This window comes from Myotis daubentonii, chromosome X, assembly GCF_963259705.1.
Source record: "Myotis daubentonii chromosome X, mMyoDau2.1, whole genome shotgun sequence".
Lineage (NCBI taxonomy): Eukaryota > Metazoa > Chordata > Mammalia > Chiroptera > Vespertilionidae > Myotis > Myotis daubentonii.
This window is the reverse complement of record NC_081861.1, coordinates 88,694,978-88,767,066: the sequence shown is the minus strand read 5'-3', so window position 1 is coordinate 88,767,066 and position 72,089 is coordinate 88,694,978. Positions and strand designations below refer to the sequence as shown.

The 72,089-nt window shown below is 43.6% G+C and overlaps 2 protein-coding genes and 1 pseudogene across 2 annotated transcripts; 1 reads left to right on the top strand and 2 right to left on the bottom strand.

The window, feature by feature from the left end:
* Nucleotides 1-39,587: 39,587 nt before the first annotated feature.
* On the bottom strand, nucleotides 39,588-42,161 carry LOC132223552 (uncharacterized protein CXorf49 homolog). Its single transcript, XM_059678677.1, has 2 exons — nucleotides 40,959-42,161; nucleotides 39,588-39,668 (listed from the first exon to the last, which is right to left on the bottom strand). Exons 1-2 carry the CDS (start codon nucleotides 42,159-42,161, stop codon nucleotides 39,588-39,590), a joined length of 1,284 nt encoding a protein of 427 aa, XP_059534660.1.
* Nucleotides 42,162-46,349: 4,188 nt separating this feature from the next.
* LOC132223551 (protein mono-ADP-ribosyltransferase PARP16-like) lies at nucleotides 46,350-47,776 on the bottom strand (the record flags this gene model as incomplete). The annotated part of the gene is made up of 1 exon (XM_059678676.1): nucleotides 46,350-47,776. A coding segment is annotated over one exon (810 nt), but the record flags the coding sequence as incomplete, so codon positions are not given.
* A 14,798-nt stretch (nucleotides 47,777-62,574) lies between these two features.
* Nucleotides 62,575-64,513, top strand: LOC132223318 (elongation factor 1-alpha 1-like; annotated as a pseudogene).
* The last annotated feature ends 7,576 nt before the right edge of the window (nucleotides 64,514-72,089 follow it).

The following is a 72,089-nucleotide window of genomic DNA, read 5'->3' as shown; positions in this document are numbered from 1 at the left end:
GAGTTCTGTCGTTGTGGGATGTGTAGACTCAGCTTTTGCTGCTGCCTCCGTGGTTGGATACACGTGATTCCAGCATCAGCTCACAGAGGCACCTGTGGTGTGTTTGCCAGCAGGGTGTAGTGACACACTCTGAAGGGCCCTGGCACTGAAGCCACTGGATTGAAGTGTCTGTGGGCAGGTATCCCAGAAGAGGGAATTCTGCTTTTCTACAGCCCAGCAGTGCACCCCTGTTTGTTTAAGTGCACGACCAGCAGGGCTCGCAGCAGGGCCCCAGGGCTGCCTGTGGAGCCGTGGTCTTGGGTGACCTGCACGCTAGAAAAGCATGAACCTGTAGTGTCCAGAGTTCTGCAGCTGTGGGGTTGGGATACTCAGATTTTGCTGGTGCACTTGTGGTGGATAGGCTCGCGTTCCCCGTAGTGGCACACAGGAGCACCCACAGTGAGTTTGCTAGCGCAGGCGCACTGAAGCACTCTGAAGGGCCCTGGCATGCTTTGGGCAGGTATCCAGGATGGGTGAATACCGAATTTCTACTGCCCAGGGGAGTGCGTCCCTGTTAGTCCAAGATCGGACCCAGCAGAGGCTCACCATGGCTTCCCCAAAGTGCCCTGTGGATAGATGGGCTGAGGAGGAGTGAGCAACTGTGGTGGTGCAGTTCGCAGGTGCAGTTCCCAGGCGCTAAGCTCTGAAGCACTCTGAGGGGCCCTGGCATTGAGGGACCCCGGGGTTTAAGTTGCACAGCTGGGTGTGTGGGGGCAGTTATTCAGGCAGAGGGAATTCAGAATTTCTACTTGGTGGCAGTGAGCCTGTGTCTGTACAAAATCACACCCAACTTAGTCTCCCAGTGACTCCTAAGAGGAGTCTATGGAGTGGTGTGCCTTGGAGACCTGCTCCCTGGAGATGCGTGAACGTGCGCGCCCAGGCAATGTCTGAGGTCTGCAGCTGGGGAGGGTGCACCCAGTGTGCAGGCAATGTCGGAGGTCTGCCACTGGGGACGGTGCACTTTGGCGCAGAGTCCCAGAGTCTGTGGGTGTGGCTCCAGGATTTTTCCAGGAGTGGCTGCCGGGTCATGGGCCGTGTCCAAGGCCTGTCTGGGTGGTGGTGCTGCTGAGTTCCTAGAGGAGGCCGCTCTCCGCTTTAAGATGGCGTGGACTCCATGCCCGGTCCCGCAGCAGCGGTAGTAGTCTCTCTGTGTCCCAGAGAGCCTGGTGTGTCAGCCTCCACTGCTCCTGCCTGATTTAACTGTCCCTCACACACCACACACATCCACACACTCTCCATTCATCTCCTCACTCACTCACTTCCTATCCCTCACCTCTGTCCTGCCAGCTGCCATCTTCCATGTCCCGTGTGTTTGTTTTCTTAGTTTCCCTTTCTGCTATCATCCTGTATAACAAAAGGCTAATATGCAAATTGTACCCTCAGGAGTTTGACTGGGAGACTGCGAGTTCGATTGCTCACTATAACATGAGCTGACCACCAGGGAGTGAGTGGCGGGGAACATTGCAGATAACCAGTGGTGGTGGGGGTGCTGAGGGAGTGAGGGAAGGAAGAGGCGGGGAGTTGGGGAGGCAGAGAACGTGATCAGCCCTGATCTCGGGCCAGGCCTAGGGACCCTACTGGTGCACGAATTTTGTGTACTGGGCCTCTAGTTGGTGTATAAAAATGCAACCAATTTCTGAGTATTTATTTTGTATACTGCTACTTTACTGAATTCATTTATCAGTTCTACAAGTTTTGTTCATGGAATCTTTACAGTATCATGCCACCTGCAAATAATGACAATTTTACTTTTTCCTTTCCAACTTGGATGCCTTTTATTTCTTCTTTTTGTCTAATTGCTTTGCTGAAACTTCCAGTACTATGTTGAATAAGAGTGGTGTAGGTGGACATGCTTGTCTTGTTCCTGATTTTAAGGGAAAGACTTTTAGCTTTTCCCCATTGAGTATGATGCTGGGTGAGTTTGTCATATACGGTCTTTAATTTTTTTTATTTTTTTTTCAAGGGACCCAACCAGGAATAGTGGTTGGAGGTTTTATTTTATTTATTTATTTATTTATTTTTATTGCTTAAAGTATTACAAAGGGTATTACATATGTGTCCATTTTATCCCCCCGCCCTAGACAGTCCCCTAGCCTCCCCTATTCCCCAGTGTCTTATGTCCATTGGTTATGCTTATATGCATGCATACAAGTCCTTTGGTTGATCTCTTACCCCCCTACCTCCTGCCCCCCAACCCTCCCTGGCCTTCCCGCTGCAGTTTGACAATCTGTTTGAGGCAGCTCTGCCTCTGTATCTATTATTGTTCAAAAGTTTATAATGGTCTCTATTGTCCATGAATGAGTGAGATCATGTGGTATTTTTCCTTTATTGACTGGCTTATTTCACTTAGCATAATGCTCTCCAGTTCCATCCATGACGTTGCAAATGGTAAGAGTTCCTTCCTTTTTATAGCAGCATAGTATTCCATCGTGTAGATGTACCACAGTTTTCTAATCCATTCATCTACCGATGGGCACCTAGGCTGTTTCCAGATCTTAGCTATGGTGAATTGTGCTGCTATGAACATAGGGGTGCATATATCCTTTCTAATTGGTGTTTCTAGTTTCTTGGGATATATTCCTAAAAGTGGTATCACTGGGTCAAGTGGCAGTTCCATTTTTAGATTTTTGAGGAAACGCCATACTGTTTTCTATAGTGGCTGCACTTGTCTGCCTTCCCACCAGCAGTGTACTAGGAATTTCTCCACATGCTCACCAGCATATGTTGCTGTTGATGTATTGATAGTAGCCATTCTGGCAGGTGTGAGGTGATAACTCATTGTTTTAACTTGCACCTCTCTGATGATTAGTGACGTTGAGCATCTTTTCAGATGTCCATTGGCTATCTATATGTCCTCTTGCCCATTTTTAAATTGGATTTTGTCTTCCTGGTGTTGAGATATTCTTTAGATATTTCAGAAATTAACCCCTTATCAGATGTATCATTGGTGAATATGTTCTGCCCTATAGTGGATTTCATTTTCATTTTGTTGATGGTTTCTTTTGCTGTGCAAAAGCTTTTTGATGTAGTCCCATTTTCTCCCTTTTATTTCCCTTGACTGAGTATTGGAAAAAATACTTCTATATGAGAAGTCTGAGATTTTACTGCCTATATTTTCTTCTAGGATTTTATAGTTTTGACTCTTACATGTATGTCTTTTTTTTAAAAAATATATTTTATTGCTTTTTTACAGAGAGGAAGGGAGAGAGATAGAGAGTTAGAAACATCGATAAGAGAGAAACATCGATCAGCTGCCTCCTGCACATTTCCTACTGGAGATGTGCCCGCAACCCAGGTACATGCCCTTGACCGGAATTGAACCTGGGACCTTTCAGTCCGCAGGCCGACGCTCTATCCACTGAGCCAAACCGGTTCCGGCTTACATGTATGTCTTTAATCCATTTTGAGTTTATTCTTGTATATGATGCAGGAAGGTAGTCTAGTTTCATTTTTGCTCATATCTGTCCAATTTTCCCACCACCATTTATTGAATTAACTATCTTTACCCCATTATGTGTTTTTGCCTCTTTTGTCAAACATTAATTGACCATAAAATCATGGGTTTATTTCTGGGTTCTCTATTCTGTTCCATTGCTCTATATGTCTGCTGTATTGATTACTATGGCATTGTAGTATAGTTTGATATCAGGTAGCATGATTCCTCCAACTTTGCTCTTCTTTCTCAAGATTGCTGTGGCTATTTGGGGTCTTTGTGCTTCTATATAATTTATGGAATACTTGTCTAGTTCTTTGAAATACACCATTAGTATTTTTATAGGAGTTACATTGAATCTATAGGTTGCTTTAGGTAATATGGACATTTTAATGATGTTATTCTTCTTATCCATGAACATGGTGTATGCTTCTTTGTATTTAATTTGTTTCTTCAGTGTGTTATAATTTTCAAGAACAGAGCTTTTACATTCTTGGTTAAATTTATTCCCAGGTATTTCATTTTATTTTTTATGCATTTGTAAATGGGATTATTTTCTTAGTTTTCCTTCCTGATAGTTCAGTATTGGTATTTAGAACTGCAAATGATTTCTGGAACTTTATTTTGTGTCCTGCTAATTCACTGAATTTATTTATTAGTTCTAGCAGTTTTTTTGGTAGAATCTTTAGGGTTCTCTATATAATGTATCATGTCCTCTGCTTCTTGCTTCTTCAAATAGGCCTGCATTGTTATGAATTTCCTTCTTAAGACTGCTTTTGCTGTGTCCTATAAATTTTGGGTTGTTTTGTTTTTATTTTTATTTGACTCAAGGTAACTTGATTTCTTCCATGATCTCATTGTTAACTCAGTCATTGTTTTGTGATATGTTATTTAGCCTCCATGTGTTTCTGTAGTTTTCAATTTTTTAGTAATTGATTTCTAATTTTGTACCACTGTGTCAGAGAAGATGCTTGATATGATTTCAAACTTCTTACCTTTATTAAGACCTGTTTTTATTACATTTATTGAGACTTGTTTTGTGTCCTAGCATTTGGCCTATCCTAGAAAATGTTCCATGTGGATTTGAAAAGAATTTATTTCTGCTGCTTTGGGGTGAAGTGTTCTGAAAATATCAATTAAATTCATCTGGTCTGGTGTGTTATTTAAGGCTGCTGTTTCCTTGTTGATTTTCTGTCTGGAACATCTATCCAGTGATGTCAATGGGGTGTTGAAATTCCTGCTATGACTGTACTAGTATTATGGTCAATATTTTCCTCTATGTCCATCAATATTTGCTTTACATATTTAGGTACTTCTATGTTGGATGCATAAATGTTTATAAGAGTTATATCCTCTTGTAGTATTTATCCCTTTCTCATTATGTAATGTCCTCTTATACCTTATTATAGCCTTTGTTTTAAAGTTTATTTTGTATAAGTATTGCTACCTCAGCCCCCCCCACCCCCATTTCTTGTTTTCTTATCCATTCAGCTATCCTATGTCTTTTGATGGGAGCATTTAATCCACTTACATTTAAAGTGATTATAGATTATTACATATTTATTGCCATTTTATTCTTTATAACTATGTTCCTCTTTTTTCTTTCTTTTTCTAAAAGAAGTTCCTTTAACATTTCTTGTGATACTGGTTAGTGGTGTGGGCTTCTTTGGGTTCATCTTGCTTGGGACTCTGAACTTCCTGGACCTGTGTGTCTTCTTCCTTCACTGGGTTAGAAACACTTTCAGTCATTATTTTTAAAAATAGGTTCTCAATCCCTTGTTTTCTCTTTTTCCCCTTCTGGTACCTCTATGATGCAGATGTTGTTACCTTTGATGTTGTCCCAGAGGTCCCTTAAACCAGTGGTCACCAACTGGTGGTCTGTGGACCATTGGTGTTCCATGAGGTCTGAAAGGTTGGCGACCAGTGCCTTAAACTATCCTCATTTTTAAAATTCGTCTTCTATTTTTCTGCTCTGATTGGGTGTTTTCTGCTACCTTGACTTTCAAAACACTGATTTGGTCCTCTGCTTTATCTAACCTACTGTGGATTCCTTCTAGTGTATTCTTGATTTCAGATATTGTATTCTTCATTCCTGATTGGTTCTTTTTATGGTTTCTATGGTTTTTATTGATTCTATTTATGGTCCTCTTTTATGTTTACTATCTCTTTGTTTAAGTTCTCACGAGTTCATCCATTCTTCCCCTAAGTTCCTTGATCATCCTTATCACCATTGTTTTGAACTCTGTATCTGGTAGATTGGTTGTTTCCATTTTATTTATTTCTTCTTTTTTCCTGGGAATTTTTCCTGTTATTTAATTTGTGGCGTGTTTCTTTTCTCCCCATTTTGGCTGCCTCTCTGTGTTTGTTTCTATGTATTACATAGATCTTTTATGTCTCCCAGTCTTGGTATGGTGGTCTTATGTAGTAGGTTTCTTGTGGAGCTTAGTGGTGCAATCTATTCCCTTTGTTCACCTGAGCTAGGTGCTCCAGGAATGGCCCTTGTGTGGGTTATGTGTTTCCTCCTTTGTAGTTGAGTCTTGATTGCTATTGGACCATCCGTGGGTCAGTTTGATTATGAGGGCTGTACACACAGTGTACAAGCTGTTGTTCGGGAACTGATCCCATGAAGTGAATTTACCCCGGCAGAGTCTGGTGTTTGCTGAGATTTACCTTTGGTTGTCCCACTTGTGTAGCTAATTGGGTCATGCTCTGATGTTGTCTGAAGCTTTCCATAGGTCAATGCCAGGCACTGCCTGTGACCGGCTCTGGGCTAGACCCGCTTGGAGCTACAAAGTGATCACAGTTTGTGGCTGCCTGTGCTGGACCTGGGTGTGTGTGGGAGGTACAAACCTGCATATCAAGGCTGTCTTCCACCAGCACAGTTCCTGGGAGCAGGCGAGCAAAAGGCCCAAGGCACCCTGAGATCTGCCTCCACCTGTCAGCTGCCTGTGAGGATCAATCACTGAAAGAGCCTCTGGTGGTACTTGAGTTATGTGAGGTAGGTTTTTAGTGAGTCACCAGGCATGGTTGAGTGGTGTTCACCAGGTTGACATATATTCAAACTTGATGTCATGCTGGGTCTGGGGCCACTCAGCAAAATTCACAGGTTACACCAAGGCCAGCCGCCAACTGTTGGGGGCCTGTGGACCTTTGTGATAGGGAGTCATCATGGTGAGGCCAAAACAGACCGAGATTTGGTCAAGTGGAGGGAGGGTTCAGGAACAGTGGGGCTTTTAGGGTGTGCAAGGAAAATGATCCCTGAGCCGCATAACTCAGTCTATCTCCATGCCTGTATTCAACACCCCCTGAATCTGCCAGGACCTCCTCAAGAACCCTCCAAGTCTGCATTGCCCTGGCTGGTGTGGCTAAGTGGATAGAGAGTCAGGCCATGCACCACAGCGTTGCAAGTTCTATTCCCAGTCAAGGGCTTGCACCTGGGTTGTAGGTTCCAACCCTGGCCGTGGTTGGGGTGTGTGCAGGAGGCTACCAGTTAATGTGTCTCTCTCACATTGATGCTTCTCTCTCTCTCTCTCTCTGGCCCTCCCCCCTCCCTCCCTCCCATTCTTTCTAAAAATCAATGGAAAAAATGTCCTTGGGTGAGGATTAACAACAACAACAACAACAACAACAACAACAACAAAACACAAAAAAAGAAAGTCTGCACCATGGGTCCAGGCTGGATGCAGCTAGATGACTCCTCCACAGGGCATGGGCTCATCAGGGCAGGACAACAGGTAGTTTGGGAGTGGAGCTAGTGCATTACCCCAGGCTGATGACATATGGAAGGAAGTGCTAGACCCAGGAAAGATGGTACCTTTGGTGTGTGCAGGGCCCTAGCAGAGGGTCGTTGGTGGAGCCCTCTCTGAGTGTCCATAAAACTCATTCTCTCCCTGTATGATTCCAACCCATTCAGAGTCACCTTCCTTCTGCTGGAGCCCAGGGTGAGTGGCTTTTAAGGAGATTTTGTGTGTTGTCCCTTTAAAAGGGTGCCTGGGTTTGTAGCAGACTTCTGTCTTTCCTTGTTGGACAGAATCCCTGCTGATTTTCACAGCCAGATGTTGTGTGAGCTCCTTTTCCTGGCCCTGGTGCTCCACGCTGGGGAGCCCAGTGTGGCATTGAGACACCAAGCTCCTCAGGGGGGACCTTTGCAGCTACAATATCTCTCCAGCTTCTCAACTTCTGTACATAGGTGTAAGGTCAGTCCATTCGGCATCTCTGCCCTTCCTACCAGTCTTAATGTTATTTCTGTAAATCCTTGGTTCAGCTAGTCTTCAGTTGGTTATTCAGGTTGATTGTTCTATAATCCTATATAATAAAGAGGCAATATGCAAATTAACCCTCACACCCTCACAAGATGGCTGCCTAGGACCAGGCCAGGGGGTGGGTTAGTGAGGGACGAACAAACGACTGAACAAGCAGGCTGCGTGGGGTGACCAGGCCAGCAGGGTCTGTGAGGGGCAACCAGGCCAGCAGGGGAGTCAGTTATGGGTGACCAGGCTGGCAAGGGAGGCAGTAAGAGGCGACCAGGCTAGTGGGGTGGGGGCAGTTAAGGGCGACCAGGCTAGCAGAGGGGGGCAGTTGGGGGTGACCTGGTCAGCAGTGGAGAGGAGTTAGGGGCAACCATGCTGGCATGGGGGGTAGTTAGGGGTGATCAGGCTGGCACGTAGAGGCAGTGAGGGGCGATCAGGCGGTGGAGGGGGGCAGTTAGGAGTGACCAGGCAAGCAGGCAGGTGAGTGATTTGGAGCCAATGGTCCAGGCTTGTGAGAGGGATGTCCAACTGCCAGTTTAGGCCCAATCCTAGGCCCACTGGGGATGTGCCCGCAACCCAGGTACATGCCCCTGACCGGAATCGAACCTGGGACCCTTCAGTCCGCAGGCCGACGCTCTATCCACTGAGCCAAACCGGTTTCGGCACTGAGCCAAACCAGTTTTGGCTCAAAGTTTGATGCACTTCCATTTGTCTATTTTTGCTTTTATTAGTGTCATAGCCAAGAAATCACTGCTAAGCCCAATGCCATGAAACTATTCTTCCATGTTTTCTTCTAAGACCTAGTTTAGGTCTTACATAAGTTTACATGTATTTTTTGGTCTTTAATTCATTTTTAGATAATTTTTGATATGTTGTAAGAACTTCATTCTTTTTCATGTGGATATCCAAGTTTTTCACTTTGTTGAATATACTGTCCTTTTCCCATTACCTAGCTAGTTTGGCTCAGTGGATAGAGCATTGGCCCGTGGACTGAAGGGTCCCGGGTTCAATTCTGGTCTGGGCACATGTCCAGGTTGTGGGCTCGATCCCCAGTAGGGAGCATGCAGAAGGCAGCCAATCAAGGATTCTCTCGCATCATTAATGTTTCTACCTCTCTCTCCCCTCTCCCTTCCTCTCTGAAATCAATACAAATATTTACAAAAATTATATATATATATATATATATATATATATATATATATATATATATATATATATATATTTCAGAAATATTTCTTGAGATTCCATGTAAATTTTAGGATAAATTTTTCTATTTCTGTGAAAAATGCCATTGGCATTTTGATAGGGATTTTATTGAATCTGTAGACCATTTTTGATACTGTATTAGTTAAGTTTCTCCAGAAAAATAGAATCAATAGAAAGTGTGTGTATACATATACAGGGTGTGCCAAAATATGTATACACACTTTAACAGTTGATAGCTCAATTTTGAAAATGAAATGTATTTCAATAAACACTGCCTTTATAATTATTCAAAGTGTATGTATATATTTTTGGGACACCCTATATATGATTTATGATAAGAAAATGCTCATGTAATCATGGACACTGGTAAGTCCCAAGATTTGAAGGGTGAGTTGGGAAGCTTGAGACACAAGCAAGCCAATGGTTTAGTTCTAGTCCAAGTTAGAAAGCTAAAAAACCAGGGGAGGCAATATTTCAGTTGAATCTGAAGGCAGAAAAAGAAGCTGATGTTGCAGTCCAGGAGTAATTTTCTCTTACTGGAGGAAAGTTCAACCTTTTTGTACTATTCAGGCCTTCAACTAATTGAATGAGGCTCACCCACAATGGAGAGGGCTATCTGTTTTGCTCAGTTTGTTGATTTAAATGTTAATATCATCAAGAAACTATCACAGAAACACCCTGAGTAATGTTTTTGCTTTTATTTTGTTTTGTTAAGGAAGTTCATGAAGTCCCTTCATCTGATATGACTTGTTTTGGTCTCATGGCAAAACTTCCTTCCTCATTGGATATTAGCTGAAAATAAGAGTCCAGCCCATTGGGCTGGAAATGGATATTGGGTGGGGTGGGGGTTAGGATATTTAAGGTTAGCCAGGCCACCCAATCCAGACTGTTTTTATCAACTATCTAGGCACCCCATATCCCAGTCAAGTTGACACATAAACTAACCATTACAGGTAGTATGGACCTTTAAACAATATTGATTCTTCCAATTTGTGTATGCAGATGACTTTGCATTTATTTGTGTCATCTTTAATTTCTTTCTTCAATGTTTTGTAGTTTTCAGTGTACAAGTCTTTCAACTTCTTGCTTATGTTTATTCCTAAGTACTTTATTTTCTTGATGCTATTGTAACTGGAATTTTCTTAATTTCCTTTTCAAACCGTTCATTGTTAGGGTATAGAAATGCAACTGATTTGTTTGTTGATTTTGTGTCCTATAACTTTCCTGAATTAGTTTATTAGTTCTAACAGGTTGTGTGTGTGTGTGCGTGTGTGTGCACGTGTGTGCATGTGTAATCTTTAGGGTTTTCTACATATAAGATTATGCCATCTGCAAACAGAGCTAATTTTATTTCTTTCTAATTTGGACACCTTTTATTTCTTTTTCTTGCCTAAGTGCTCTGGCTAAGACTTCTAGAACTATGTTGAATAGAGATGGTGAGAGTGGACATCCTTTGCCTTGTTTCTTATTTTTGAAGGAAAGTTATCAGTTTTTCACCATTGAGTATGATGTTAGCTGTGGGCTTTTCATATATAACCTTTATTATGTTGGGGTAATTTCCTTCTGTTCCTGGTTTGTTCAGTTTTTTTTTAATCATGAAAGGGTGCTGAAATTTTCAAATGATTTTTATGCATCGATTGAGATGATCATGTGATATTTATCCTTCATTCTGTTAGTGTACTGTTTCATATTGATTGATTTTCAAGAAATTCAACATGGCCATGGTGTATAATCTCTTTAATGTGCTGTTGAATTTATTTTTGCTGGTATTTTGTCGAGGATTTTTGCATCTATATTCATCTGGGAAACTAGCCTGTACTTTTTCTTATGGTGTCTTTGTCTAGCTTTGGCATCAGGCTAATGTTGGCCTCATAAAATGAATTTGGAAGTATTCCCTTCTCTTCAATTTTTTGGAAAAGTTTTAGAAAAATTGGCATTACTTCTTCTTTACATGTTTGGTAAAATTGCCAGTGAAGCTATTTGTTCCTGGTCTTTTTTGTTATTATTGGGTGGTTTTTGATTACTGATTCAATATCCTTATTTTGTATTGGTTTGTTGGGCTTTCTATTTCTTCTTGGTAGGTTGTGCATTTCTAGGAATTTATACATTTCTTCTAGGTTATCTAATTTCTTGGCATATAATTGTTCATAGTATTCTCTTACAGTCCTTTTTATTTTTGTGGCATTGGTTGTAATGTGCCCTTTTTCATTTCTGATTTGAGTCATCTTTTTTCTTAGTAAATCTAGCTAAGTATTTGTCAATTTTGTTGATCTTTTAAAAAACAAATCTTAGGTGTGTTGATTTTTTCCCTTTTTTTTCTATTTTACATCTCTTTAAAATCTCTGCTTTGATCTTGAGTATTTCCTTCCTTCTGCTAGTTTTGGGTTTAGTTTGCACTTTTTCTAGTTCCTTGAGGTGATACTGTTGCATTGTTTATTTGACATCTTTTTTATTTTTTAATATATGCATTTATAATTACAAACTCTCCCTTACAATTCCTTTCACTGTACTCCATAAGTTGTGGTATGTCGTGTTTTCATTTTCTTCTGTCTCAAGGTATTTTCTAATTTTTCCTATGACTTCTTTATTCCATTTTCTGTTTAAGCGTGTGTTGTTAAATTACTACATAACTGTGGATTTTTCAGTTTCCTTTGTGCAATTGCTTTCTGGTTTTGTTCCACTGTGATCAGAAAATATACTTTGTATGATTTTAGTTTTCTTGAATTTGTTATGAATTGTTTTGTGGCCTAACATGTAGTCTATCCAAGAGAATGTTTTAATATAGCATTGTCAGGTCTTCTATTTCCTTATTGATTTTCTGTTTGTTTTATCCCTTATTAAAAGTGAGATATTGAAGTCTTCTACTAGAGAGTGTTGCAGTGTATTTCTCCCCTCCATTATGTTGAAGTTTGCCTTATATTTAGAAGCTCCATAGTTTAGTTCATAAATATTTATAATTATGTTTTCTTGGTGAATTGACCCTTTTAACATTATATAATGTTTTTGGTCTCTTGTTACTGTTTATTAAAATACTAGAGGCACAGTGCGCAAAATTCATGCGGGGGGGGGGGCACTCTCGCAGTCCAGGAGCCCTCGGGGAATGTCTGACTGATGGCTTAGGGGGATGTCTGCTAGCCATGTTTCTTGGTCTAGAAATGTTCTCTCTCCGGCTTATCTCTCTTTCTTGCAGTCTGGGACCCCTTGCTCCTTACTGCCCACCTGCTCGCTGCTCCTTAGCACTGCCACGTCCCACCACCGCAGGTGCACTCACCAGCTGTGAGCCCTGCTTCTGGCTGAGCAGCGCTCCCCCTGTGGGAGTGCACTGACCACCAGGGGGCAGCTCCTGCGTTGAGTGTCTGCCCCCTGGTGGTCAGTGTGCATCATAGCGACCAGTTGTTCTGGCTGTTCCACTGAAAGGTTGCTTAGGTTTTTATTATATAGATTCTGTCTGTTTAATTTATTTTATTTTTCCCCATCACCATTTATCCCCCCTATGCCCTCTTCCACCTGCCCTCCCCTTGCAATCACCACACTGTTGTCCAATCCCTCCACCCCATTTCCCTAAGAAGCTGTCTGCCTGCCATATATCTTTGAGTTTGTCTCTATTTTGCTTGGTAGTTCAGTATGTTCATTGAAATTATATGGTACTGGTCTTTCTCTGACTGGCTTATTTCACTTAGCATATTGTTCTCCATATCCATCCATGCTGTCATAAAGGGTAAAAATTTCTTCCTTTTTACAGCAGAGTAGTATTTCATTTTGTAAATGTACCACAGCTTTTTTATCCACTCATCTACAGATATGGGCGAAAGACCTGAATAGACACTTCTCCAAAGGTGACAAACAGGTGGGCAATAGACAAGAAAAGATGTTCAATGTCACTAATCATCAGAGAGATGCAAATTAAAACCACAATGAGATATCACCTTACACCTGTCAGAATGGCTATCATCAATAAATCAACAAACAAGTGCTGGCGAGGATGTGGAAAAAGGGGGACCCTTGTGTACTGTTGGTGGGAATGCAGATTGGTACAGCCCCTGTGGAACAGAGTTTGGAGTTATCTCAAAAAATTAAAAATGGAACTGCCATTACCGAGCAATTCCACTTCTGGGAATTTATTCAAAGAAACCTAGAACACTAATTTGAAAGATTATATGCAACCCTATGTTCATTGAAGTATTATTTACAATAGCCAAGATTTGGAAGCATCTCTTGTTACTGATTTTTTTTTTTTTGTCTAAAATTCATTTTGGGAGGAGAACCAAGATGGCGGCATAGGTTAACACCGGAGTTTGCTGCTTTCAACAACTACTTCAAAAGTGAAACCAAAAAACGGAAGGGACATCACCCAGAACCACAGGAACGCTGGCTGAGTGGAAGTCCTACAACTAGGAGGAAAGAGAAACGCACACGGACACTCAGAGGAGGCGCAGTGCTGAAGTCAAATTCTGAGGTGCTGAGTGCGTGGAGCGGGCTGGCGGCGGAGGGCGAGGTTGGCGTTTTCAATCGGGAGGGAGTCGCAGACTCTGAGCTCCAGATACAGGCGAGTCTTTAGGGACCCAGACTCAAACGGGAGAAGCGGGACTGTCTGGCTTCGGTCAGACCGAGTGCAGCTTTCTCTCCGAGCTTTGCAGCGGGTGCTGGGACTCAGGCAGAGCCCCTGGGGACAGGACTGAGAGCCACCATAACTGCTCTCTCTGGCCCACCCTGTTGATCCTGTGCGACCCGCTCTGCCCAAGCCCTGCACAGAGGCATTTGCCGAATAGCCTCAGGCAAAGGCTAGATTAGCACCTCCCTAGAGGACAGAAGTTCTCTCACTGCTGACACAGCTGATTCTCATAGCCACTTGGCCTGGAGGTCAAACCCTCCCTGGAATTAGCTACAACAATCAAGATTTAACTATAAGACTGCGAACAAAGACCACTAGGGGGTGCACCAAGGAAGCATAACAAAATGTGGAGACAAAGAAACAGGACAAAATTGTCAAAGGAAGATATAGAGTTCAGAACCACACTTTTAAGGTCTCTCAAGAACTGTTTAGAAGCTGCCGATAAACTTAATGAGATCTACACGAAAACTAATAAGACCCTCGATCTTATATTGGGGAACCAACTAGAAATTAAGCATACACGGACTGAAATAACGAATATTATACAGACGCCCGACAGCAGACCAGAGGAGCGCAAGAATCAAGTCAATGATTTGAAATGTGAGGAAGCAAAAAACATCCAACCGGAAAAGCAAAATGAAAAAAGAATCCAAAAATGCAAGGATAGTATAAGGAGCCTCTGGGACAGCTTCAAGCGTACCAACATCAGAATTATAGGGGTGCCAGAAGATGAGAGAGAGCAAGATATTGAAAACCTATTTGAAGAAATAATGACAGAAAACTTCCCCCACCTGGTGAAAGAAATGGACTTACAGGTCCAAGAAGCGCGGAGAACCCCAAACAAAAGGAATCCAAAGAGGACCACACCAAGACACATCATAATTAAAATGCCAAGAGCAAAAGATAAAGAGAGAATCTTAAAAACAGCAAGAGAAAGAAACTCAGTTACCTACAAGGGAATACCCATACGACTGTCAGCTGATTTCTCAACAGAAACTTTGCAGGCCAGAAGGGAGTGGCAAGAAATATTCAAAGTGATGAATACCAAGAACCTACAACCAAGATTACTTTATCCAGCAAAGCTATCATTCAGAATTGAAGGTCAGATAAAGAGCTTCACAGATAAGGAAAAGCTAAAGGAGTTCATCACCACCAAACCAGGATTATATGAAATGCTGAAAGGTATCCTTTAAGAAGAGGAAGAGAAAGAAAAAGGTAAAGATACAAATTATGAACAACAAATATGCATCTATCAACAAGTGAATCTAAGAATCAAGTGAATAAATAATCTGATGAACAGAATGAACTGTTGATTATAATAGAATCAGGGACATAGAAAGGGAATGGACTGACTATTCTTGGGTGGGAAAGGGGTGTGGGAGATGTGGGAAGAGACTGGACAAAAATCGTGCACCTATGGATGAGGACAGTGGGTGGGGAGTGAGGCCGGAGGGTGGGGCGGGAACTGGGAGGAGGGGAGTTATGGGGGGGAAAAAAGAGGAACAAATGTAATAATCTGAACAATAAAGATTTAATCAAAAAAATAAAATAAAATTCATTTTGTGTGATATTAGTATAGCCACTCCTGCCCTCTTTTGGTTCCATTTGCTTGGAATATATGTTTCCAATTTTTAAAAAATTTCAGCCTATGTGTGTCCTTACATATAAAGGGAGTTTATTATAGACAACACATAGTTGAATCCTATTTTATTTTTTTCCATGTAGCAAATTCATGTTTTATGATTAGGGAGTTTAATTCATTTTCATTTAAAGTAATTATTAATAGGAAAGGACTTACTATTGCCATTTTGTTAATTGTATTCCATATGTCTTGTAGTGTTTTGTCCCTCCTTTCCTTTTATTGTCTTCCTTTGTGTTTTGTTGATTTTTTTATTATAATGACATGCTTTGATTTATTTCTCATTTCCTTTTGTGTATATTCTATAGCTATCCACCTAATGCAGTGATGGCGAACCAAAGACATGCGTGTCAGAGGTAACACGCAAACTCATTTTTTGGTTGATTTTTCTTTGTTAAATGGCATTTAAATATATAAAATAAATATCAAAAATATGTCTTTGTTTTACTATGGTTGCAAATATCAAAAAATTTCTATATGTGACATGGCACCAGAGTTAAGTTAGGGTTTTTCAAAATGCTGCCACGCCGAGCTCAAAAGGTTCGCCATCACTGACCTAATGGTTGCCATTACATAAAGCATCTTAAAGTTATAACATTCTATTTTAAATTGATAAAAACAACTTCAATTACATACAAAAACTCTACTTCTTTATAGCTCCACCCCTTTGTTATTGATATTGTACATCTTTATATGTTGTATAACCACTTACAATGGTTTATAGTTATTTTCATGGCTTTGTCATTTAATTCTATGTACAAAAATTACCATAGTACAGAGGAGGGAAGATGGCGACCTGCAGGAAGGTAGGGAGGGAGAGAGTGTGAGAGCATGAGGGAGTGATAGAGGAGTGTGTGGACGTGTGTGGTGTGCATGTGTATGAGTTAGGGACAGTTAGATTCTGCAGGTCTTCTAAGGAGCTGCTAAACCAGGCAGTCTTAGATGGCGGAGCCCCGCTCCCAGCGCAGACATTCCTGGGCAGCCAGTGCAGGCACAGAGACCACGCCATCTTGAGAAACAGAGCTTCTTGAGAGTAAGATCCTGGTCTCAGCACCACCCAGTCTGGTCTCAGACACAAACCAGGACCCTGCAGCCACTGGGGACAGAGACCTGCGACCACAGCTACAGACCCAGGGACACCAAGAATCCAGACATCCCCAGGGAAGATCTCTGTGAGTAACAGAGCCCATCCCTCTCCCTGCAGGCTCGCGGGCAGCATCAAAGTAACAAATAGGCCCACCCCTTGCCTGGGCCTCAGTGCTGCTATAGGAGTCTTAGCCTGGAAGTGTTCAAACACTGGGAACTTGCACCCCGCAGCACAGGCTGCAGGAGTCTTGGCCTGGAAGCACGTGAACACTGGGGGCTTGTTCCTCGCAGCAGGGGCTCCAGGATCCTGATTCTCCTGGTGGGAGGCAGCACCAAGCACCAGTGACCTGACTGTGTTTCTTATCACCTGTGCCTGGGATCCCTGATTCCCTGTGCATTCACACAAAGAGCCAGTGACTCCAATTCTTGGTGCATGGGCACACAGGGACCCTGATTCTCAATGTGAGGCTGCGCAAAATAACAGAGACTCTGATACTGGATTCTTGGGGAACTCTGACTCCTGGCGCATGCTAAAGGGCTCTGATTTTCAACACGCTCCAGGGTGGTCTCTGTTTCAGCATGGTGCAGGCAGGGTCCCTGATTCTAAGGGCGCACACGAGGCTACATTGAGCGCTGGTAACACTGACTCTGAGCGAGCCTGGTTCCCACCAACCCACCACAACCACACATCCTCGTGTCAGAGCTCTTCAGTGACACTAGGGTGGTGCAAAGCTCCCACTGCACACGGCCCAGGCCCAAGCAACATGCAACTCGACGTTTGAACCATCAGGAGATAATCAGAATGGGGAGATGACACAATCCCCAGAGGAAAGAAAATGAGGAGTCACCAAGAAAGGAAATTAATGAAATTGAAGCATTGAACATGACAGAAAAAGAATTCAGAGGAATGGTTGCACAATTCATTCAACAGATGGATGAGAAAATCAACAACCTTTGCAAGAATCAGGAAGACATGAAAAGTGATATAGCTACAATCAAAAACACCATGGAAGGCTTCAACAGTAGACTAGAAGAAGAAGAGGACCGAATTAGTGAGTTAGAAGATAAGGAAGAGAAACAAGCTCAATCTGAACAGCAACTGGAGAGAAAAATTAAAAAGCAGGAGGAGAGCCTAAGGGAGCGTTGGGACAACATGAAACGAAGTAACATATGCATAATAGGGCTGCCAGAAGGACAAGAAGAGCAGCAAGGATTAGAAAATCTATTTGAAGAAATAATGACAGAAAACTTCCCAGATATGGGGAAGAAAAAAGTTACACAAGTACAGAGAGTCCCAGGCAAGATGAACCCCAAAAGACCCACACCAAGACACGTCATAATAACGATGGCAAATGTACAAGACATAGAGAGAATCTTAAAGGCTGCAAGAGAGAGACAGAGAGTTACCTACAAAGGATCCCCCATTAGATTATCAAATGATTTCTCAACAGAAACACATCAAGCTATAAGGGAATGGAAGGAGGTATACAAAGTGTTGCAAAGCAAAGGACTGAATCCAAGAATACTGTATCCACCAAGACTATCAATCAAAATTGAAGGGGAAATCAGGAGCTTTGCAGACAAAAAAAGGCTAAGGGAGTTTATCACTACCAAGCCAGCAATGCAAGGAATGCTAAAGGGAATGCTGTAAAAAGGAGAAATAAAAAGGTAAGAAAGAACACAGGCACAAAAATAGAAATGACTAGAAGCAAGTATCTTTCAATAATAACTTTAAATGTAAATGGACTAAATGCTCCAATCAAAGGACATCGAGTGGCTGAATGGAAAAAAAGACATGACCCATACATCTGCTGTCTACAAGAGACCCACCTCATTAGAAGGGACTCACACAGACTGAAAGCGACGGGATAGAAAAATATCTTTCAGGCAAATGGAAAGGAAAAATAAGCTGAGGTAGCAGTACTTATATCTGACAAAATAGACCTCAAAGTGAAGGCCATAACAAGAGATAAGGAAGGCCACTTCATAATACTAAAGGGATCAATACAACAAGAAGATATAACCCTGGTAAACATATATGCACCCAATGTAGGAGCACCCAAATTCATAAAAAACTCCTGGAAGGTATGAAAGGAGAAATCGACAACAATACAATCATAGTAGGGGACTTTAATACACCACTGACAGCACTGGATAAGTCCTATAGACAAACAATCAGCAAAGATACAGCAATCCTAAATGACTCACTAGATCAGATGGACTTAATAGACATCTTCAGAACACTTCACCCCAAAGCCAGGGAATATACGTTCTTCTCAGGTGCTCATGGGACATCTTCAAAAATAGACCACATATTGGGTCACATGCAAAGTCTCCACAAATTCAAGAAGATAGAAAACATGCCAAGCATCTTCTCAGACCACACTGGCATAATATTAGAAATAAACTACAATAAAAACAACCCAAAATACTCAAACACCTGGAAGCTGAATAGCATGCTATTAAATATTGATTGGGTTACCAATGAGATCAAAGAAGAAATTAAAAACATCCTGGAAACTAATGACAATGAAAACACAACAACCCAAAACCTATGGGACACAATGAAAGCAGTCCTGAGAGGGAAGTTTATAGCTCTACAGGCCTATCTCAAAAAACAAGAAAAAATGGTAGTAAATCATCTAACTCTACAACTCAAAGAATTAGAAAGAGAGCAACAAGAAAACCCCAGAGTGAGCAGAAGGAAGGAGATAATAAAGACTAGAGCAGAAATAAATGATATAGAGACCAAAAAAACAATACAGAAAATAAAGGAAACCAAGAGCTGGTTCTTTGAAAGGATAAACAAGATTGACAAACCTCTAGCCAGACTCACCAAGAAGAAAAGAGAGAGGACCCAAATCAACAAAATCAGAAACGATAGAGGCGAAATAACAACAGACCCCACAGAAATACAAATGATTGTTAAAAAATACTATGGACAGCTCTACTCCAACAAACTAGACAACCTGGAGGAAATGGACAAATTCCTAGAAAAATACAACATTCCAAAACTCAATCAGGAAGAATCTAAAAATCTCATCAGGACAATAAGTATGAAAGAAATTGAAGCAGTCATCAAAAAGCTTCCAGCAAACAAAAGCCCAGGACCAGACGGCTTCACAGGGGAGTTTTACCAAACATTCAAGGAAGAACTAAAACCTATCCTCCTCAGATTACTACAAAAAATTCAAGAGGAAGGAACACTTTCAAGCTCATTCTATGAAGCCAGCATCACCCTCATACCAAAGCCAGGTAAAGACAACACAATGAAAGAGAATTACAGGCCAATATCTCTCATGAACATAGATGCCAAAATCCTCAACAAAATCTTAGCAAATCGGATCCAGCAGTACATCAGAAAGATCATACTCCATGACCAAGTAGGGTTTATCCCAGGGATGCCAGCATGGTACAATATCCGCCAATCAATAAACGTGATACATCACATAAACAAATTGAAAGAAAAAAACCACATAGCCATATCAATTGATGCAGAAAAAGCATTTGACAAAATTCAACACCCATTTTTGATAAAAACTCTCAGTAAGGCGGGAGTAGAAGGATCATACCTCAACATAATAAAAGCCATATATGACAGGCTCACAGCCAGCATCATACTCAATGGACAAAAACTAACACCATTTCCCCTAATTACAGGGGCAAGACAGGGATGCCCCCTCTCACCACTCCTGTTCAACATAGTACTGGAAATAACAATCATTTGTATTTCTGTGGGGTCTGTTGTTATTGCAATTTGGCAAGAAGAAGAATTAAAAGGCATCCAAATTGGAAAAGAGGAAGTAAAACTGTCCTTATTTGCAGATGACATGATATTATACATACATAACCCTAGAGACTCCATCAAAAAGCTACTAGACTTAATACATGAATTTGGCAATGTAGCAGGATACAAAATTAACCCCAAGAAATCTGAGGCATTTCTATACACCAATAGTGAACTTTCAGAAAGAGAGATTATAAAAACAATCCCGTTTACCATCGCACCAAAAAAATTAAGCTACCTAGGAATAAACTTAACTAAAGAGGTAAAAGACCTCTACTCAGAAAACTACAGGACGTTGAAAAAAGAGATAGAGGAAGACATAAACAGGTGGAAGAACATACCGTGTTCATGGATTGGTAGAATCAACATCATTAAAATGTCCATACTACCCAAAGCATTCTATAAATTCAACGTACTTCCCATTGAAATACCAACGGCATACTTCATAGATCTAGAACGAACTCACCAAAAATTCATCTGGAATAAAAAAAGACCCTGAATAGCTGCAGCAATCCTGAAAAAGAACAAAGTAGGTGGGATCTCAATACCAGATATCAACCTGTATTACAAAGCCACTGTTCCCCAAACTGCCTGGTACTGGCACAAGAAAAGCCATATAGATCAATGGAATAGAATAGAGAGCCCAGAAATTAGCCTGAACCAATATGCTCAATTAATATTTGACAAAGGAGGCAAGAACATACAATGGAGCCAAGATGGCCTCTTTAATAAATGGTGTTGTGAAAATTGGACAGATATATGCAAGAAAATAAAACTAGGCCACCAATTTACACCATACACAAAAATAAACTCAAAATGGATAAAGGACTTAAATGTACGACAGGAAATCATAAAAATTCTAGAAGAATCCAAAGGCAACAAAATCTCAGACATATGCCGAAGCAATTTCTTCACTGATACAGCTCCTAGGGCACTTGAAACTAAAGAAAAAATGAACAAATGGGACTACATCAAAATAAAAAGCTTCTGTACAGCAAAAGAAACCATCAACAAAACAATGAGAAAACCCACTGCGTGGGAAAACATATTTGCCAATGTCATATCTGATAAGGGCCTAATCTCCAAAATTTACAGGGAACTCATACAAGTTAACAAAAGGAAGATAAACAATCCAATCAAAAAATGGGCAAAGGACCTAAATAGACACCTTTCAAAAGAGGACATTCAGAAAGCCAAGAGACATATGAAAACATGCTGAAAGTCACTAATCATCTGAGAGATGCAAATCAAAACAACAATGAGGTACCATCTCACACCTGTCAGACTGGCTATCATCAACAAATCAACAAACGACAAGTGCTGGAGAGGATGTGGAGAAAAAGGAACACTTGTGCACTGCTGGTGGGAATGCAGACTGGTGCAGCCACTATGGAAGACAGTATGGAGTTTCCTCAAAAAACTACAAATGGAACTCCCATTTGACCCTGTGATCCCACTTCTAGGAATATATCCCAAGAAACCAGAATCACCAATCAGAAAGGATATATGCACCCCTATGTTCATAGCAGCACAATTCACCATGGCTAAGATCTGGAAACAGCCTAAGTGCCCATCAGTAGATGAATGGATTAGAAAACTGTGGTACATCTACACGATGGAATACTATGCTGCTATAAAAAGGAAGGAACTCTTACCATTTGCAACGTCATGGATGGAACTGGAGAGCATTATGCTAAGTGAAATAAGCCAGTCAATGAAGGAAAAATACCACATGATCTCACTCATTCATGGATAATAGAGACCATTATAAACTTTTGAAGAATAATAGATACAGAGGCAGAGCTGCCTCAAACAGATTGTCGAACTGCAGCGGGAAGGCCGGGGAGGGTTGGGGGGAACGAGGTAGGGGGGTAACAGATCAACCAAAGGACTTGTATGCATGCATATAAGCATAACCAATGGACATAAGACACTGGGGGATAGGGGAGGCTAGGGGACTGTCTAGGGCGGGGGGAAAAATGGACACATATGTAATACCCTTTGTAATACTTTAAGCAATAAAAAAAAAAATGAAAGAGACCAACAAGAAAAGCCCACCGTATCCAGAAGGAAGGAAATAATAAAGATCAGAGCAGAAATAAACGACATAGAGACCAAAAATCAATACCAAAGATCAATGAAACCAAGAGCTGGGTTTTTGAAAGGATAAACAAGATTGATGAACCTTTTGCCAGGCTCACCAAGAAACAAAGAGAAAGGACCCAAATAAACAAAATCAGAAATGAAAGAGGTGAAGTAACAAATGACCCTACTGATATACAAAGGATTGTTAAAAAAAAAATACTACGAACAACTCTACTCCAAAAAACTGGACAACCTTGACGAAATGGACACATTCCTAGAAAAATACAAGCTTCCAAAACTCAATCAGGAAGAATAAAAAAACCTGAATAGGCTGATAACTACTGATGAAATTGAAACGGTAATCAAAAATCTTCCAGCAAACAAAAGCCCTGGACCAGATGGCTTCACAGGGGAGTTTTACCAAACATTCAAAGAACTAAAACCAATCCTTCTCAGACTATTCCAAAAAATTCAAGAGGTAGGCACACTTCCAAGCTCTTTCTAAGAAGCCTGCACTACCCTGATCCCAAAACCAGATAAAGACACCACAAAGAAAAAGAATTACAGGCAAATATCCCTGATGAACATAGATGCCAAAATACTCAACAAAATTCTAGCAAACCGGATCCATCATTACATTAGAAAAATAATACACCATGACCAAGTGGGATTTATTCCAGGGATGCAAGGCTGGTACAATATCTGTAAATCAATGAACACGATACATCACATAAACAAATTGAGGGACAAAAATCATATAATCATATCGATTGATGCAGAAAAGGCATTTGACAAAGTCCAGCACCCTTTTCTGATAAAAACGCTCAGGAAAGTGGGAAAAGAAGGATCATACCTCAACATAATAAAAACCTTATATGACACATCTACAGGCAACATCATACTTAATGGGCAAAAACTAAAACCATTTCCCTTAAGAACAAGACAGGGATGCCCATTTTCACCACTCCTGTTCGATATGGTACTAGAAGTACTTGCCATAGTGATCAGACAAGAAGAAGAAATAAAAGGCATCCAAATTGGAAAAGGAGAAGGAAAATTGTCATTATTCACAGATGACATGATACTGTACATAGAAAACCCTAAAGACTCCATCAAAAAATTACTAGACTTGATAAACGAATTCGGCATTGTAGCAGGATACAAAATTAACAACAAGAAATCTATGGCATTTTTATACACCAATAGTGAACTAACAGAAAGAGAAATTACAAAAACAATCCATTTACCATGGCACCAAAAAAATTAAGATTCCTAGGAATAAACTAAGGAAGCAAAAGACCTGTACTCAGAATAACTACAAGACGTTGAAAAAAGAGATAAAGACATAAACAGATGGAAGAACATACCGTGTTCATGGATTGGTAGAATCAACATCATTAAAATGTCTATACTACCCAAAGCAATCTATAAATTTAATGCATACCCCATTAAAATACCAATGGCATATTTTACAGATCTAGAAAGAACTCTCCAAAAATTCATCTGGAATAAAAACAACCCCGAATAGCTGCAGCAATCCTGAGAAAGAAGAACAAAGTAGGAGGAATCTCAATACCAGATATCAAGCTGTATTATAAAGCCACTGTTCACAAAATTGCCTGGTTCTGGCACAAGAACAGACATATAGACTAATGGAATAGAATAGAGAACCCAGAAATGGACTCAAACCACTATGCTCAATTAATATTTGACAAAGGAGTCAATTGAGTCAAGACATTGTCTTCAATAAATGGTGCTTGGAAATTTGGTCAGACACATGCAAAAAAATGAAACTAGACCACCAACTTACACCAAACACAAAAATAAACTCAAAGTGGATAAAGGACTGAAACGTAAGACAGGAAACCATAAAAATATTAGAGGAATCCACAGGCAGCAATATCTCAGATATATGCTGAAGCAATATCTTCACTGACACAGCTCCTAGGGCAATGGAAACTAAAGGAAAAATAAACAAATGGGACTACATCAAAATAAAAAGCTTCTGCACAGCAATGGAAACCATCAACAAAACAACAAGAAAGCCCACTGCATGGGAGAACGTATTTGCCAACGATATTTCCAATAAGGGTTTAATCTCCAACATTTACAGGGAACTCATGCAACTTAACAAAAGGAAGACAACCCAATCAAAAAATGGGCAATGGATCTAGATACTTTTCGAAAGAAGACATAAGGAAGACCAAGAGACATATGAAAACATGCTCAAAGTCACTAATTAGAAGAGAGATGCAAATCAAAACAACAATTAGATACCATCTCACACCTATCAGAATGGCTATCATCAACAAATAAACAAACAACAAGTGTTGGTGAGGATGTGGAGAAAAAGGAACACTTGTGCACTGCTGGTGGGAATGCACACTGGTGCAGCCACTGTGGAAAACAGTATGGCATTTCCTCAAAAAACTAAAAATGGAACTCCCATTTGACCCAGTGATTCCACTTCTAGAAATATATCCCAAGAAACCAGAAACACCAATGAGAAAGGATATATGCACCCCTATGTTCATAGCAGCACAATTTAGAATAGCTAAGATTTGGAATCAGTCTAAGGGCCCATTGGCAAATGAGTGGATTAAAAAATATTGGCACATCTACGCAATGAAATACTATGCCGCAGTAAAAAGGAAGGAGCTCCTATCATTTGCAACTGCATGGATGGAGCCGGAGAGCATTATGCTAAGTGAAATAAGCCAGCCAGAGAAAGATAAATATCACATGATCTCACCCATTTGTGGATTATAATGAACAACATAAACCAATGAACAAAAACAGATCCAGAGACAGAGAAACATCCATCAGACTGTCAAACCTCAGAAGAAAGGTAGGGGAGGTTGGGGGTAAGGGGAAGAGATCAACCAAAGGTCTTCTATGCATGCATATAAGCATAAGCGATGGATGCAGACAACAAGGGTTGAGGATGAGGGCAAGACTGGGGTGATGAGGGGACAATGGGGGGATAAAGACACACTTGTAATACCTTAATCAATAAAAAAATTAAAAACAAAACAAAACAAAAAAAGAGATCAACCAAAGGACTTGTATGCATACATATAAGCATAACCAATGGACACATACACTAGAGGGGTGAGGGAGGTGGGGGTGGCCGGGGAGAGGTCAATGTGGAGAAAAAGGAGACATATGTAATACTATATGTAATACTTTAAACAATAAAGAATTTTTTTTAAAAAAGATATATCTAATGTGGAATAGGCAGTGGTATGTTACAACTAATGTTATTCAAAGAGCACTTAAAGCCCTGACTGGTTTGGCTCAGTGGATAGAGCATCAGCCTGCAGACTGAAGGGGCCTGGGTTCGATTCCGGTCAAGGGCATGTACCTTGGTTGCGGGCACATCCCCAGTGGGAGGTGTGCAGGAGGCAGCTGATCGATGTTTCTCTCTCATTGATGTTTCCAACTCTCTATCCCTCTCCTTTCCTCTCTGTAAAAAATGAATAAAATATATTTTAAAAAAGAGCACTTAAAATGCAACAGAATTTATCATAACAATTTAAAGTTTCATGAATTAGGATTATTCTAATTTAAAATACTAAGAAATAGAAGAATGATGAAAAACAAAATCAACTTCTGAGGCTATGAAAAAGAAAGTAAGAAAATTTAGCATTTGTTGAGTTATATATACAAGCTTTATAGTTACATGAAACTCCCCTGTGAGATGGACATAATTATTATTCAGTGTCAAATCTTTCAAATACAAATAAAATCCAAATCAAGGGGGAAAGGAATAGATTAAGCAAGAAATAAATATGCATAGACCATGGACACAGACAATAGTGAGGTGAAGGTCTGGAGTGGGGGAGATTTAGGTGGAGAGGAACAAAGAGGGGAAAGTGGGGGACATTGCTAATAAGGTGAACAATAAAAAATTATCTGCAATAAAGGCAAGGCAATAGACTTGGGTTCTGGTTTGTCAAATATTTCCTTCACTAACATTATCTACAGAAGCATCTGGCCAATTTTTACCTAGTGACTATTTATGCATGTTGAATGGGGTTCAGATAAAATGATACTATGTACAAACCTGTGTACAAAGCTGAAATAGCCTTTTTCATCTCCTGGGAGATTTATCAGTATACAGAATGAGAACTAAGGATTCATATCTTAGTTGACTTATCATAATTCAAATGCATTTCAGAGTGTGATTTTGATTTTTCCAACATGAATATGTATCTTAAATATGTGCCCTATGGTTACACTTAACAATCTCTCTCTATATATAAAACCCTAATATGCAAATAGACTGAACAACTGAACTGGTCGCTATGACATGCGCTGACCACCAGAGGGCACGTGTGGAATATGGCCGGTGTTGGCAGCAGGCTGCAGAGCGCAGACCATGGTGGGTGTTGGCCATGGTTGGATGGTGGAGCAGATGAGTGGGGGCGCCAGACCAAGGTTGGGGGCTGGTCGCTGTCATTGGGGCGAGACTCTGGTGGTTACTGAAAATTCTTTGCTCTCGTTTGCCATGGTCCTGCCCGGTGCTCACACCTGCTGCTGGTGCCGGAGCCTCCACCACCTCTGCTGCTCACACCCGCTGCTGGCGCCTAGCTCCAGTCCTGATCGCTCAGTGCTGTCAGCGGGTGCAAGTGGTGGCTGCCAGCCCCAATCGCCCCTGTGGGCTTTTCCACCTCCCTCTGTTCCTGAGGGGCGATCGGGGCAGCAGCCGCCACTTGCACCCTCTGATGGCGCCGGCTCCACTTGCAACTGCTGCTGGCACTGGCCCCAATTGCTCTGCGCATGGGATCGGTGGCAGCAGGAGCAGTGCTGCTGGCAGACAGGAGACAGGGGGAAGGGGGCATGGAGTGGCCAGGCGGGGGCGCGGAGGATGGTCTGGGACCCGCCCCTGTGCCCACTGCAGCCTCGCAGCTCACAGGTCCTTTCAAGGTGCACGAATTTGTACACTGGGCCCCTAGTAATAAAATAAAACTCCAGCTTTGACAAGCTGACACACACCACCCTAGCTGTGGGACATTACCTTGTGGGACATAGTGAAGTCACCTTGCTTCTTATGGAATTTTCTTAAAAGCTCTATGTACAAACTTCTACTTCATTGGTCAACATTTAGTCATGTGGTTATCCTTCTTTGAGGGAGCCTGGGAAAAGTAGCTTTTTAGTGGGCACACACATTGCTGCCTCAACCAAATCAAGGTTTGTTAACAAGGAAGAAAGAAAGAAAAGATCTCAGGTGGGCAACTCTATCTAGTTGGAATAGAAAGGAATTTGTCCCCTGCAGAATTGGTACAAAGATTATAGAAGCAGGCCTCGGCAAAACTGTCAGAAATAATGCTACTTAATTGGTCTGATTAACCTCAGAAACACTGCCTGTGCTGCTATCCATGCCAGTGAAAGTGATGACTTCTGCCCAGCTGTTTCCCTTTTCCCATGTCACTACCAAATCAAAACCTTCCATGGCTGCATCTTATTGATGAAAACGAGGTCACTGACCTCCAAGGGATGATGGGAAATGTAGTTTAAGACAATCCCATCTGAAGAAGGTAGAATTCACAGTAGGGGTGAGTAAGCATATTTCATTGATCCTAAGACACCCCTCCCCCCCGCCACACACACACATTTTCATGTCTCTTAAGTCAGCATACTTTTGACAGTCAATGATGGCTGTTGGCCATCTGGCAGTTTTGTGATATGGTTGCTGTTGCTTGTATGTACATGAAACCCCCAAATAAGTTGGAGAAAGTATCACCATCAAAAGAGTGCAGATAGCCATGGCTGGTGTGGCTCAGTTGGTTAGGCAGCATCCTGTGCACCGAAAGGTTGCAGTTGTGGTTGCCCATTGGATTGCAGGTCAGGGCACATGCTGGGGTTTCAGACTTGATCCCTGGTAGAGGGAATGAAGGAGGCAGCCCATTGATGTCTTGCTCTCCCACCAATGTTCTCCCTCTCCCCTCCTCTCTCTCTAAAAATCAATTAAAAATATTTTTTTAAAGTGCAGATGGGGTCTCAGTAGTTTGGAAGGAAATCCTGGAGGCAACAGTGAAGCACGTGTTTTTAAATACTGTCTCATCAAAGAATCACATAGGTTGCAAAACCAGCAACGCAGACAATGCTGAGTTGAAAAGGGACTCATAAGAGTTCTACACTAAATATAAAAAAACTCCTAGAATTAAGTTAACTGATTTATTTTGTATTTTTATGTATTCACAAGAGATTTGCACCTAAATAAAATTAAGTGAGATTTTTTAATAAGCACAAAATAAAAATTCTAAATTGATAACTCTAACTGATAAAAATAGCCTAACTATTGACCCAGGTATACGACTCCCAGAAATTTAGTCTGAGTAGGGAGTGGCAGAGCATAGATGTAAACCTATTATCTAAATTATTGTGCATTTTGTGGTCACAGCCTCTTCTCTGGATTTGTTGGTATGACTGAGGGCCTCTGTTGATGATCATGAAACAGAATATGCCAGGACACTGAAAAAATGTTTTTCATGTTAGAATGGTGGGTTACTAGGGATGGCATAAATGGTAGCAAAAATGGAGGGTAAATAATGGTCTCCCTCTTTTTTGAAAAGTAACAGCTTGTTGCATATCATAGATTAATGAAAATTTAATCAAAAGAACCAGAACAGAATGTGCCGGTGAAGGATTCAGAATTGGTTACTGAAAATTCATTTTGATACCATGTACCATATTTAAAGGGTAAATGGGGGATAGTGGTGACAGAATGAGACTTGACTTTGGGTGGTGAACACACAATACAATATACAGATCAAGTGTTATAGAATTGTATACCTGACACCTATATACTTTTATTAACCAATGTCACCCCAATAAATTCAATAAAAATAGAATGTATAAAAAAAGAAAGAAATTTATCCTGAGGGGGGAAAACAAAGCTGATAATAACTTAACTGTTCAACAATGATAACAAGAGCTACTATTTTTCTGTTGAAACTTTACTATGTACCAGGCCTTCAACATACATTATTTTATTTATTCTCATAACAGCCAAGTGAGGTAGATATTAATCTTATCCCCATTTTAAATACGAGGCCCAAACATGTGACAACTTGTCCAAGATCAAACAGCTACTAGGCAGTGGAATCAGGATTTAAACTTTCTTCTATGGGTTTATATAGATCCAAGCCTGTGCTATGCAAATATTAGAAAATGAAGTATGTTGCAATAATAAACATGCTGCACAGTTCTGAGCGGAAAAGAAAAAAAGCAAATTTGTATATATACTATAATCATAACTATGTTAAATGTGTGTATAAAAGGTTAAAAACTCAAGAAGTCTGCAAAATATCTAGAAATAATTTGCAGTAAAACATGAATGTCCAGGATGGATTTCTGACAACCAGTAGGTCTAGTGTCTCTGAATCTTTTTTTGGGTTATGGCACCTGTATTAATCTGTTCCAGCTTCCAAAACAAAATACCACAGGCTGGTTTTGCAACCTATGTGATTCTTGGATGAGACAGTATTTTCTCATAGTTTGGATACTAGATGTCTAAGCTCACAGTACCAGCAAATTCCATTCCTGGTGAGGATGCTTTTCTTGGCTTGTAGATGACCACCTTCTCACTGTGTCCTCACCTGGCCTTTCCTCTGTGTGCACATGGAGATCGGGACCTGCCCCTGGGATCGGGACCCCACCAGTGCACTATCAGGGTGGGGAGGGATGCGGGAGGTTGGCCAGCCAGGGAGGGACAACCAGGCCGGCAGGGGGGCAGTTAGGAGCAATCAGGCCAGCAGGGAGGGGGAAGTTGGGGGCAACCTGGCTGGCAGGCAGGTGAGCAATTAGGAGCCAGCAGTCTAGGATTTTGAGAGGGATGTCTGACTGCCAGTTTAGGCCTAATCTCCCGACATCCCCTGAGGGGTCCTGGATTGAAGAGGGTGCAGGCTGGGCTGAGGGGACACCCCTCCCGTGCACAAATTTTGTGCACCAGTCCTCTAGTGCGTATGTGTGTGTGCATATCTATTTATCTATCTATCTATCTATCTATCTATCTATCTATCTATCTATCGATAGATAGATATGCAAACGACCGACCAAATGACTGGTTGCTGTGACACACACTGACTATTAGGGAGCAGACACTCAATGCAGGAGCTGCCCACTGGTTGTCAGTGTGCTCCCACAGCGGGAGCACCACTCAGCTAATCGACCGATCCCAGCAGCCCAGCCTGGCGGCAGCCACTCACTCCCTCAGTAGTCCTGCAAGTCCAATCTCTGGAGAACAAGCCAGGCACTGACAGACTGGCACTGCCTGCACAATTCCAACAGTGCCGCTGGCCTCCTGGAAGTCGGCCTCGGGCCAGTGGCTGCTTCCCTTCCCTAGACGGTCAGCAAGGAAGAAATGATATAAAAGTGGACACCAGGTGGCTCCCAACAACCAGCGTGAAAGTCAGCGGGACGGATTCAGATCCCAGGTTGGCAAGAGCATCCCACTGCCTGCCTGGAAGGCCGATCACATCCCGCCCCCCCACCCCCCGCCTCCTTGGGATGGGCACCAGACACACTGCACAAACCTCTCCCATTTGGGACTGACTGGGCGTGAGCCTGCAGTAGGCACAGCAGGGCCGGGATGAGTGGGAATGGCAGGAAGGAGTGGCAGGTGGTGTTGGACTGCCAGTTGATCCCCTAGGCCACACCAAGGGACCCCACCAGTGGACGAATTGGTGCACCAGGCCTCTGGTAATTACATAAGCCTCATTCTCATTATTTTAAGTAAAATTTATTGGTTTTTGAAAATAAAGCTATTAACATAAATGACATAGATACTTTTCAAAAGAAGACAGAAGGAAGGCCAAGAGACATATGAAAACATGCTCAAAGTCACTAATCATCCGAGAGATGCAAATCAAAACGACAGTGAGGTACCATCTCACACCTGTCAGAATGGCTATCATCAACAAATCAACAAACGACAAGTGCTGGTGAGGATGTGGAGAAAAAGGAACCCTCATTCACTGCTGGTGGGAATGCACACTGGTGCAGCCACTGTGGAGAACAGTATGGAGTTTCCTCAAAAAACTAAAAATGGAACTCCCATTTGACCCAGTGATTCCACTTCTAGAAATATATCCCAAGAAACCAGAAACACCAATCAGAAAGGATATACGCACTGCTATGTTCATAGCAGCACAATTTACAATAGCTAAGATTTGGAATCAGCCTAAGTGTCCATCAGCAGATGAGTGAATTAAAAAACTGTGGTACATCTACACAATGGAATACTATGCTGCGGTAAAAAAGGAGTTCCTACCATTTGCAACAGTATGGATGGAACTGAAGAGCATTATGCTAAGTGAAATAAGCCAGTCGGAGAAAGATAGATATCACATGATCTCACTCATTTATGAAATATGATGAACAACATAAACTGATGAACAAAAACAGATCCAGAGACAGAGAAGCATCAATCAGACCATCAAACCTCAGAGGGAAGGTAGGGGAGGGTGGGAATAAGGGGGAGAGATCAACCAAAGGACTTGTACACATGCATATAAGCATAACCAATGGACACAGACAACAGGGGGGTGAGAGCATGAGTGGGGGGGGCAATGGGGGAATAAGGACACAAATGTAATACCTTAATCAATAAATTTAAGAAAGAGAGATTACTAATCTCAATGACATCTGTTATAAATGAAGGAAATAATTTTAATTCTACTTCTGGTTATAACATAATTACAATATACTTATACTGGGATGTTATTTTGCTCTGTTTATGGTGAAAGGTAACGTAGATAAAGTGTCACAATATACACACGTGATTTAATAAATGATTACCAGGTGAGCCGAGACATTAGCACCCCCAGGACACAGAAGACAACACTGTAAGCATCCCCAGAGGCTCCTGAAGTTTCCGTGCCTGGTCTCAGTCCCATTCCTCCTCCAAACAGGAAACCCACATCCTCACTTTGTCACCATCCTTTCCTCACTTTTCTTCATTGTTTTATGTCAAATATATGCATCCTTAAATGATATAAATTAACGTTACCTGTTATTTATAGGTATGAATGGAATTAGTAATATCTCTGTATTGTTTCTTGCTTCTTCATTCAATGTTATATTTGTAAGATTATTATTTTGTGCAGTGGTACTTTGTACATTTTTTTTCTTTTAATTAAATCTTTATTGTTCAGATTATTACATTTGTTCCCTTTTTTCCCCCCATAACTCCCCTCCTCCCAGTTCCCGCCCCACCCTCCGGCCTCACTCCCCACCCACTGTCCTCATCCATAGGTGCACGATTTTTGTCCAGTCTCTTCCCACATCTCCCACACCCCTTTCCCACCCAAGAATAGTCAGTCCATTCCCTTTCTATGTCCCTGATTCTATTATAATCAACAGTTCATTCTGTTCATCAGATTATTTATTCACTTGATTCTTAGATTCACTTGTTGATAGATGCATATTTGTTGTTCATAATTTGTATCTTTACCTTTTTCTTTCTCTTCCTCTTCTTAAAGGATACCTTTCAGCATTTCATATAATCCTGGTTTGGTGGTGATGACCTTCTTTAGCTTTTCCTTATCTGTGAAGCTCTTTATCTGACCTTCAATTCTGAATGATAGCTTTGCTGGATAAAGTAATCTTGGTTGTAGGTTCTTGGTATTCATCACTTTGAATATTTCTTGCCACTCCCTTCTGGCCTGCAAAGTTTCTGTTGAGAAATCAGCTGACAGTCGTATGGGTATTCCCTTGTAGGTAACTGAGTTTCTTTCTCTTGCTGTTTTTAAGATTCTCTCTTTATCTTTTGCTCTTGGCATTTTAATTATGATGTGTCTTGGTGTGGTCCTCTTTGGATTCCTTTTGTTTGGGGTTCTCCGCGCTTCTTGGACCTGTAAGTCCATTTCTTTCACCAGGTGGGGGAAGTTTTCTGTCATTATTTCTTCAAATAGGTTTTCAATATCTTGCTCTCTCTCATCTTCTGGCACCCCTATAATTCTGATGTTGGTATCCTTGAAGCTGTCCCAGAGGCTCCTTACACTATCCTCGCATTTTTGGATTCTTTTTTCATTTTGCTTTTCCGGTTGGATGTTTTTTGCTTCCTCGCATTTGAAATCATTGACTTGATTCTTGCGCTCCTCTGGTCTGCTGTCGGGCGTCTGTATAATATTCGTTATTTCAGTCCGTGTGTGCTTAATTTCTAGTTGGTTCCCCAATATAAGATCGAGGGTCTTGTTAGTTTTCGTGTAGATCTCATTGAGTTTATCGGTAGCTTCTAAACAGTTCTTGAGAGACCTTAAAAGTGTGGTTCCGAACTCTATTTCTTCCATTGACAATTTTGTCCTGTTTCTTTGTCTCCACATTTTGTTATGCTTCCTTGGTGCACCCCCTAGTGGTCTTTGTTCGCAGTCTTATAGATAAATCTTGATTGTTGTAGCTAATTCCAGGGAGGGTTTGACCTCCAGGCCAAGTGGCTATGAGAATCAGCTGTGTCAGCAGTGAGAGAACTTCTGTCCTCTAGGGAGGTGCTAATCTAGCCTTTGCCTGAGGCTATCCGGCAAATGCCTCTGTGCAGGGCTTGGGCAGGGCGGGTCGCACAGGATCAACAGGGTGGGCCGGAGAGAGCAGTTATGGTGGCTCTCAGTCCTGTCCCCAGGGGCTCTGCCTGAGTCCCAGCACCCGCTGCAAAACTCGGAGAGAAAGCTGCACTCGCTCTGACCGAAGCCAGACAGTCCCGCTTCTCCCGTTTGAGTCTGGGTCCCTAAAGACTCGCCCGGATCTGGAGCTCAGAGTCTGCGACTCCCTCCCGATTGAAAACGCCAACCGCGCCCTCCGCCGCCAGCCTGCTCCTCGCACTCCGCACCTCAGAATTTGACTTCAGCACTGCGCCTCCTCTGAGTGTCCGTATGCGTTTCTCTTTCCTCCTAGTTGTAGGACTTCCACTCAGCCAGCGTTCCTGTGGTTCTGGGTGATGTCCGTTCCGTGTTTTAGTTTCACTTTTGAAGTAGTTGTTGAAAGCAGCAAACTCCGGCGTTAACCTATGCTGCCATCTTGGTTCTCCGGTACTTTGTACATTTTTGCTGATAAAATGGTATTCTTTCCTATAAATATGCCAAAATTTATTGATTCAGTTCATAAAAGTGGAAATTAATATTGTTTCCATATTTGGAAGAAAATGATAACAAAAATACTGCTCACAAACTCTTATGTGATGCAACTAACAATGTACATTTAAATACATATGTGTATCATAGAAGCATGAATAGACTGGTGAACCTCAGAGGGAAGGCATGCAAGGGTGGGGGGGGGGAAGAGATCAACCTATGAACTTGTATGCATATATGCATAACCCGTAGACACAGACAGTGGGGTGGTGAAGGCCTGGGGGGCGGGTTGAGGATGGGAGCAGGCTGGAAGAGGTTAGTGGGAGGGAAAGGAAGACCTATGTAATACTTTCAACAATATAGATTTAAAAATAAATAAATGCATATGTGTAAAATAGACTAACAGAAAATTAATGAGAAGGTAGAAAAAGAACAGTAGCATAGACTCAAGGAAGGTAAAAGGAAGCAATCAAGGTAAAATAAATCAGTAAATGAGAAAAAAGTATACAATAGAAAGAATCACAGAATCAGAAGTTAGTTCTTTGGGAAAAAATAACATTGGTGAATTGATAATGAAATTGGTTAAAGAAAATCAGTAGGTATAAGTATCCTTTTGCAAAGTGCTTTTTACAATGTCTTTAAAAAGTTGGGATCATTGAGATATAATTTACACACAGGGTCTCATGAGTCCTTACAGAGCCACCACCAAAACCAAAACATAGGACGTTTTCATCACCCCCAAATTCCTCACGTCTCTCAACCCCCAGGCCCTGACAACCACTGGTCTGTTTTCTGTCCCTATAGGAGGGCTTTCTCAAGAATGCCATATAGTGGAGTCATGCAGAATGCAGTTTTGCATTGGCTTCCTTCACGGGAAGGGACATGCATGGGACTTCTGGAGGTGAATGTACCTTTTCTTCCCCTGGGTAGTGTTACATGACTTGACCACTTAATAATTACTTATCACATTGGAGGCTTATGCTTTTACAATTGTGTTTATATTCAGAGTGTGTTTTACAAATATACATAGTATTTGATTTCATGCCATTTATCTTTTATAACTTTGGAAGGGTTGTTTATTAAATAGCGAATGTTAACCTTTGAAAGGAAGTGAACGGTTATCGGGAACCATTACGAGGACATCAGTTACCTCAGGAGGACCAGGGATGGGGACATGATTGTCCTGGAGCAAAAGGAGGGTCCAAGCCTGCTGGCATGTTCTCCATCTTCAGCTGAGTGGTTGTTAGCAGGATGTCAACATTGCACAAGCACAGGGGCTTGCAGCACCCTGCAGTCGCGCTAATGGTGCCCCCTGGAATCAGGCAGGTACAGTCAACATGGCCACCCTGGCAGCACAGGCGGGACGGCCTGACCAGGCAAACGCACGGGGAGAGTCTGTGAACCTCAGTCGGATGCATAGCAGCCTGTAACCTTAACCACCTGTAACCTTAACCACCTGTAACCTTAACCACCTGTAACCTTAACCACCTGTAATCTTAACCAGCCCTCCGCATTACCAGGCAAGGTGGCATATCAGCCAATTCCAGGAATTAGGACGTGGACATCTTTGGGCACCACTGCTCTGCCCACCACTCTCAGCTCCCTATCCAGCGCTCACCTCCCACTACATCCCCTGTGTGTGCCAATCCTCGCAGAGAGTCCAGAGAGTCCGGAAAGAGCAGTTGGCTGGTCCTGGTGGTGCTGCTGCTGATGGTGGTGAGGGGTGAGGGTGGGGAAGGGGGGCTCTGCCCAGGAACTAGGCCAGTAGCAGAAGGAGGCAGGCTGGGAACTAGGGCTCTCCAGGCCAGCCACCACTGCCTGCCAGCCTGGAGAGCAGGTCAGTTTTCTTGGGGCCCCGATGTGTTTCCATAATCTATGCCCCAGTATCTGCCGCTTCCTCCCCCCTCCCCCAACCCCACCCACTCCAGAACTGGAAGGGGCCTGCGACATGCAAGTATACAGCAGCATTATTGTGCTGCGGTTGTTCTGAAAATGAAAGAGGGAGGTTGTGTGCTCAGAGGAGGGAAGGGAGGCTGGCAAAGCTAGCCACCGCGGGTCGTGTTCCTGACTCCCACGACCCCTTCAATGCACTTCTCCCCTTCCTCTCCCTGGTGACAAGGGCCCCAGGGCTCCCGGGGGGTGCTGGTGCTGGACTAGCCGCCATCACAACCCGCCCCCATGTATGTCTCTGTGGGCAGAAAGCCCAGCTGGAAAATCTCTCCCAAACTTCGTCACTCAGACAGCATGTCACCCCGCCGAGAAATAATCACTGGGTCAGGATCACAGCCATAGCCTGAGCAACCAAGCCCACCTTCTCCAGAGAGGGGTTTGAAGTGGAAGGATGAAGTCCCACGAACGTTCTTTTCTGGCTCTGAGGGCTGTGGGTGTCCCATCCCATGTGTGATGGTCTGTCCACCTGAGCTCATGCCACAGGGCCCAGAACGGAGACAGGGTGAGAATATGGAGGAAGGAGGGTGGAACCGAGTCTGCCCTATTTCCAAGGCGCCATCACTCTTTACTGCCCATCTTCACTGAGCCCATCCTGCCCATGCCCCGGTTGGCTACTGTAGGGGCAGTCTCTACGTGAGCTCCCTGACCATTGGATGCAGCCTGTCCGGGCCTGTCCTCTGCATTCTCACTCCATCCACGCACCTTTGTCAGACGCCATAGGATCGCAGAGTAAGATCCAGAGCCACCTCCAGCAACTCCCACATTTTGGGTGTCAGGACGCCCTGCCTTGGGGTTGGTGACGTCCGCATCATTCCCAGCCCCGCAAAACCCCTCCCCCCACCCCCACCCCCACCCAATGTGTCAGGAATTTAACGATGCCCCTTGAAAAGAGTAGACCCCACCCTTGCTTTGGCTCACTCAGTCCCACAGTCTCTACTACTACCTTTACTGCCTGAACCACATCAAGGGACATTATCCCCGGTTAATTTTATTCCAAACCAGATCCCCTTCTCCAATCTCGAATGTTCTATCCACCATTACCCCGCCATGCATGCGTGCGTGCGTGCGTGTGTGTGTGTGTGTGTGTGTGTGTATTGACACCGTCTCTGGGGGAATGGAGTCTGGCAGAACCAACCCTCAACTCACTCAAACACAAGTCTGTGTCCCTCTGAGTCCCAGGCCCACACAGCCCTGCCAGGTCCTGGCTCAGGGAAGCAACCGGACCCCAGCTCTCAGTGAAGGGGAAAGGGAGCACAGAGTGAGACTCAGCCTTGTGTGACCTGCCGAGGCAGTGGGGGAGACTGCGCGGGCGCGCAGAACTGCCACTTCCAGGAGGACCTGTGTCTCGGGCTGGTTAAATACAGTATTTGAAGGGGGCCACGTACCACATGGAGACTTATCAACCACCCTCGCCATAGAAACCGGCGGGAGGAGGGGCATTAGTGGGCTAGGGCAGGCAGGGTGTGAACCCTCTGCTAGGCAGTTTCCTCAGGTTGGCCCGCAGCCCCCACAACAGACTCATTCCCTGTCCTTCAGGCTGGAGTCTAACCCTTGCTCTTCCTCTGTATTCCCGCACCTTCCCCTGTGATCCTCAACTCCCTGGGCTGTGGCTTCTGCCTCCACCTCTCTACTGAAACCCAGGAGGGAGAACTGAGCGGAGCGTCAAAGGTGAGAGCTAAAGAGGGGAGGAGGCCGACCCCCGGGTGGCTGGCAGAGTTGTCCATGTGCGTGAGGTGGCGCCAGCGGGAGGGAAGGACTCCACAGGGAGGACTGGTCCTGGGAAGAGGGAAGATGAGCTCGAGTGTGCTCTTTACACCCGCTGGAGTAGAGGTGCAGGGAAGGCCACCGAAGGAAAGCCACGGGGAGATCAAGCGTGTTCAGACAGCAAAGCAGGGCAGATGGGAGGAGACCCAATGACTGTGGGAAAGAGGGACTGAGCAGCTCCAATCCCTCCCTGCCCTGATCCCCTCTTCCACCTGTCCCCCCGCCCCCCGCCCCCAAGAGAGACCACAGAGGTTTCTTTATTTAAACAAACAGGCTTTTATTGAGGGGGGAGAGAGAGAGAGAGAGAGAGAGAGAGAGAGAGAGAGAGAGAGAGAGAGAGAGAAACATCAATCGGCTGCGAGCCCACAACCTGGACACGTGCCCTGACCCGGAATCGAACCTGTGACCTGTTGGTTCACGGGACAATGCTCAACCAGCCAGCTGAGCCAGATCGGCCAGGGTGAGACCACAGAATTTGAGAGGGACCTTAATTTGAAACTGCTGAGAAATGGGGTGGGGAGGAGGCATAAGGAGGGGGAGAGGAAGCCTTGGCTGATGTGGAACAGGAGGGAACCAGCTTGGCCGCAGCTGCCGGGCTGCTCCTCTTGCACCAAGATGCTGGGCTCCACCTGTCCAACAGAGCAGAGTCGGGGAGGAGCCTCAAGCCAGGGCCAGCCCACAGCCCTCCTCAACAGCCACGGCTGTGGGAAGGGGTATGGTGTGTGTAACACTCACATCAAAGGTTCCGGAACTTGTCAGCCAGGGACTGCATGGCCGCTGCAACAGAGAGAGGCATAAGCAGGCACTCCAGATGGAGGGATCGAGAAGCCGCCTAGCCCTGCAACCTGAAACCCCCTCCAGTCCCTACCCAAGGAGCCCTGGGCCTGACTCAGTCACTCACCACTTGAATTAAGTGTGGAAATGTTTTCCAAACAGGACAAAGTGTGCCAGCACGCAAGCTCTGGGGCATACCAGAGCCATTCAGAATTTGTCAAACAAACAAGACCCACAGAAGCCACAGCAAGCAGCAGTTGAAGGGAGAATCAGCGAGGCATCTCTAGACGTCCGTCCTGAGAGAAGATCTCTAGGACTGGTTCTCCGTGGCAAAGTGTGCTTGTAGCTCCGACCACACTTTCTTTCCTCTCTGTCCACACACCTAGCTGTACATGCACAGTAGGCTCCAGGGCCAGGCGTGCTGAGTTCTCCTCCCCACAGGAATGTTGGGCCCTGTGAGGCCGCCTGTACCTGCAGCCTGCCCCAGCCCCAAGCTAAGGCACTGAAGTCTGGCCCTGCCCCTGCCCCTGCCCCTGCTCCTGCCCCTGCCCCTGCCCCTGCCCCAGCCAGAGGTTCCTCCTACCTAGTTGCTGTCTAAGGTCGTATATTTGTCTCTGCAGCTCCGGGCACTAGGCCAGCAGACACCAGAGAAAGAGAAATGATTAGTATACTCAGGCCTCCTCTCCCCTCGACGACACCCCGCCCCCACCACCTGGGCTAGCCCCGCATGGGCTCCTCAGTGGGAAAAGGAGGTGCATGCCCTCCTGGAGGTGTGGGATGGGGCAGCGGCTGCGGCGGTGTGGGGAGAGGGGACAGGCACGGGTCGGTTTAATCTGGACACACAACCCACAGTCTAGCTCAGAAATGCACTTCTAGGAGCCAGAGGAAGCGTTACCCGAGGACAACCCTCTGCTCCAGGTGGTTGCTGCTGCCTTTCCGGTGCTGGGGGATGTCCACGTGGTGCCTGGTCACCTGAGAGGGAAAGGACACCAAATCCAGCTCCCAAAGCTCCCAGGGAGGTGGAAAGGGCTTAGCAGGGTCTCACGTGAGGCAGCACCCCCCTCTGCTGGCAGCAAGTTGCCCCTGCTCTGCCCAGCAGCTCCACCCTTCTCTCTGGGCCTGCCTCGCCTGTTCCCCAGGGGCAGCCCACCCACGGCTGTGGTCCCCAACACTGTGTGTGGCCCTGGGTTGGATGCTTGCAGAGCTGCAGGCAAAACCAGCCCCTGGGACGAGCCCAGTGGCCCAACACGACCTATCGGAAAAGGCCCTGTTCCGCTGAAACTCTGTGTCTGGAGTGGCAGTTTGGGGCACAGCCACGAGAGTCACCCCTGTGCACAAACCCCAGGCAGAGGATGAAGTGCCTCGAGCCCTGCCCTGTCCAGACACCCTATTTCCTGTGGGAGAAGCTGTCTGGGCAGGCAGGGAGGCAGGGAGCAGGGCTGAGCCCCTGGTGGAGCCAGAGCAGGAGGGTTCCCTCCTCAGCCTCTCTCCCCGCCGCTCCCAGCAGACCCACGGGACTCACTGGAGGCTGTGGGCCCTCTGGGCAGGACTTCTCCCTGGCTCAGGGCCCAGGGCTGTGCTTGTCCTGGAACCCCGGCGGCTCTGCCTTGGCCTTCACCGCTGCTGCATTCTCGGCAGAATGGCCCTGGACTGTGTGTCTGAGGACGAAATAAAAATTTCTCACTTATTTGGACTCGGGATGTGTGTGGGTGTGTGTGTGCGCGTGTGTGTGTGCGTGTGCGTGTGCGTGTGTGTGTGTGTGTGTGTGTGTGTGTGTGTGTAGGGGCTGGGGTGAGGCAGGGAATAGGGAAGGCAGTTCAGAGGCGGACCCCATCAGCACTTTCGCCCTCAGTCAGCCCCGGTCAGGAGGCCAGGCTGAGCTAGACACAACAGTGGGGTGCTGAGACAGCCCACGGCCCCCTGCAAGGACAGCTCGGGGAGCAGCTAGCAAGTAGGAGTCAGGGAGCCGATGGTTCTAAACACTGAAGCTTTGGGGCCCAAAGTCTTAAGGGGTCCCCCGATCCAAACCAGCTGCCCCAGCCCTCCCTACCACCCTAGCGGGGAAACTTGCCAGGTGTGGAGAATGGTGCCTGGCACACATGGAGGGCTAGCTTAGGGTTTGCCCTGGCTAAAACCACCCAGATCTGGCATCCTAATGACCCAGGGTGCCCAATGACAAGCCCTGAGGAGGGACAGAGGGAGCATGCCTAGAGAAGTGCAGGGCGGGTTGGGGAGCGGGGAGGACCATGGCCTCATACTCACTTGGACTTTTGGGCCTGGGTCGCTCTGCGGTTCCTTTTCTTCTACCACCACCGGCAGGGACCCCTTCTTCCTCCTGGCCCCAGACTTCTTCTGCCCAGCGCCGGTGTGCTTGGGCTGTGTGGTTCCCAAAGGGTCCAAGGAATACCCCTTGCCCCTCCCAAGCACCGGACCACCAGCGACTGGGGGGAAGGTGGCTGGCTCCAGGGCAGCTGCTGAGACTCCCTGCCCCCAGGAAGGGAAGGTACCCTGGGGGGCAACTTTGGAGGCCCCCGCTAGGGATTTCTTCTCCTGGGCCACTTTCCTTCCAGGAGTGGCCTTGGGCGGGCTGCCTGCAGCAGCGGCTCCGGGCAGGTAGCTGGGCCTGCTCCCCGCCTTCCCGCAGACCACACTTTGGGGTTTCCCACGGGACACGTCCAGCTCTCCAACAGCCCGCCTCGCCCCAACTGAAGCCAGTCGTGGGGGAGCGGAGGGCAGGAAAGAGGAACTTGGCATGCAAAGGAACTTGTCCCTGGCATGGGCACCCGAGTGTCTGGGTGTGTCTTGCAGGCTCCTGGGTTTGGCCTGGCCCCCTCCTTTGCCATAGAGGCTCAAACTCAGCAGGTACAGCTCGCTGAATTCATCTGATGACTCGGAGTGGGAAGGCCAGCCCACCAGGCCTTCTTCCGAGGACCACTGGGGACCCACGGTGACCCTTGACCTATTCTTAGCTCCTCTTTCGCAGTTTCCCCAGGCCCGGCCTCCCGCAGGCTCCATGACGGGCAGCCGGGCTGTGGAAGGCCGCCGAGATCCCACCAGACCATAGGCCTGCGAGCTTCTACCCTCGGGACCTGCCTGCAAGTCCACCCAAAGGGCGGACGCCTCAGAGTCGCAGCAGCTCTCTGGGGAGGGGTTTCTGCGGACAGCCAGGTGATCCCGGTCGGTCAGCTGCTGCAGGGTGGCCACCGCGGCCTCCTCGGCAAGGTAGTCGAGAGGGCCCCCGTCGAAGTCGGCCGGGGAGCCAGGTCGGCCTTCGCAACCCCAAAGCATCCCTTCCATCACTTCCCGCTCGTCCTGGAAGCCTTCGAGGTCTGAGAACGCGCCCTCGTCCTGGCTGCTGGGCAGGGGCGTCCCCCAAGTAGGGCCTAGTCCACCGGCCTGCTCCCCGCCCGCTGGGTGGGACCCCACTCCCCAAACAGACCCCTCGTCCTTGTTGGGGGAGCTCATGTCGCCAAGTCCCGACAGCCCAGGCACAGGGTAAACGGTCGCCCTGAGCACAGGCAGCGGCAGGAGCGCGAGGCCTTGACCTTCCGAGAGAGCCTTTGTCACCACAGGCAGCTCACGCGGTGGCCTCCACGCGTGCGCGACTCCCAAGAGCCATCAACGTCCAGGCGTTCTCATTGGTGCGTGTCCTGCCGCCTGCCAATCAGTGCGCCCCTTCTAGGCCCGCCCCCCAGGCCCTGGCCAATAGGGTGGAGGGCCTCTGGTTGGTCCAGGCGTGCGTGCATGCGTGCGTGCGTGCGACGTCACAGCGGCAGTTGGAAGCCAATCCGGTGGAGGAGTGTGGTCATAGGCGGGCTCCTCCCATCACTTCCTGCCCCGCCTCCCCCTGCCAGGCACCTACTGTCCGACTGGAGTCAAAGCACCTAGCCTCCGCTTCCCATGTACGAAGCGGGGAGATGATGCACCTGTTTGGGGGGTGGGTCGAGGGATGGGTGGTGAGGGTGCAAGCTCAGGATGGAGGTGAAGCACCAGCCACTCTTCTGCAACAACACTCACGACCCAACAGGGAAACGCACACCCGAGCGCTGGGTCAGCGGTGGGTCCACATACATTTTCCATAAAGGCCCGGGGAGCAAAAGTTGAGGCATTTACGGGCGGCAGGGTCGCTGTCGCAACTCCATTTCCCTTAGGATGGGTGGTCAAATCGGCCCAGGGCTGTGTGTTGCTGGGCCGGTTTGGTGGAAGGGCTGGGGTTTGCCCCCTCCCTCAGCCCCGCCCCCACTCTGAGTCAGTTCAAAGAAGGGGGACTCCCCATGGCCAGTGCACACCCCAAAAGATGCTCACCATCACTGAGCCTGGGGACACGGACGCAAACCGTAAACCCATTTTCACAGCAGGTCTGCAATAATCACAGAGCTTAACCGTCCCACGGGTGGGAGAGGTTATGAGCAAGCCCGTGCTTGGCCCACTGTGAAGTGGCCGAGGTGGGGGGCCTGGGGGGAGGGGAGCGGCGGCCTGTGCGCAGGCACAGAAGAACCGTTTGGGGAGGCAATTGCGCAGAATCCGGGAAAAGCACCTTACACAACCCTTGCTACGTGCCTGGCACTCTTCTAAGCGCTGTAGATCAATAGCAACACATCCTCCCGACCATGCTACGATTGAAGTACTCGCCGTCACCACCCTCTTACAGGTGAGGAAGCTGGCACTGAGAGGTTCGGCCACTGGCTCAAGGCCATTGGGCTTGTAGCGATCAGCGGCAGGATCACAAAGCAACCAAGACAGTCCCGCTCCAGAGCCCTTGCTTTGGAGCAGAAAATCTTAAAAATGAAAAAGCGCCCATTCCCTCCATGACCAGGCATGGACCTCTGCCGAGTGCACCTTCTGGACACACGCTGGTACGTGTAGTGCATCAGGACACATGCTCAAGGGTGGTGGGAAACACTGGCAACACTCTAAATTCCCACCAGGAAGGAGGTGGATGAATGCAGTGTAGTGTATGCACCCTACATCTTTTCACTGGGTAGATGAAAACGCCCCAGTCCAAAGAATGCACAGATTCCAAAGGCACACAGCAAGCTGCAGAGCAATGGCCTCGGATACACATTTTTAACTTGTCTTTTGAAACTAGTCAATCTGATATAAGGTCTGAGAGTACATATAGGTGTGCCTACAGACATGATATAAAGGCCTGGGAGGACGCACAGCCAATGCTTACCAGTGGGCAGCCCGCCAGGGCGCCAGTTGTCTCTCAAATTTTCCTGAACCGCCTGCTTCCCAGCTTCCCAGCTTTCCTGAGCTGAGCAGCCCTGGCCCTGCCTTGGTTTCTATAAGGCCCTCCAGTGTTAGAATTTCCACTTGCTTGCCACCCAACCCCTACTCCAACAGCCTTCCTCCCTTCCTTCCACACTTCTTCCTCTCTTTCCCATTCATACTCCCCTGTCTTTAAAAACATTATATATATATATATATATATATATATATATATATATATATATTTTTTTTTTTTTCAGAGAGAGGAAGGGACAGGGAGAATGTAGGGCGCGGCTCTAGGTTTCAGCCTCGGACTGACCTGTTGGCAAAGCTACGAACCAGTCCCAGCTTAGAGGGCACAGTCCCCTTAGCATAATTAGGCTTGACCTTATGTCCCTCCCTAAATCTTATCTGGGAAGCTAATGGGCTGAGGGAGATGTAGCAAGTGCTGCCAAAACAAGTGAAACTCACAAGAACATTGTAACTATGGTGACCACTGCCTTGTTTACCTCTGGCTATAAAATAAAGGCTCAGCTTGCCTCTGGATCTCTCTCTGTGGCCTCAGCCAGGCACAGGAAGATCCACCCCTAGATCCAGCTTATTCTCTTTGTCTGTCATTTCTTCATCCTTCACTGCCCTCACTCAGGCTTTTGAACCCTTGGCTGAGCTGGCTCGGCACAGGAGAGATGGAAACATCAATGATGAGAGAGAATCATTGATTGGCTGCCTCCTGCACACCTCCTACTGGGGATCGAGCCTGAAACCTGGGCATGTGCCCTAACCAGGAATCCAACCATGAATTCCTGGTTCATAAGTTGATGCTCATCCACTGAGCCATGCCTGGTCGGGCCATACTCCTCTGTCTTTCCAGTCGCCTCTCCCTCCTGCAGCCTACTCTGGCTGATCTCCTAGAGAGGCCGGAGCTGTCTGAACACCTCTTGCAAGAGGGCACTCAAAGACCCAATTTTTCTGGCTCTGATAGAGAAGGTTATGCAGCAGGGAGATTGGGTACACTCTAAATCTCTGATCCTCCTCCTCAAGTGTGCCCTGCCTCCCCTCCCCCCAACCTCTGCCTGTGTGTAGCTGATGCCCTCCCCCACTCCTCCCAGTGACTTTTAAAGACATGGTGTGCTATTTCCGACCTGCTAAGATGGATGAGGAAGGCTATAGCAAAATCTCCTGTACCCACCACGGTCCTAGGAAACATTACCCATCCATCCACTGGAAGCCTCAGCATCCCTCTGGCCATTTCCATTTCTTCCCTCCCATCCTCCTTCCCTCTCTACCCCACAGGGAGAATCCTAGAACTTCTCCACACCTCCCCCACTCTCCTCATCCCTGGGGCTCTACTGGCTCCAGTTTCCCTGCTTTTTGTAGGTCCTCACCAATCTCTGCTAACGCCCTTCCGGCAATATCCCCATTTTTGGTTTTGACCTACTATCTTGGCCTGGGCTGAGGCCAGTATCAGGGGATTCACTTAGCCTTCCCCACCACGATAGCTCTTACCCCACAGACCAATGACCCTCTGGGATTCATTGCTCTAACTGCCAAGTGTACCACTGGCACATAACTTGGGTGCTGGAGAAACGACCACTGTGTTCATCTGTTGATCGAAACACCAGGTCGGCTCACTGTGAACCAGACTCTATTCCCACAAGCCCCTCTCAAACAGCTCCCCCGCCCCCGCCCATCGTGACACTTTGGGCTTCCAGGATCAATGTCAGCTTAGACTCTGTGTCCAGTAGTCCTAGATATGTCTGGGTATTCGTCCAGTCCCAGTGTACTGTCACCCAAGCAGCTGGGAAAGCTTCTATGAACATATGCAAACAGGTTTGCTGTCCACATTAGTTTTCCTTTCTCTTGGGCAATTATCTAGGACTCGGCTTGTTGGATGGAGCAAATGGTAAGTATATTTTTAACTATATAAGTGACGTACAAAATGTTTTTCAGTTTGTCAATATCATTTTACATTCTCCCCAAGAATGCACGATAGTTCTGGTGCTTCCTCATTCTTTCTAGCACTAGCATTCTCTGTATTTTATTTTACATTTTAGCTAAGCTTATAGGCATGTGGTGGCATTTCACTGTGGCTTTAATTGGTGTTTCCCTTAAGATGAATGAGGTTGAACATCTTCTCAATTGCTTCCTGGTCTTCCATTGTCTTCTTTAGCACAGTGTCTATTCCATTTTCTTGCTCATTACTTATTGAGTTGCTTAATTTTGTATTGTTGAACATTGAATGTTCATTTTCTGTTTCAGATATAAGCCTTTTATAATATGTGTGTTGCCCTGGCCTATGTGGCTCAGTTGCTTAGAGCATTATCCTGGGCACCAAAGGCTCTTGGTTCAATTTCTGGTCAGGCTACATGCCCAGGTTTCAGGTTTTTTTTTTGTTTTTGTTTGTTTGGTTTGTTTTGTTGTTGTTTTTTTAGGTTTGTATTTTTTAATCAGAACTCTGACTCCTTCCATTCTCATCCATGGTTGGGCATGGGGTTACAGCTGCAGCAGAATGCTGTTTGTTGATTTGAGAAAACTGAAAATGTTTTGTACTTACAAAGGTGGATGGAATTCAAAAACCGATCCCCACCGATTTTTATGAAAAACATGACTATTCCTCTTGAGGGTCTCAAGTCAAAACAAGGCAACCGCCTAGTGATTTATCATCCCCACTAAGCATTTTCCGTCTTCCAGAAGGCATTAGAGAAAGGGCCAACGTCCGCCGGGAGCGATTGTAAACATACCACTGACAGCTTGGACACTTTGTTTTCAAATGCAGCAGGACTTTTTCCTTTGGCCCTGATGGAAAAGCCAACTCCTAGGGCTGTTTAGGCAGGAGCAGACAGGAGGGCTCCCCAAAACCTATGAGTGAGGGCCCAGTGGTCCCCCTTGGCCGGAGTGTGGCTGGAGCATCATCAAAGGCAATCGATACATTTATGGCATATGAAAATTGTCTTGTGGTCCCCAACTGGCCCCCAGGCTCAACCTGGCTGGATGCGGGGCATGGGAGGTACAAAACAAGGCACATGGTGGAGGTGGTCCCCACTCCCGGCCCAGAAAGATTATGTCTTCGCACGATTCCAAAAGTGTTGGAAAGTGGAGGAGTTGATGACACTCACTATGAGCAACAGCAGCAGGTACAGGAATATCATGACCGTAAACCAATGGCTGGAAAACCAGGACAGCTGGCTTGAAGCCCTCTTGGCCTGCTTCTGTGAGTACACCAGCAGGTACTTCACTCGCAGGAGCTGGTTGTTGGTGACCACAAAGTACTTTGGAGGGATGTCTCCCCCTTCACTGTGCTTGATTCTCGCCCTCCTGCGATCTATCTCCTTGGAGTCTTTCTTCTTGGTTTGGCACTTGACATCTGGATGGTCTATGACCTCACACACAGCCACGCAGCTGAGGATGGGGCCAAGGAGGCTACGCTGCCACCCATAGCCATGGGGGCTATAAATGAGGGCCAGGCTCAAGTCACTGGTGAGGTAGGTCCCTTCCCAGAACAAGGATGTCTTGTTCAGGTGGCAGTGCAGGCCATTGTGGATGATGGAATGGAAGTTTTCTAGGCGGCTCCCATGGAAGGCGTAGATTAGGTCTCGTTCTCCTTTGGTATCATAAAATTTGGCATTCGCTGGGTCCGAGTGCTCGATTTCAAATAGGAAGTCCGGCACAGGGACAGGAGTGTGAGGGGCACCAGTCAGCTTTTGGATCTTTTCAAACTCTGACTTCCCTGCACTGTGGACTGTCAGGACCTTTGAGGATAAAATCCAGCTCAGCAGGTCCCAGGCCCCTTTGTCTTTATCTTCAGAGGACTGGAGAAGCTCTTTCAGGTTGGCTAACTTGCTGGCATCTGCAAGCTGAAGTCCCAGGTTTCAGTTTTGATTCCAGTTCTGCGTTTTGTGTGAGGCAGCCCATCAATGTTTCTCTCTCATATTAATGTTTTTGTCCTCTCTCTCCCTCTTCCTTCTTTTCTCCCTAAAAATGAATAAAATAAAACAAAGTTATAATAAGTGTGTTTTTCAAATATTGTTTCCCAGTTTGTGGCCTTTGTTTCCATTTTCTTTTCTTTTTTAAATATATCTTTTTAAAACTTTTATTTAATTTTTCTTTTTTCTTATTTTGTTTTCCTATTCCAGTGTGCATTCAACATTATTTCATATTAGTTTCAGTTGTACAGCACAGAGGATTTTTTTTAAAAAAACACCTTTTAAGATATAGTTCACATACCACGTAATTTACTCATTTATAACATCTGAATCAGAGGGTGATATCAGGAAGATGGTGCAGTAAGAAGCCTCACATCCTCCTTCCCCCATGGCGACACTGACTCAAGGATGGCACATGCCCAATTCCCTTTGTGAGAAATCCAGAAACCAGTTAAGAAGCTTGTGCACCCCAGGGGAGCGACAAACCAACTACGTTGAAGTGGGTAGGAAAATTCATGGCTCTCACTTACCGGAGTCTCTCCCCCAACAGTGCAATGTGCAGGAGGAAAACTCCTAGCTCAGTGGCTTCTCCCTCAGGAGAGAAAGAGAAAACTGTTTCAATACATCCAATGTTCCAATTTTCCAGAGACACTTCTTAAGAGGCTGGTTTCTTCCTTGCCAGCATCTAAGCACCACAGATCAGGGACTGCTTTGAAAAAAGTAATGTTTCAGACTAGTACACATTATCCCTCCTCCCAGCACAGTGTGGCAATTGGGAGAAAACTCCCAGATCCTCAGCTTCTCCCTGGGGAGGGACAGAGAGGAAAGAAACATACATCCTCCATTCAGCCTTTTTGAGAGGCTGCCCGAAGGACTTGTTTCTGTCTTGCCCAAATCTAAGCACTGACAGGAAAGGGTGCTAGGTTGGGGGCTTTGGAGAACAAAGGCGACAGTTTGGACTGCTACACTCCCCTGAGGAACTGAGCAGGAGGAAAACCCACCTCCCAGTTTCTTCCTGGGGAGCATGCATCCGATTTGGGGATTTCCTGGGGAACTACCTGAGCAAATAGTTTCTGCCTCATCTGTCTCTGAACATTGTCTATTTCCCTAAAGGCCACTGAGAATAAAAGAGTTGGTTGGTTAGTATTCCATTGTATATATGTAGCACGTTCTTTTTTTAATCCATTCATCCATTGATAGACCTTGGTTTTCTTCCATATCTTGGTTATTGTAAATAAGGCTGCAATTAACATAGGGGTACATCCATCTTTTTGAATTAGTGTTCTCCTTTTCTTCAGATAAATATCCAGAAGTGGAATTGCTGGGTTGTATGGTGTTTCTGTTTTTAATTTTCACATAATAAGGTATATAAATGTTGAATCACTTATTTTGTACTGTAATGGGGTAACCCGCGGAGACGACCACCAGGCACTCAGATCAAAATTTAGGAGCCTTTATTAAGCTGGCCAGCGACTACAGTTACAGCACCCTGCCGAAGCAGAGGCTGAACTGCAGTGCCGACTTCCATGGCCAGCGACTACAGTTACAGCACCCTGCCAAAGCAGAGGCTGAATTGCAGTGCCAACTACAGGAGTTACATTTTATTATTAAATTCTGTGGAGGCCCAGAGAAAAATGTGTCTTTCAAATTCTGGGCCCCCAATATGGAGGAAACTTTCTTTATTTATACTTTTTCCAGTCCTTTGCCTCCCAAATTTGGAATGAGACTTCCGGGCCTTCTGAGAAAGAAGGGGCCATGAGACCATATCTCAAGGCGTGGCCTGATGTCAGTACCTTCCTGTCTATATGTTCTAGGACAGCGTGCCCGACCTGGCCGAAGCGCCAGATATGCAGCCCAACACAGTACCCCTGAAACTAATATACTATATTATATGCCAACCAACTATACTTTCATAAAAAAAATTTAAGCAACAGCAACATCAAAAAGAGTTGGTCAGCTTGCTTTTGCTCAAGAGGAAGTGAAGTTCAGTAGACAGACATCAGATAGGTCTGCGTATTTGTCTTTTCCTTACTGTACAGTCACCTTAGAAATGGCAGTCAGTCTCCAGGAAGTTGAGCAGTTTGGGGAATGAGGTGATGGTTTTTAGATGTGTTAAGGTTGAGGATCTTATAGGACATGCTAATGGAATTATCCAGATTGTACTTCAAAATTTTGATTCTGGAGCTCCAGTGAGTAGTCAAAGTTAGAAATACATACTTAGGAGTCCTTCATTCCCTCATCAAATATTTTAGGAGTGTTTGTTCACACACTATTACCTAGCAAGTCTGCTGTAGTCCTCTTGATCCCATTCTCTTTGCCCCCCTCAGAGGTAATCTTTATTCTGAATTTGTCATCATAAAATCAATGAAACCAAAAGTTGGTTTTTGAAAAGATAATAAAAAATCACAAATCTTAGGCAAACTGACCAGGAAGAAAAAGAGATTCCTCAGCCCTAACCGGTTTGGCTCAGTGGATAGAGCGTCGGCCCTCAGACTCAAAGGTCCCAGGTTCAATTCCGGTCAAGGGTATGTACCTTGGTTGCGGGCACATCCCCAGTTGGGGGTGTGCAGCAGGAGGCAGTTGATCGATGTTTCTCTCTCATCGATGTTTCTAACTCTCTATCCCTCTCCCTTCCGCTCTGTAAACAAAAAAAAAAAAAAAAAATCAATAAAATATACTTAAAAAAAAAGAGAGATTCCTCAGAAATCACCAAAATCAGGATTAAAAAGAGAAACAGCACCACTGACTCTATGTAAGTTGAAAAAAATAGAAGAAAATAGTGTGACAACTTTATGAGAACAAATTATACACAAGATGCAATGAGAACATTTGAGGGAAGACACAAACTCCAAATCAGACTTGTTAACTTGAAAACAAAAGCTAAGGGGAGAGGCAACAAGTGTTTATTGGAGATCAAAGAATACTAGTAGATTCAGGAAGCACTGATTCAGGCAGAAACCCAGATAATATTCTGAGTATGGGGTGAAGGCAAGGGGTTTTTATGAGAAAAGGAAGAGCAATCATTACATGAATAGAAGGAAGAAATTTCTATTAGTGCAAATAAGCTAAGTTATTCGTTAGCTATACATGGTGGTGCAACCTCTAAAGAATGTCCTTAATTTTCAGTCCTTTCATCTGCTTTCCTGTTTTACAAACAGTTGTTTGGAATACAATGTTGCTTTGGCCCAGTCCAAAGGTTATTTTGTCCACTTCAAACATTCCAAAGGTTTGAGGAGTAAGAGGTATGTGCAAGGCAATTCCTCTGAGGTGGAGGCTTGGACTCCATTTTGAAATGACTCTGTTTCTATCATTTTACATAGAATCAGTAAAAGATTTAAAAAGTCAAATAAATTAATAACTGAAAATATTCCCACAATGAATAGGTCCTGTCCAGGTGGCATTACTGCTTAATTCTATCAAACATTTCAGGTAGAAATAATAACAACACTCCTCAGAACTCTTTTAGATAATAGATGAGGAATGGACACTTTCAAATTAGCTATGTTAGCGGACAGCTCTGAATCGGAGAGGGGCTGTCCCCTCCTCGGCTCCTGTCAATCTCATAAGAAAGGTTTCAGAGGAATGACAGACAGCAACATTGTAGCAAAGCAAGCAAATTTATTAAGAATACATGACATAAAGCACAAGTGGGAAACCCAGCTAATCTGAGCACCTCACCTGGTGGAAGTTTTCTGTCTATAGGTTTCAAAGTTCCTTTGCCAGATATCTTGGGCCACAGACTAGATTTCAAAGTCCCCCTTTTTCTTTGTTGTGGCTTTTTCCAGAATTTATGAGAACATCTGGCGATTTTATCTAGGCAAGTACCAAGACTACTGACTTCTTTGTTCAGTGAGTGAGATAAACTCCACCCTCAACACACCTTCCCAAAGACAGCTGACTTCTTTGTTTAGTAGGAGAAAACTCTCCCCTTCTTAAACCCTTCCCCTCTTGCTTCCTTAGCATCCCCCAAGTGATATTTGTCCTTGGGTTTAGCTGGGGTCTTTGTTCTCTATTTTCCCAGGCCAGGGTGATTTAAGCCATGTATTCTATGGTTAAGGAGGAGAGCCATTAACCATTTGCATCCAAGTCTCCTTGGTTGGGGAAGATAAGGTCACGATTCACAAACTGCCCAAACTGTTTGGCCTTGTTTAATTCTCTTGTCTCAGTTTACCCTTCCACTTGCCCAGGAATTTTCATAGCTTCTTACTGTCCTGCCACAGGTCTATTAGGCCAATATTACTGTAGTGCAAACCCCTGACAGCTGGGTTTTTTATTGTAGTGCAAGTGCCTGATATTAAGCTTTAAATTGCCGAGACATCCTCTTCAAAGACAGATATCTCGAGTAAATGCATTGCCAGCTACAGGACTGAATAAAGAGCTACGCTGCCGCACCCCTGAAGTTTCCTTTGTTTTAGAGATCTCTGACCACTCTTTTTTTCCCTTTCCTGCACTTTAATTCCTGTTCCTATGTTTTGAATTCATCAAATAAGAGTAACTTGTGAAACCTTAGGCCCCTCACCCTCGACTCCAATAAAAGCAGAGCCCAAGTTCAAGTACTCTTTATCTGCAACCTTGCCAAGTGGCCCTGTACCCTTCAGGACTTGTAAGTAATAAACCTTGTTCTTTCAAAGTTTCCTGATGTTTACTGCTGAGGTTTCTCTCTCAGTCATGCTAAGAACCACAAATGCTGATCCAGCCACAACATTGGTTCAGAAAGAGGGCTCACCTTGGGTCCAGGGTCCTAATACTTCCAGGCATTTCTAGCCAATAGTATCATTAATAAGCTGAGACCAGCACAAAACAATTACTCTGATGCCAAAGACACTCAAAAACATCCAAAATTAAGAAAAGTGCAGATCATTTTTTCTCCTAAATATAAATGAAATAATCCTCAACAAAATATTAGCAAACTGAATTCAGAAGCATATAAAAAGTATTATATACCATAACTAAGTGGGATTTATTCTGGGAATACAAGTGTCAATGAAAAGAAAACTGAATCTCTGGAAATGTAAAGAATTTTTATTTGGGCCCATCTGAGGACTGTAGCCTGAGAGCAGATCTTCAAGAAACCTTGAAACAGTGCTCCAACTTCGAAAAAGTGAGAGGTGCTTATATAGGCAGAGGAGTAAGCTGAAAGTACATCTGGCTCATTTTTAATTAGGGTACACATATTTCAGTGATTAACAATTTAACATGAAAGGAAAGGATGTATATGAAAATAAGGTTGGGTTTGGAAACAATTAAATTGCCTTGAAACTCTTGGAGATGCATTTTATCTTGTGGATGACAAAAAGGAGTTCTATGGAGAGTAAGCTCCCCAGAGGATTTGATCATAAATTCCTAACTGGACAGGTCATGGTGGGGTGTCATGCCCCAGGTACATAACTTTTTTAGTAAAAGGCTTATCTTTGCCTTAAGCAAGCCCTGCCCATTGTTTCTATGCATCTAGATTAACACACCTTTGAAATGCTCCCTTTCAGACACCTCAAGAGAACCCATAATCGTACCTATCCTATAATCTCACCTTGCTTGCTTCCTCCCACCTTCATATAATCTTCCTTATGTTCCCTTCTTAATCTCAAGTGCATAAAAGAAGCTGAAAAACTGTTATTCTCTGGATCATTTGAGATCTTGCTCCCAGACATGTCATCATTTGTCTTAAATAAACTCTTATAAAAATTCTCTACAGGTTTGGACATTTCTTACATTGATAATCTGGATATAGAAAGAACAGGCACTGTTTTCTATAATCACTGATATATATGACTATTCCCCATGGTTTGCCATAGGATGAATTTTTAGACTATTCTTCCCTGGTTACTGATTTAGTCAGAAGAGCTTAAGCTCCATTTCTTTCCTCATTTCCCCCTTTTGGTCATAAGTCAATCCAGAAGATGTATTGATGACTATTTTGATAATTGCTCAGTCCCACGAAGCTAGGAAGGCTCATTCCTAGGACTTCATCTGTGGTTATGTTAAGACAGTTTACAGCATTTTTCCTTCTGGCCAATGGGGAGGAAGAGGCTTTTAGGTAACCTGGAATATGAGCATGGGCCAAATTATTGTTTTTTAAGAATGGTTTTCCCATTACGTTTAGTGAGGCATTTGACAGTTAAGGAAAAAAGCTCTGCATCATTTCTAATCTAAGGGCTATCATGATTTTGGTATTGTTATTTCTGTTGTGCATCTTCCTTCTGCATCTATTAACATAATAAAAAGAGAAACAATAAAAACAATGCAACCACGATTATTTGGTTAATAGTATGTGACTTAAAGTTATGTTAACCGTGAGAAAAAGCCAGTAGGTAGCTAGTAAAGAATCAGTGTCGTCGTCATCATCATAATGAATGATTAGAACATCACTTTCTTTTTTTTCAGTTTTAAGTATTTATTGCTCTTGTCTTCAATGCAGGTACTTAACTCTAAGTATTTATAATTTAATTTTTTGAAATCACCATTTTCCACAACGGGCTCACAAAATTCCTCAAAATTTAATTTTCAGTGTTTAGCTCTAGCACAGAAAATACAGAAATAGTTTATTCTTTTATTTCCAAACTACTATTCTTTTTTTCCTTGAAATTATTTTTCATTTTATTATTATTATTATGTTTAAATTAAACCTTTATTTTTCAGATTATTACAGTTGTTCCTCTTTTTCGCCCCAATATCTCCCCTCCACCCATTTCCCACCCCACCCTCTGCCCTTACCCCAACCCCCCACTGTCCTCATCCATAGGTGTACGATTTTTGTCCAGTCTCTTCACTCACCCCCCACTTCCCTTCCACCCCCCCCAGAATAGTCAGTCCACTCCCTTTCTTTGCCCCTGATTCTATTATATTCACCAGTTTATTCTGTTCATCAGATTATTTATTCACTTGATTTTTAGATTCACTTGTTGATAGATGTGTATTTGTTGTTCATAATTTGTATCTTTGTCTTTTTCTTCTTCTTCCTCTTCTTAAAGGATACCTTTCAGCATTTCATATAATCCTGGTTTGGTGGTGATGAACTCCTTTAGCTTTTCCTTATCTGTGAAGCTCTTTATCTGACCTTCAATTCTGAATGATAGCTTTGCTGGATAAAGTAATCTTGGTTGTAGGTTCTTGGTATTCATCACTTTGAATATTTCTTGCCACTCCCTTCTGGCCTGCAAAGTTTATGTTGAGAAATCAGCTGACAGTCGTATGGGTATTCCCTTGTAGGTAACTGAGTTTCTTTCTCTTGCTGCTTTTAGGATTCTCTCTTTATCTTTTGCTCTTGGCATTTTAATTATGATGTGTCTTGGTGTGGTCCTCTTTGGATTCCTTTTGTTTGGGGTTCTCTTTGCTTCCTGGACTTGTAAGTCTATTTCTTTCACTAGGTGGGAGAAGTTTTCTGTCATTATTTCTTCGAATAGGTTTTCAATATCTTGCTCTCTCTCATCTTCTGGCACCCCTATAATTCTGATGTTGGTACGCTTGAAGCTGTCCCAGAGGCTCCTTACACTATCTTCGTATTTTCGGATTCTTTTTTCATTTTGCTTTTCCGGTTGGGTGTTTTTTGCTTCTTCGCATTTCGAATCTTTAACTTGATTCTTGCGCTCCTCTGATCTGTTGTTGGGTGTCTGTACAATATTCTTTATTTCAGTCAGTGTATGCTTAATTTCTAGTTGGTTCTTTATCACAATATCGAGGGTCTCATTAGATTTCTTGAGGATCTCACTACATTTATCTGCGGTCTCACCAGTCTTTTCGAGGGCCTTACTAAGTTTATCGGCAGCTTCTAGACAGTTCTTGAGAGACCTTAAAAGTGTGGTTTTGAGATCTATATCTTCCATTTCTGACATTGCATCCTGTTTCTTTGTCTCCACATTTTTTTTATGTTTTCTTGGTGCACCCCCTAGTGGTCCTTGTGCGCAGTCTTGTTGTAGTTAATCCTTGATTGTTGTCGGCAATACTGGGGGTGATTTGACCTCCAGGCTAACTGGCTATGAGAGTCCGCTGTGTCTGCAGTGAGAGAGCTTCTGTGCTGGATCTCTAGGGCGGTGCTAATCTAGCATTTGCCTGGGCTATCCGGCAAATGGCTCTGTGCAGGGCTTGGGCGGGGCGGGTCCCCGGGGATCTACAGGGCAGGCTGGAGCGAGCAGTTATGGCTGCTCTCAGTTCCGTCCCTAGGGGCTCTGCCTCACAGAGTCCCAGCAACCACTGCAAATCTCGGAGAGAAAGCTGCCTTCGAGTTCCGACTGAAGCCAGATAGTCCCGCTTCTCCCGTTTGAGTCTGGGTCCCTAGAGACTCGCCCGGATCTGGAGCTCAGAGTCTGAAACTCCCTCCCGATTGAAAACAACAACCGCGCCCTCCACTGCCAGCCCGCTCCGCATGCACTCCGCACCTGAGTATTTCACTACAGCACTGCGCCTCCTCTGAGACTGGGTATGATATTCTCTTTCCTCCTAGTTGTAGAATTTTCACTCAGCCAGCCTTCCTGTGGTTCTGGATGATATCCATTCCGTCTTTTAGGTGTACCCTTGAATTGGTTGTTCGAGGCAGCAAACTCCGGTGTTAACCTATGCCGCCATCTTGGTTTCTCCGCCCAGTAAACTGAATAGAATATTCATCAGCTTTATGCTGATGTGCCAAAATGAGACTAGTATGGACATTTTAATGATGTTGATTCTACCAACCCAAGAACATGGTATGTTCTTCCATCTGTTTATGTCTCCCTCTATCTCTTTTTTCAATGTCCTGTAGTTTTCTGAGTAGAGGTCTTTTACCTCTTTAGTTAAGTTTATTCCTAGGTAGCTTAATTTTTTTGGTGCGATGGTAAACGGGATTGTTTTTATAATCTCTCTTTCTGAAAGTTCACTATTGGTGTATAGAAATGCCTCAGATTTCTTGGGGTTAATTTTGTATCCTGCTATATTGCCAAATTCATGTATTAAGTCTAGTAGCTTTTTGATGGCGTCTCTAGGGTTTTGTATGTATAATATCATGTCGTCTGCAAATAAGGACAGTTTTACTTCCTCTTTTCCAATTTGGATGCCTTTTATTTCTTCTTCTTGTCTAATTGCAATGGCTAACACTTCCAGTACTATGTTGAACAGGAGTGGTGAGAGGGGGCATCCCTGTCTTGTTCCTGTTCTTAGGGGAAATGGTGTTAGTTTTTGTCCATTGAGTATGATGTTGGCTGTGGGCCTGTCATATATGGCTTTTATTATGTTGAGGTATGATCCTTCTACTCTCGCATTGCTGAGAGTATTTATCAAAAATGGGTGTTGAATTTTGTCAAATGCTTTTTCTGCATCAATTGATATGACTATGTGGTTTTTTTCTTTCAATTTGTTTATGTGATGTATCACGTTTATTGATTTGCGGATATTGTACCATCCTTGCATACCGGGGATAAATCCTACTTGGTCATGGTGTATGATCTTTCTGATGTACTGCTGGATCTGATGTGCTAAGATTTTGTTGAGGATTTTGGCATCTACGTTCATGAGGGATATTGGCCTGTAATTCTCTTTCATTGTGTTGTCTTTACCTGGTTTTGTTATTAGCGTGATGCTGGCTTCAAAGAATGAGCTTGGAAGTGTTCCTTCCTCTTGGATTTTTTGTAGTAATCTGAGGAGGATAGGTTTTAGTTCTTCCTTGAATGTTTGGTAAAACTCCCCTGTGAAGCCATCTGGTCCTGGGCTTTTGTTTGCTGGAAGCTTTTTGATGACTGCTTCAATGTATTCCATACTTATTGGCTTGCTGAGATTATTAGATTCTTCCTGATTGAGTTTTGGAATGTTGTATATTTCTAGGAATTTGTCCATTTCCTCCGGGTGTCTAGTTTGTTGGAGTAGAGCTGTCCAAAGTATTTTTTAAAAATCATTTGTATGTCTGTGGGGTCTGTTGTTATTTCGCCTCTATCGTTTCTGATTTTGTTTATTTGGGTCCTCTCTCTTTTCTTCTTGGTGAGTCTGGCTAGAGGTTTGTCAATCTTGTTTATCCTTTCAAAGAACCAGCTCTTGGTTTCCTTTATTTTCTGTATTGTTTTTTTGGTCTCTATATCATTTATTTCTGCTCTAGTCTTTATTATCTCCTTCCTTCTGCTCACTCTGGGGTTTTCTTGTTGCTCTCTTTCTAATTCTTTGAGTTGGAGAGTTAGATGATTTACTACCATTTTTTCTTGTTTGTTGAGATAGGCCTGTAGAGCTATAAACTTCCCTCTCAGGACTGCTTTCATTGTGTCCCATAGGTTTTAGATTGTTGTGTTTTCATTGTCATTAGTTTCCAGGATGTTTTTAATTTCTTCTTTGATCTCATTGATAACCCAATCAATATTTAATAACATGCTATTCAGCCTCCAGGTGTTTGAGCATTTTTGGCTGTTTTTATTGTAGTTTATTTCTAATATTATGCCATTGTGGTCTGAGAAGATGCTTTTTATGATTTCAATCTTCTTGAATTTGGGGATACTTTGCTTGTGACGCAATATATGGTCTATTTTTGAATATGTCATATGAGCACTTGAGTAGAATGTATATTCCGAGGCTTTAGAGTGAAGTGTTCTGAAGATGTGTATTAAGTCCATCTGATCTAGTGAGTCATTTAGGATTGCTGTTTCTTTGCTGATTGTTTGTCTAGATGACTTATCCAGTGCTGTCAGTGGTGTATTAAAGTCCCCTACTATGATTGTATTGTTGTCGATCTCTCCTGTGATATATTCCAGGAGTTTTTTTATGAATTTGGGTGCTCCTGCATTGGGTGCATATATGTTTACCAGGGTTATATCTTCTTGTTGTATTGATCCCTTTAGAATTATGAAGTGGCCTTCCTTATCTCTTGTTATGGCCTTCACTTTGAGGTCTATTTTGACTGATATAAGTATTGCTACCCCAGCTTTCTTTTCCTTTCCATTTGCCTGAAAGATATTTTTCCATGCTTTCACTTTCAGTCTGTGTGAGTCCCTTCTAATGAGGTGGATCTCTTGTAGACAGCAGATGTATGGGTCATGTTTTTTTATCCATTCAGCCACTTGATGTCTTTTGGTTGGAACATTTAGTCCGTTACGTTTAAAGTTATTATTGAAAGGTACTTGTTTGTATCCATTTCTTTTTTTGTGTGGCTGTTTTCTTTCTGAGCTTTTTATTTCTTCTTTTTACACCAGTCTGTTTAGCATTCCTTGCATTGCTGGCTTGGTGGTGATAAACTCCCTAAGCCTTTTTTTTTGTCTGTGAAGCTTCTTATTTCCCCTTCAAGTTTGAATGATAGCCTTGCTGGATAGAGTATTCTTGGATTCAGTCCTTTGCTTTGCATCACTTTGTAAATTTCTGTCCATTCTTTTCTGGCCTGATGTGTTTCTGTTGAGAAATCATTTGATAATCTAATGGGAGATCCCTTGTATGTAACTTTGCGTCTCTCTCTTGCAGCCTGTAAGATTCTCTCTTTGTCCTGAACATTTGCCATGGTAATTATGATGTGTCTTGGTGTGGGTCTTTTCGGGTTCACCTTATTTGGGACTCTCTTGGCTTGTGTGACTTTTTTCTTCCCCACCTCAGGGAAGTTTTCTGATATTATTTCTTCGAATAGGTTTTCTAATCCTTGTTCATCTTTCTGTTGTTCTGGCACCCCTATTATTCGTATGTTGTTTTGTTTCATGTTGTCCCAAAGCTCCCTTAGGCTCTCCTCCTGTCTTTTAATTTTTTTTTCCAATTGCAGTACATTTTGGGTGTGTTTTGCTTCCCTGTCTTCTAATTCACTAATTCGGTCCTCCGCTTCTACTACTCTACTGTTGTTACTTTCTAGTCCATCGCCTTAACTACTCGGCCACGACTACACATTGTTGTTACTTTCAATGGTGTATTTTATTGCAGCTATATCACTCTTCATTTCTTCTTGGGTCTTACTTAAGTTGTTGATTTTTTATCTGTTTCTTCTAGCTTCTTCCATATGTTATTGATTTTTCATCTGTTTCGTCTTGCTTCTTGCATAGATAGTTGACTTTTTCATCTGTTTCTTCTAGCTTCTTGCAGAGGTTGTTGATTTTTTCCTCCATCCGTTTTATGCACTCTAGGACCCTTATTCTGAATTCTTTTTCTGTCATGTTGCATGCCTCTGTATTACTTAGCTGCTTTTCTGGAGAGTCCTACTTCTCTTTCCTTTGGGGGTTTCTTTGTCTACCCATGTTTGATCTCACTGACATATCTAGACGTTGAGTCTTTCAGTGGCTGCTCCCAGGGTGGCAGTGGCTCCTTGGGCTGTGGTTGCTCCTCGGGCGGTTGTGGCAGCAGCTGCTCCTCAGTTGGCAGCAGCTTCTCTGGTGGGTGCTGTTCACAGCTGTGGTGGCTCTTCTGACTGGTGGGGGGAGGCTTCACGTACAGCTGCTGTTCCTCAGACAGAGGGTGTGGTGCTCAGGAGGCTGCTGTTGCCTGGGTCTGCTTTCCAGGGGAGTTCTGCCCTTCCCGGCTGCAAACTGTCTCACCAGCTGAGTAATTTTGCCAGTTCGGGGTGGGTGTTATTAGTTTCAGCTGCTCACTCCATTTGCTCTGGAACGCGACCTGGGACGCATCTTCCTATATCGCCGCCATCTTCCGTCTCCTGATGGCTCTTTTAACTTTGTCCCACAAATGCTCAATTGGATTGGGATCTGGTGATTGTGGGGGCTACCTAAGCAAGGTAAAGTCTCCCTCATGTTCTTGAAACCACTCCTTCACAATACAAGCACTGTGGCATGGAGCATTGTCTTGTTGGAAGAAGCCATCTCCGTTGGGATACACCATCAACAAGATAGGATGAACTTGATCAGCAATGATACTTAGGTATGTTGTGCTATTCATACGTTTATAATGACCTGGCCCTCTAGCAACTTCAGGGGGAAATTATAGCTAATTTGCCTACAAATGTCAGGTGATCATAATAATCTGGCCATTCAGTGTATACACTAGGTGTACCGGTTAATAATGGCGGATTTTGTAATAAAAGAAAACATGATAATTTCCAGAGAAACATCAAAAGTGCTTTATTCAAAGTAATGTCCATCCCTAGCTACACATTTCCCCCATCTTTCAGGTAATTTGTGGATACCGTCTCAATAGAACTTTTGTTTTGAGGCAAACCATTCAGAGACCCAATTTTCCACTTCTTCATATGTTTGAAGTGCTGCTCAGAAAGTGTGTGTGCCATTGATCAGAACAAGTGGTAATCTGAAGGAGCAAGGTCTGGTGAATACGGCGGCGGGGGGGGGGGGGTTAATACTTCCCAGGCAAGATCTTTTAATGTGTCTTTTACTGGTTTTGAAGTGGGTGATGGTGCATTATCATGAAGCAAAATTACTTTGCTGTGTCTTATGGCCCATTCTGGTCATTTTATGATCAAAGAATGGTTCTAATTGATTATTTGTTGTTGGTAACTATCAGTATTAATGGTTTCACCTGGTTTTAGAAGCTCATAATACACCACACCTTCCTGATCCCACCAAACGCAGAGCATTGTCTTCTTTCCGAAGCGATTTGGCCTTGCAGTCGATGTTGACGGTTGACCTGGGTCAACCCATGATTTTGTGCATTTGGGATTCTCAAAATAAATCTACTTTTAATCACCAGTCACAATTCTATGCAAGAAAAGACTGTTTTTTGTGCCGTTGAAGCAACAATTTACTGATGACTTTTCAGTTTTCCATTTGTAGTTCAGTTGATGTGGCACCCATTTTCCTTCCTTTAAAATCTTTCCCAATGCTTGTAAACAATCAGAAATTGTTTGCTGAGCAACGTTTCATCTTTCTACAAGTTGTTTTGACACGCATCTTCATCCAATAATGCTTGTAATTGTTGGTCTTCAAACTTTTTCGGTTGACCTGAACGTTGTCTTTCACATCAAAATCATCACTTTTAAAGCGTTTAAACCAGTGTTTACAAGTATCTTGAGATGGAACATGTTCACCATAAGCTTCCCGAAGTATACAATAACTTTTCTTCAAAATAAAGTAACAAATTAAGACTTCCCTCAAATGCTCTTTTTGGCACAAAATTTGACATTTTTAAGCATAAAAATATCTATGATGTTAACACCTTCAGCAAATTTGACATATGAAGTTTTGAAGCTTGCTGTCAATACAACAAAATAGCATACATATCAAATCGCATATATATCAACATATGTGTAACTCCATCTATTGAAAAAAATCCGCATTATTAACTGGTACACCTGGTAATCAAAACAGCATGGTACTGGCAGAGAAAAAGACACACAGAGCAATGGAACAGAATAGAGAGCCCAGCTATAAAACCACGTGTATAGGAATAGATAATTTTCGACAAAGGAGCCAGAAATACACAATGGAGTAAAGATAGTCTCTTCAGTAAACGGTGCTGGGAAAACTGGAAAGCCACATGCAAATGAATGAAACTAAATTACAGTTTATACCCATGTACAAGCATTTATTCAAAATGGATCAAATACCTAAATATAAGACCTGAGACTATAAGGAGGAAATATAGGAGAAAATATAGGTACCAAACTTATAGACCTTGGTCATAGAGAACATTTTATGAACTTGACCCAAAGGCAAGGGAAGAAAAGGCGAAAATAAATGAAAAGAACTATATCAAACTAAAAAGCTTCTGCACAGCAAAATAAACTGAAAACAAAACAAAGAGACAGCCAACTAGATGGGAGATGATATTTGCAAACAGTAGCTCCAACAAAGGTTTAAATTTTAAAATATAGCTTTTTCGCAACGGGTTTGCCGCCAGAACACAGGTGTCGTGAAAACCACCAATAACTCAAACCCAAGATGGGAAAGGAAAAGACTCACATCAACATCGTCGTCATTGGACACATAGATTCCGGCAAGTCTACCACTACTGCCCATCTGATCTATAAATGTGGCAGCATCAACAAAAGAACCACCGAGAAATTTGAGAAGGAGGCTGCTGAGATGGGGAAGGGCTCCTTCAAGTATGCCTGGGTCTTGGATAAACTGAAAGCTGAACGCGAGCGAGGTGTCACCATTGATATCTCCCTGTGGAAATTCGAGACCAGCAAGTATTATGTGACCATCATTGATGCCCCAGGGCACAGAGACTTCATCAAAAACATGATTACAGGCACATCTCAGGCTGACTGTGCTGTCTTGATTGTTGCTGCTGGTGCTGGTGAATTTCAAGCAGGTAGCTCCAAGAATGGATAGACCGTGAGCATGCCCTTCTGGCCTACACACTGGGTGTGAAACAGCTGATTGTTGGTGTTAACAAAATGGAGTCCACTGAGCCACCCTACAGCCAGAAAAGCACAAGGAAGTTGTTAAAGAAGTCAGCACTTACATTAAGAAAATTGGCTACGACCCTGACACAGTAGCATTTGTGCCAATTTCTGGTTGGAATGGAGACAACATGCTGGAGCCAAGTGCTAATATGCCTTGGTTCAAGGGATGGAAGGTCACCCATAAAGATGGCAATGCCAGTGGAATCGCACTGCTTGAAGCTATGGATTGCATCTTGCCACCAACTCGTCCAGCTGACAAGCCCCTGTGTCTGCCCCTCCAGGATGTCTACAAAATTGGTGGTATTGGACTGTCCCTGTGGGCTGAATGGAGACTGGTGTTCTTAAGCCCGGCATGGTGGTCACCTTTGCTCCAGTCAATATTGCAACTGAAGTAAAGTCTGTTGAAATGCACCATGAAGCTTTGAGTGGAAGCTCTTCCTGGGGACCATGTGGGCTTCAACGTCAAGAACGTGTCTGTCAAAGATGTTCGCCGTGGCAATGTGACTGGTGACAGCAAAAATGATCCACCAGCCCTAGCTGGTTTTGCTCAGTAGATAGAGCATCGGTCTGCAGACTCAAAGGTTCCAGGTTCAATTCCGGTCAAGGGCACATGCCTGGGTTGCGGGCTCGATCCCCAGTGTGGGGGTGCAGGAGGCAGCCTATCAATGATTGTCTCTCATCATTGATGCTTCTGTCTCTCTCCTTCTCCCTTCCTCTCTTAAATCAATACAAATATATTTTTAAAAAATTATCCACCAATGGAAGCAGCTGGCTTCACAGCTCAGGTGATTATCCTGAACCACTCAGGCCAGATCAGTGCTTGCTATGCGCCTGTGCTGGATTGTCACACAGCTCACATTCCTTGCAAATTTGCTGAGCTGAAGGAGAAGATTGATTGTCATGCTGGGAAGATGGCCCCAAGTTTTTGAAATCTGGTGATGCTGCCATCGTTGATATGATTCCTGGCAAGCCCATGTGTGTTGAGAGCTTCTCTGACTACCCTCCTCTGGGCCGTTTCGCTGTTCGTGACATGAGACAGACAGTTGCTGTGGGTGTCATCAAAGCAGTGGACAAGAAGGCAGCTGGAGCTGGCAAAGTCACCAAGTCTGCCCAGAAATTTCAGAAGGCTAAACGAATATTATTCCCAACACTTGCCACCCCAGTCTTTATCAGTGGTGTGAACGGTCTCAGAACTGTTTGTCTCAATTGGCCATTTAAGTTTAACAGTAAAAGACTGGTTAATGATTACAATGCATCGTAAAACCTTCAGAAGAAAAGGAGAATGTTTTGTGGACCATTTGTGGTTCTTTTGTGTGTGTGGCAGTTTTTAAGTTATTAGTTTTTAAAATCAGTACTTTTTAATGGAAACAACATGACCAAAAATCTGTCACAGAATTTTGAGACCCATTAAAATAACAAAGATTAATGAGAAAATAAATAAATAAATAAATAAATTCTAAAATATATAAAGAACTCATAAAACTAACCACCAAACAAACAATCCAATCAAAAAGTGGGCAGAGGACCTTAAAGTACACCTCTCCCAAGAAGACATATGAATAGCCAATAGATCAGGAGTCCTCAAACTTTTTAAACAGGGGGCCAGTTCACTGTCCCTTAGACCGTTGGAGGGCCGGACTATAGTTAAAAAAAAAACTATGAACAAATTCCTATGCACACTGCACATCCTTATTTTAAAGTAAAAATACAAAACGGGAACAAATACAATATTTGTATTTGCATGTGGCCCGCGGGCCGTAGTTTGAGAACCCCTGCAATAGATGTTCAACCTCACTAGCAATTAGGGAAATGCAAATCAAAACTACAATGAGATACCACTTTACTCCTGTTAGAGTGGTAATTGTCAACAAGATAAGCAATAACAAGTGTTGTAGAGGTTGTGGGAAAAAGGGAACCCACATTCACTGCTGGTGGGAATGTAGACTGATACAACCACTATGGAAAGTAGTGTGGTGATTCCTCAAAAAATTAAGAATAGAGCTACCATATGATACCTTTCCTGGGTATATACCCGAAAAACTTGAAATCATGTATTTGCAAAGATATATGCACTCCTATGTTCGTTGCAGCATTATTCATGGTGGCCAAGACATGGAAACAACCAAAGTGTCCCAAGATAGAGGAATGGATAAAGACCATGTGGTATATATACACAATGGAATAATAATCATAAGAAAGGATGAAATAGTGCCATTTGCAACAACATGGATGGACTTTGAGAACATTATGCTAAGTGAAATAAGTCAGTCAGAAAATGCTAAGAACCATATGATTTTATTCATGTGTGAGATATAAAACTGAAACTCATGAACAGAAACAGCAGTGTGGTGGTTGCCAGAGGGAAGGGGGTGGGGGGGGGGGAGAAGGGGATCCTAAAAACTATTTTGAATATTTAAAAAATCAACTTGGAGGACTTACACTATCTAATTTTAAAACTCACTATAAAACTATAGTTATCAAGTTAGTGTGGTATTTGTTCTTCTGTGGCTAGCATAAAGATAGATAAATGGAACAGAATTTAAAGTTCAAAAATAAATCCTAATATTTATGGTCAATTAATTTTCAACAAAGGCACAAAAGAAATTCAATGGTGAAAGGATAGTCTTTTTACATGTGGTGTGAGGACAATTAGATATCAACATGCAAAATCACAATCTTAGACCCTCACCTCACACTATACACATTAGTTAAACGAAAATGAATATGAGACTTAAATGTCAAAGCTACAACTATAAATCTGTTAAAAGAAAACTTAGAAGGAAATCTTTATAATCATGTATTAGGCAATGATTTCTTAGAATTCCCCCTCTATTTCTCTTGCGCTCTTTTTTTAAATATATTTTTTGTTGATTAAAATATTACATATGTGTCCTTATCCCCACATTATCCCCTACCCCCTGCTCATGCCCTCACCCCCCTGTTGTCCATGTCCATTGGTTAGGCCTATATGCTTGCATATAAGTCCTTTGGTTGATCTCCCCCCCTTACCCCCACCTTCCCTTACCTTCCCTCCTAGGCCCGACAGTCCAATCAATGCCTCTCTGTCCCTGGATCAGTCCTTGTTCATCAGTGTATGTTGATCATTATATTCCACAAGTGAGTGAGATCATGTGGTATTTTTTAAAAATTAATCTTTATTGTGGAATGTTACAGTTAATCCTTGAACAATGTGGGGGTCAAGGGAACCAATCCTGTGCAGTCAAAAATCTACATATAACTTTTGACTCCCCCAAATTTAACTACTAATAGCCTCCAATTGAACATAAGGAAGCCTTATTGATAACATGAACAGTAAATTAACATATACTTTGTATGTTTATATGTATTATATGCTGTATTCTTATAATAAAGTAAAATTAAAAAAAGAAAATTTTATTAAAAAAATCATGAGGAGCCCAGCTGGTGTGGCTCAGTGGTTGAATGTCAACCCATGAACAAGGAGGTCACAGTTTGAGTCCCAGTCAAGGCACATGCCCAGGTTGTGGGTTCAATCCCAAGTAGGGGGCATACAGGAGGCAGCCAATCAATGATTCTCTCGCATCATTGACGCTTCTATCCCTCTCTCCCTCTCCCTTCCTCTCTCTAAAATCAACTTTAAAAAAATATTCAAAACAAACAAACAAAAAACACAGAGCTATGAATAAATAAATAAATAAATAAATAAGAAAACAATGAGGAAATCAAGGACATCAAGGAAGAAATACAAAAGTTCCTGAAAATGAACACACAACAACTCAAAATCTAAGGAGCACAATAAAAGCAGTCTCAAGAGGGAATTTCATAGTACTACAGGCCTACCTGAAAAAAACAAGAAAAATTTCTAATAAACTATCTAACCCTACAAGTTAAAGAATTAGAAAGAGAACAACAAGAAAAGCCCAAAGTAGAAGGAAAGAAATAATAATGATAAAAGTAGAAATAAATGACAGTAACTAAAAAAAATACAAAATATCAATGAAATTAAGAACTGATTCTTTGAAAAAATAAACAAGATTGAGCAACATTTAGCCAGACTCATCAAGAAACAAAGAGAGAGGACCCAAATAAATAAAATCAGAAATGAAAGAGGTAAAGTAACAACTGACACCACAGAAATACAAAGGAATGTAAGAAAATACTGGGAACAATTATAGGCCAACAAGTTGGACAACCTGGATAAAATAGACAAATTACTAGAAAAGTACATTCTTCCAAAACTGAATCAGAAAGAATCAGAAAACCTGAATAGGCCAATAACAGCTGATGAAATTGAAGCAGTAATCATAAAACTCCCAGCAAACAAAATCCATGGTCTTGATGGCTTCACAGGGGTGTATTAACAAATATTCAAAGAAAAACTAACACATCTCTCCTCAAACTATTTCAAAATATCCAAAAGGAAGGAACACTTCTAAGCTCTTTTTATGAGGCCAGCAGTAGCCTAATTCCAAAACAAGATAAGGATAATACAACAAAAGAGAATTACAAGCCAATATCCCTGATGAACATTGACGCTAAAACCTCAAGAAAATATTAGCACATCTGAACCAGCAATGTATTAAGAAGATCATACACCATGACCAAGTGGGATTTATTCCAGGGATACAAGGCTGGTACAATATTCATAAATCAATAAATGTGATACACACCCAGTAGGTGTGGTTCAGAGGTTGAGCATCGACCTATGCACCAGGAGATCACTAGTTCAATTCCAGGTTATGGCACATGCCTGGGTCTCAGGCTCAATTCCTGGCAAGGGGCGGGCGTGCAGGAGGCAGCCAATCCTTGATATTTCCCTCTCATTGAGGTTTCTGTCTCTTGATCCTTATCCTTTCCGCTCTCACTAAATATTAATAAAAACATATTTTTAAAAAGTAATAATAAATGTGATGCATCATATAAACAATTTGAAAGACAAAGATCACATGACTATACCAATACATGCAGAAAAAGCATTTGACAAACTCCAGCACCCATTTTTCATAAAAACTCTCAGCAAAGTGGAAACACAGGGATAATACCTCAACATAATAAAGGCCATATGTGACAAACCTACAGCCAACATCATACTCAATGGGCAAATAATAAAACCATTTCCCCTAAGAACAGGAACAAGACAGGGATGTCTGCTTTCACCACTCTTTTTCAACATAGTACTGAAAGCCCTAGACAAGAAGAAAAAATAAAAGGCATCCAAATTGGAAAGGAGGAAGTATAACTGTCATTATTTGCAGATGACATGATGTTGTACAAAAAAACCCTAAAGACTCCACCAAAAAGCTACTAGATTTAATAAATCAATTTGGGAATGTAGCAGGACACAAAATTAACACTCAGAAATTGATGCATTTTACACACTAATAATGAACACTCAGAAACAGATCCAAAAAAAAATCCCACTTACCATTGCAACAAAAAATTAAGATACCTAGGAATAAACTTAACCAAGGAGGTAAAAGACTTGTACTTGGAAAACTATAGGACATTGAAAAAAAGAGATAGAGGAAGATATAAACAAGTGGAAGAATACACCATGTACATAGATTGGTTTAATTAACATAATTAAAATGTCCATACTACCCAAAGCACTCTATACATTCAATTCAATCCCTATTAAAATACCAACAACATATTTCACATATCTATAACAAATATACCAAAAATCTACATGGAACCAAAAAGCCCCCAAATAGCCACAATAGCCTTGAAAAAGAAGAACAAAGTTGGAGGGGTCGCAATACTGGATATCGTTATAATACAAAGCCTCTGTAATAAAAACAGCCTGGTACTGCCACAAGAATAGGCATAAAGATCAATGGAACAGAACAAGAACGCAGAAATTGACCCAAACCACTATGCTCAATTAATATTTGATAAAGGAGGCAAGAGCATCCAATGTAGTCAAGACGGTCTCTTCCATTAATGGTGCTGGGAAAATTGAACAGATATATGCAAAAAATTGAAAGTAGACCACCAACTTACACCATACACAAGAATAAACTCAAAATGGATAAAAAGCTTAAATGTATAAGTCATGAAACTATAAAAATCCTAGAAGAAAATGTAGGGAGCAAAATCTCAGACATCTCACATAGCAGAATTTTCCCCAATTCATCACCTAAGCCCAGAGAAACAAAGGAAAAAATAAACAAATGGAACTACATCAGAATGAAAAGCTTCTGCACAGCAAAAGAAATCAGCATCAAAATGAAAAGAGAACCCACTGTATGGGAGAACATATTTGCCAATGCTACACCGGATAAGGGGTGAATTTCCAAAATATATAAAGTACTCGTATAACTCAACAAAAGGAAGTCAAACAATCCAATTAAAAAATGGGCAGAGGAGAGACAAGATGTCAGCGGAACAGGCGGATGCATCCCAAGGCTTGTGCCAGAGCAAATAGAATGAGCAGCTGAAACGAATAACATCCACCCCGAATTGGTGAAGGAGACTCAGCTGGTGAGACAGTTTGCAGCTGGGAAGGGCAGAGTTCCCCTGGAAAGGTAAAAACCATGGATCTGGGCAAGAAAGTTTGCCAGATCTCTGAGCCCAGAGGGTGAGAGGGAAACCGTGCGGCACCCAGCCAAGTCCCTTGGGACAGGCACAGCCTCTGACTGTGGAAAGGAGATCCGCAGGACTGTTGGCACTGGGGGATTTGAGATCTGGGTTCCATAATTACGGAAGACTGAGCCCAGAGGGGGCAGCCTGAAGGGCTGACCAGACCACGCAGTGCCGCTAATAGAGGCCCTCACAGAGACTCAGTCTTCCCCATTTCTGCGGCCGGCGTTTTCTTTTGTTTTTTTTTGTTCCACTGAACCCTGTTCATAGGACAGTTCGGATACAGACACTCACCCATGCTGAGGGGCAGGAGAAGGTGCGGACGAGTGGAATCTGTGGAGAGGCTGGGGAGAGAAGGGGGTCCAGGAGAGGTGGCAGCAAGTTGAGTGCTGACTCACGCCTGAGCCCAGGTCCTGGGCAGCCATTTTCCCCTGAGGACATAACCCCTCCCTCCAGTCTCCAGGCAAGGAATACAGCCACACCCAGATTCCACCCTGAATGGTACGAAGGATTAAAAAAATCTGATTACTCCCTGGGAGTTAACAGGCTCTGGCCTATAGAGAGGCCTTCAGTCCCAGCAACAGAAGGAAAAAAAAATCACAGACATTCCAGAAAATTGGGATCTTAAGCCAGCCAAAGGAATGACATTTCAATTTTTCATTTTTATTTTTTTATTATTATTTTGTTAGCTCTTTTTTTTCTTTTTTCATTGTTTTCCTTTTTTGTTTGTTGCTTTATTTTCTACTTCTTTTGACATTATTTCTTCATCATTCAATTTTATTTTATTTTTACTTGCTATATTCTATTTTTATACCACTTTTTAATCAATTTTTTTGTAAATATATTATTTTGTTCCCCGTCTTTCTCTTCTTATCCACTCATCCCTTTTCTACTTCCTCTATACTTAATTGAGGTCCTCCCCATATTTATCCAATTCTTAACCTTATTTCCTGTATATCAGCTCAGCCTCTACAGATACTGTCCCCACCCTCTTTACTGGGTGTATGGTGTTTGTATTTGTTTGGTTTATCTATTGGTTCTGTGGTGTTCTCTCTCTCTCTCTCTCTCTCTCTCTCTCTCTCTCTCTATATATATATATATATATATATATATATATATATATATATATATATATATTCCCCCATTTCTTTTCTCTCTTATCTTTTTTTTTCTCTCTTAGATATCATTTGTGCTCTCTTGTCTCTCCCCTAATTCTCTTTTCTCAGGTGGTCACTTATATTGGGGTTATCAGTGTCGTGAGAACATTCATGCTTTGTTCCCTTTGGGTCATGTCTTGTTAAGGTGAATTTTATCCTGTCTGGCTAAAGTGCCAGAGAGCAAACCACATAACCAGACACCTGGAGAGGAAACTTCATTAACGAACAGGTCAATTACACCTTAGACCAGGGGTGGGCAAACTTTTTGACTCAAGGGCCACAATGGGTTCTTAAACTGGACCGGAGGGCTGGAACAAAAGCATGGATGGAGTGTTTGTGTGAACTAATATAAATTCAAAGTAAACATCATTACATAAAAGGGTATGGTCTTTTTTTTTTTTAGTTTTATTCATTTCAAACGTGCCGGATCTGGCCCACGGGCCGTAGTTTGCCCACGGCTGCCCTAGACACAGCTATAGAGGAAGGAAGAAGGTGGCAGTGAGGGAGCAAAAGAGGAGTGTGTGGTTGTCTGTGGTGTGTGGTTGTGTGGTGTGTGGTGTGTGTGTGTGTGTGGGAATGTGTGAATGAGGCACAGTTAGACCCCACAGGACCTTCGGGGGCAGGCTAACTAGGCTCGCCTAACTAGGCAGCCTCTGCTACCATTGCAAACAGGACCAGGAGGCCAGCTCTTCTTCAGAGGCCTCGCCTTTTCAAAGAGGAGAGCTGATATGACTGAGAGCCCAGCCTCACCTCCACCCAGGGTGCCCTCAGGTAACACCTGGGACTCTACAGCCACTCCTTCCAGGGACCTGCTACCTCGGTTGTGGTCCCACAGTCACCGAGTCTCCAGCCACCCCGGGCGCAGGTTCCTGTGAGTTCTGAAGCACACTCCCCTCTGACCAGCCCAACGCTTTAGTCCAGTGAATTGCAACCACGTGAGCAGCATGCTCCTGTCCAAGGAGCATCAGCCCCGTGAGCTGCCTGCCCCAGGCCTAAGAGCAGCAGGCTCATGTGGCCTACCCCTGTCCAAGGAGCACCAGCTGTGTGAGCGGCCCACTCCCCGTCCAAGGAGCAGCAACCACGCGAGCAGCTCGACCCATCTGAGGAGCAACAGCTGCATGAGCAGTCTGCCAACATCTGAGGAGCGGCAGCCCTGCGCAGGCCACCCCCATCCGAGGAGCAGCAGCTGCACACACCCTGCACCAGTCCAAGGAGCAGCAGCTGCGCAAGCATCTTGCCCTCGTCCAAGCAGCAGCAGCCACATGAGCAGCCTGCCCTATCCGAGGAGCTGCAGCTGTGTGAACAGCCCGCC

Coding starts and splice junctions, on each gene's coding strand:
- LOC132223552 (XM_059678677.1), bottom strand. CDS start 42,161: ATGAGCTCCCCCAACAAGGACGAGGGGTCTGTTTGGGGAGTGGGGTCC. Junction 39,669..40,958: donor ACCCAGGCCCAAAAGTCCAA/GTGAGTATGAGG, acceptor TTTCCCTCTCAG/GTGACCAGGCACCACGTGGA.